Source organism: Astatotilapia calliptera, chromosome 3, assembly GCF_900246225.1.
Source record: "Astatotilapia calliptera chromosome 3, fAstCal1.2, whole genome shotgun sequence".
In the NCBI taxonomy this organism is placed as follows: Eukaryota; Metazoa; Chordata; class Actinopteri; order Cichliformes; family Cichlidae; genus Astatotilapia; species Astatotilapia calliptera.
In genome coordinates, this window is record NC_039304.1 from 48451726 (window position 1) to 48523814 (window position 72089).

General features: G+C 37.8%; 4 protein-coding genes and 2 long non-coding RNA genes across 11 annotated transcripts in view; 4 read left to right on the plus strand and 2 right to left on the minus strand.

Annotated features, from left to right (window-relative positions):
- Window positions 1-4999: 4999 nt before the first annotated feature.
- On the plus strand, window positions 5000-9000 carry LOC113015303 (Fc receptor-like protein 5). The gene is made up of 4 exons (XM_026157270.1): window positions 5000-5133; window positions 5713-5976; window positions 6866-7141; window positions 8747-9000. The coding sequence occupies exons 1-4, from the start codon at window positions 5049-5051 to the stop codon at window positions 8998-9000; spliced, it is 879 nt and encodes a 292-aa protein (XP_026013055.1). The 5' UTR covers window positions 5000-5048.
- A 2350-nt stretch (window positions 9001-11350) lies between these two features.
- LOC113019626 (uncharacterized) lies at window positions 11351-14316 on the minus strand. Its single transcript, XR_003272065.1, has 3 exons — window positions 14175-14316; window positions 13777-13902; window positions 11351-11758 (listed from the first exon to the last, which is right to left on the minus strand). It is a non-coding gene; the product is annotated as an uncharacterized LOC113019626 (long non-coding RNA).
- Window positions 14317-14335: 19 nt separating this feature from the next.
- On the minus strand, window positions 14336-15878 carry LOC113019627 (uncharacterized). The gene is made up of 4 exons (XR_003272066.1): window positions 15769-15878; window positions 15291-15390; window positions 14673-15011; window positions 14336-14456 (listed from the first exon to the last, which is right to left on the minus strand). It is a non-coding gene; the product is annotated as an uncharacterized LOC113019627 (long non-coding RNA).
- A 12361-nt stretch (window positions 15879-28239) lies between these two features.
- Window positions 28240-29638, plus strand: LOC113013489 (caspase-8-like). Its single transcript, XM_026154462.1, has one exon. The coding sequence runs from the start codon at window positions 28282-28284 to the stop codon at window positions 29419-29421; it is 1140 nt and encodes a 379-aa protein (XP_026010247.1). The 5' UTR covers window positions 28240-28281; the 3' UTR covers window positions 29422-29638.
- A 26574-nt stretch (window positions 29639-56212) lies between these two features.
- On the plus strand, window positions 56213-57081 carry LOC113015308 (low affinity immunoglobulin gamma Fc region receptor III-like). The gene is made up of 3 exons (XM_026157284.1): window positions 56213-56240; window positions 56406-56654; window positions 56753-57081. The coding sequence occupies exons 1-3, from the start codon at window positions 56213-56215 to the stop codon at window positions 57079-57081; spliced, it is 606 nt and encodes a 201-aa protein (XP_026013069.1).
- Window positions 57082-66541: 9460 nt separating this feature from the next.
- LOC113019629 (Fc receptor-like protein 3) overlaps window positions 66542-72089 on the plus strand; it is a 10634-nt gene continuing 5086 nt past the window's right edge. For 3 of the 6 annotated variants that reach the window (XM_026163392.1, XM_026163393.1, XM_026163396.1), the window contains exons 1-4: window positions 68880-69302; window positions 70008-70262; window positions 70431-70679; window positions 71787-71963. In XM_026163392.1, coding sequence (XP_026019177.1) covers window positions 69215-69302; window positions 70008-70262; window positions 70431-70679; window positions 71787-71963 — 769 coding nt within the window. In that variant the 5' untranslated portion in view covers window positions 68880-69214. Of the gene's footprint in view, window positions 66564-68691; window positions 68851-68879; window positions 69303-70007; window positions 70263-70430; window positions 70680-71786; window positions 71964-72089 lie in introns of those variants that run through there. The other 3 variants (XM_026163394.1, XM_026163397.1, XM_026163398.1) reach the window with 3 other exon arrangements.

The window sequence follows — 72089 nt, forward strand, 5'->3', positions numbered from 1 at the left end:
TGGTTGTGTTATTGTCATGGTCCCTGCGGAGGCATAGAGTTTTGTGTGCGAGGGATAACCTGTGAGGAGTTAGGGAGCGGAGCGTGTGTGGACATTTTGTATTTCCCTGACCCTGTGGACCCCTGGAACCCTTTCTCCCCCAGCGTATATATATGTATATATGGTGTGGATTAATAAAGCACTGTTTAACTGTATCTCTCAGTGTGCGCCTGAGTCCGTCCTGCCTGCCTTGACAGTTATAGTGAAAATATTGTGTTATAATGCAAACAAATGAAATTCAAAAAAACGATGCAATAATTAATTTTTCATGTAGCCACAAGATAATTCGCTTGATGTAATGTAAATAAATGTGGAATCACTTAACAAATTTGTCAGGATTTCTCATTTGTCATGATTTAATGTTGCAGTCTTTGCTTTGTTTCATGATTTCTACAAAAGAAAATTAAAATTAATTAACTTCTAAATTTCATTTCCAGATACAAATTCTGTTTACATATTAAACCCCTTCTTTCTCTTGTGAAAAGAGATGTAATTAAATGATAATGAGGACCTATTTTAAAAAAAAAAAATCTGTGAAAACACAGAACAATTATTTATGGCATAATGATAATTTTGTCTTCTTTTCACCATTTATGTGAAGCCATTATATTGCTCCTTTTAGAAAAAAAGAAGCTACTTGGACCATGTAGGCTAAGTGTGTCTGTTTGGTCATGTTAATGGTCTTAATCTCCTATACTGAACATAGTTACATCCACAATAAAACTCAAACAGTAGATTTTTTTTGACTAACTGAAGTTAGATTTTCTGTTTCTCAAGTAAACAAGCAAAAAATAATAAATTCATAATAAAATATAAAAATACAAGAAAAAATATTAGAAAAAAATGAATGGCTGTAACTTTAAGAAATACTGGTAGGAGCAGTACTGCCCCTCAGCATCCTAGTGGATGCACCTATGGTATTTCCAGTTCAATTTCACCAGGACTGGAACTCATGGGAGATTTTTAGTACATGCACCTATGATATGAATTTGTCTCTTCGTTCTCAAGATTCTTAGAAAACTTGACCTCTAAACTTGGCCTTGAGGTCAAGGTCATCCGGATTCAAACTAGTTTAAGACTTTTAGTAGCCAAAAAAAGTTAAAAAAAAAAAAAAAAAAAAAAAAAAGGTTTAGAACATGTATGTAATATATGTTTAAGAGCCTTTCTGCTCTGGATAATTAGAAGGGAACAGCAACTGTTAGAAATAAGTTTTTAATAAAGTTTCTTTTCAATATTGATCGCAGTGTATACTCATAATAGTTAATATACTCCTCAATAAAAGGATACAAGCATTATGAAGTGTTAACTAAGAGAGACAGAAAGAGTTGAGTGTTGAAGGTAAATTGCTAAAAGCTCACAGAACACAATTTCAGACAGGACAGGCTGCTTAGCCTTGGGTGTATAATAATAGGATGCTCTAGTCAACAAGAAATAGAGACTTCATTGTGTCCGTCAAAGCTGACTTTAACATGAAAATAAACATCCCTGGTAACAACTGTAAGAGAGTGGTTTTCTCACACAGGACAAGATCCCTAATTGGAGGTTTATGACCGCTGCCATGCAGAAGGACCTTGAGGAGTACAAATCAGGGAATGCTAAGTGTAAACCACGGCATCCCCCTTAAAATTTATGTTCGTTTTTGTGCCTCTGAGAGTGGGATACAATGTATAAAAAGGGCTGTAATTTCTGAATAGTTAATGTGATACTGTTGGTATTCAAAAGTATTACTACAATATTCAATTACAGCTGAAAGTCTGCAATTCAATAACACATCCAATGTTTGATTTAAAATCCACTGTGGTGGTGTACAGAGGCGAAAACTACAAAAATGGCATCATTGTCCAAATGCTTTTATATACTGTAAACACTGGATAGGTTGCAAGGGCTAGAGGAGGTGTGGTTTATCCATGCAAAACATCAGGTGGAAACTTCCTTTGAAGAAGTGTTCAGCTCCATATTTGTTGTTCTGAGATATATCTCTGAACATTTATTTTCTTCAATGTCTGGCATGATAAGGGCAGCAGTTACTGCAGTCACAGCCCTCCGTGGCTCTGTTCAAAGGATATAGGGCTTTGGACTTGACATAACGCCAACGCCTCAACGTGCATTGTGCGAGCATGGCACCATATTGGCAGGCCACGAGTCAAAACAAACACACTGTGTTGGAAGGAAGATTGCTATGAACCATACATAAAAGGATCTCAAAAGAAAAAGGACGGTATAGAGACAAATTGCGTCTGGGTGTAAAGAGACAAAAAAGGCAAAAAAATAGTGTGCATTGGAAATGTGGACCCATATGAAATACGGCCGTGGAGGAGAAATCCTGAAGACCAACCGCTATTGACTTGCCATGATCTATTCTCGTACCTTGTCTGTGGAGTCAGAGCATACACGGCGAACCAATTTCGCAATTATAAATCTCTGGAGGCGCACATCCAATTCACCATGGATAGGATACAAGATTTGGTTATTTTTAAGCCTCTACGTTGTGAATACATCGTCATTCAAACAAAGGTAAGTAAGCTTGAGTACTGAGTACCCTGAACATTCAGATTAATTAATAAATTCATTCATGAGGGGAAATTACAGTGAGAACATGCGGAGGCTCTGTTAGATGGATAACATAGTGAGTTCAGTGCATTGATGTGACATTGTCCTGAAGGATTTAGTTATTCTCTATGGTTAAAGAAATTGAACAAATTAATTCATATTTATTATAAATAATCCTAATTATACATCTTGCTTCCTTGTTTGTGTCCTGTGTCACTAAAAATACATTATTTTTTGGTTTTATACATTGATTAATGACCTGCAGAGTCTCCTCATCATATTAGGGGTCCCTAATTGTCACTTAAAGTCAAACTTTATGCTTTCTTCATCTTGACAGTGAATACATCCTTGCATTACATACTTTAGCTTCATTTTTTGCTGGCAGGTTTAAAAAACAAAAAACAAAACAAAACAAAACAAAAAAACAGGCAGATTTAGAATATAACCAGTGATACTATAGATGATAAACTATAGATGGATACATAAAAAGAAAAAAATTGCATGTATGTGCTTACTTTGTTACATTTATGATAAATGGATTTGAAAGTAGATAAAACACATGTCGGCCTTGCTTCATTAAAGTTCTTGTCTTTAAATTAACTTTGTCTGTGTGTTTCAGGTCCTGCACTCTCAAAGACTCAATGAACCAGCATTGCAGCCATTGGTCATTGTGAGCATCACAGGGAAGGTTGAAGCCGACCACTGCACCTGTCACGGCCGGAGTCGCGGAGACCTGCAGCCATGTCACTGCTCTTCTGTTTAAAGTAGAAGTAACAGTGGTGATCTGTGGCACAAGGACTGTTACAGATGAACCTGCATACTGGGTTTTGCAGGGCAATATGACCAAGATACAGCCAGAGGTTGGCCATAAGATAGACTTCTACTGTTTAGCTACCCAAAAAAAAGGCTCTCGATCAAAACATAAACAGACCATTCATTGTGACAGGTAAAAGAAGCTGTCGTCAAAAAAAGAAATTCCACCTGCTACTGTGGAGGAGTTGGATCAACTGATGGGAAAATATTTCTCTGTGTTCTGAGTAACCCATGTTTTATTTAGGGGGTCTAGATTCATGCCTGAAGTGCATTGCCAAGTAAATAATTTGCATTTACTGAAAATGCACTAAGTAACACTGTTCAAATGTTGAATAAAGAAACAAACAAATGTTTTTCCTTTTTTTTTTTAATTAAAACCACTTTGTAGAACATCACATCAATGTAGAATCAATGTCATGTATAGTTTACAAATGACAAAATGCTCACATAAAATCATGACAGCATTTATATAATATCACCCACTACTAGCATTCTGTAATTTACTGGCTCTTTTGAAAACCTATCACTACATATACAGCACAAGACTTATTTAACAAGAGCATTTTTCCCTGGTTTCACTACCACACTGGGGCACATGATCACCAAAACACAGCAAACCTTCACCATCTTATCCATAAGGGTCACCTCTTCACCCTCACATGGAATGTCTGAGGTTGAAGCAGAGAAGTTAGAAGATTAATGACGCCATTGTGTTTTCTTTTCCCAACCAAGAGAGTTTGCTTTCGATCTTCTAATATAAAATAAAACACATTATAAAACACAACATTTAAAAAGAAAACAATAAAAAAAATTTAAGTAATTGTAAATGTGGCAATTGGAGCCAGGTGGGCACAATTTTCTCAGTTTTGATTACTGTCAATGACAAATAAATAAAAGATCCTTTGTTCTAGTTTCTTTGCTAGTGTGGGTTTTTAACTTTTTATCCCCCCTAAGAGTGTACAGTTGAACCTTAAAAAAAAAAAAAAGGAGCCACGTTCTGGATTTCCAAACACGGGTGAAAAAATTAGAAAAAAAAGAGAGAGAAATTACCAGAACTATAGCACAAAACCGTAGTGCATGATAACAGAATGAAAATGCTTCAACTTATGTTAAAAGGTTACGAGAATAAAAGGAGGAAATAAGAAAAAGCTCAGAAATAAGCAGAGCTGCCGTAACAGGCTGCCACACAAGAGGGCGCCGTAAATAACAAGACTGCTATTGACTCAAACCTACATATGTGCCAAAATAGTCTGTACAGGAAGTATGAAATAAGTTATATCTTTCTGTAGACCTGTGATGCTCGGTCAGTCAGGCTAGACAGCATGGAGATGAAAACATTTTTCACCTGTCTGCGTGAGTACTGAGTGTACCTATATTTATTCACCAATAATTCATCAATTAATTATTATTATTTTTTATTCTTAATATATAGTTGTCATATATTATAGATAAAAAATGTATCAAAGAAGAATTGTTAGAGATTAAATGTTTACAACACGAGCAATAACTTTCTTTGTGCCTGGAATTATTTAAATTTCATAAAACGGGCTTAAAAAGTGTTTCTTTGGGCCATAATATACATGATATTACAATGATATTACTATGTTGACACATATCTTTGGATCCAAGCATCAACAGCATGACTGATGTACTGCTCTCTTTTTCCTCCAGTCCCGAACATGTTCTTGCTTTTGACTGCACACTGTTCTCACAGTTACGCTTCAAAAACTGGTGAGAAGTTAAGTTTTGCAAAAACAGATGCATATTTGAATTTTGCTGAACTGCTTTGCAAGGCTAATTATTTCTTACTGCTCTAAAGCCACAGTCAAAACCCCTATCCTAGCTGAATATCTTTCATTATCACAGGGTTAAAAATTAATTAAAATTTTCAAATAAAAGAAATTTAGTTCATGGACATGTATTTTTTTTTTTAAATTCCAAATCATTTAATCATTAAAGTTTCTCAATAAAAAATGGGATTCACTGTTCAAAGTGTTTTAACACAAAATATATGTGTATGGGTATGTATATATGTAACACGTATTCATTATGAGGTGTTCAATGTTTTGTGTACCCATAAAAAAGTGTCACTAAGTTCTTAAACTTTGGCCTTTCATCTGAAACGGGTAGTCCAAGAATGACTGTTGTTCAAGTGAAACTGCTAATTAGACATTTGATATCAGTAAGTGTATCGAGTGATCAAAAAAACAATGACATAAAAAAATAAAAAAAATGTATAACCATATAAGAATTGTGGATAATTAAATAAAAACCTTAATTTCATATGCTCTTTTTTTTTTCTTTTTTCAGATCCAGATATTCTCACTGTCTTCCCAACCAGACTGCAGTTCTTTGAGTATGAGTCCATCTGTTTTAGCTGTGATGGTTTAAATCACCAGGCTAAATGGAGAGGGGTAAGAAATATTGAAGATTTCATTCCAACATGTACAAATTACACAGTGACGCCAACAGTGAACTGCACCATATATAATGCTTTTGAAACTGACACTGGAAAATACTGGTGTGAAGATGAAGAAGGATGGAAGAGCAATGCTCTCAGCATCACTGTCACAAGTAAGTTTACAGCGTTTAAAGAATTTAATTTAAAAAGACTCACAATATATTCAAGAATGGTGATGGAAGGATAATGAAATCAGAAGTAAATCATCAAATAACCAACTCAATTGTGGCCAGCAGGTGATGATAAAGTGAAGGGCATATTAAAAAATTACAAGTACACATCTCCAATTGTTACATCTTGTAGGATAGCTTTATTGATTATTGAATACAGCTCCCCTTTGCCAAGTTTTACAACTTTATTGATAAATGCAGAGAAATTCAGAAAAGTTCTATCAAAATTTAACCGGAACCATAAATTGCTGGTCTGATCAGTTCATTCCCGTACAATAGTATTACATTCATAAAGTTTTTTAAAGTGTTACAACAGCAGAATTCCAAGACATTTCCTTTAAATATTCAATCTTCCACTTTGAGGCAGTGCTAAAAATGTACTTATTTTGAATAAATTATCCCAATGTTAAGTCAAATTGGATGTTTAGTGAACTTAATTTATTGCATTTCTATATATTATTTGAATGTTATTAGTAAAGTAAGCAGCGTCAATAATCACACTTGGTTATTGACGCTGCCCCAGCAACACATATTTGCTTTCTTGTCTGTGATAAATATTGTAAGTGTGATGCCAGTGCAAGAAGGCTTCTTGTGAGGTTTGTGAAGCAGATTAAATTAGACAGACTCTTAAAATACACAAATATTCTGCTTGTAAATGCTGTGAACCTATGAATAACATCTACAACAATTTATTAAACACTGTTTTTTTTTCATTGTACAATTAATAAGTTTGTATTTTGTTATAGCTCCTGTTTTAGAACTTGTAGATAGTCTTTTTGTCACTCATGATAACTATCTCTGCTTCAATTTCTCTTTTTTTTTCTTTTTTCAGTTGGTTCTGTGATCCTGGAGAGTCCTGCTGTACCTGTAATGGAGGGGAAAACTATCAACCTGTACTGTAGAAAGAAGGGAGCTCTTCAAAACCAAATAGCTGATTTCTATAAAAATGACTTAAAAATTGGGACCAGCTATTTTGGGAAAATGACCATCCACAATGTTTCCAAATCTGATGAAGGGCTCTACAAGTGTACCATTTTGGAAGCTGGAGAATCACCAGAAAGCTGGTTGATTGTGATAAATAAGACTCTGGAAGAACAAAACCAAGAAGGTAATACTTATTATTAATGTTCATCTTCTGTAGTTTATACACTAAACCAGTGGTCCCCAACCCCCAGGCCTCGGACTGGTACCGGTCGGTGAGTCGTTTGGTACCGGGCCGCGAGAGTTAAGGCTCAGGTGTGAAATGTATGGTTTCCAGGGTTTTTATCGGTTTTCAGCGTTATTTTGTTATCGTTTTTATCGTTAACTCGGTTTTTCCTGGGTCTTTTCACGTGTGTTATGAATAAATCTTCTTTTTTTCGGTACAGGTACTAGTTTTATTTTGTTGTATTTATCCACGACACCTTAAAGGCCGGTCCGTGAAAATATTGTCGGGCATAAACCGGTCCGTGGCGCAAAAAAGGTTTGGGACCGCTGCTCTAAACCCTCGTGTTAAGCCTTATCATTTAATGGTTCACATGCAGTAATTTCACTGCAAAACAATTTTGGAAAAAAATAAAAACAAAAACAAACTCTTCATTGTTTTGTTTTGAGTTTGTTTTGTTTTTGCAAGGAACTATTAGATCCCAGGTGAGTCACAAATAGAAACATTTTAAAGTTACAGCAAATGAAACTGCCAATGAAGATTTCTGCAACGTTCTGAATTTAGAGAGAATTTGAATCATTTTTTTACACTTCTTTTTGTCTTTTTTACACTACTTCATACATACATATCTTACCTATTTAACAAAAGAAAGCACAACCTTTACCATCTATAAAAATGCTGACTGCATCAAATTCCTAATCCACATAAAAAATTATGGAAAATGCTGTATTACATAATAGATACACTGATAATCTGTCTTGCCTCTTTAAAGATTTTCAGTGTGTTTCGTTTTGGTTTGTGCTGTGTCTCATAGTACCGTGTCACAGTTGTTAATTAAACAGTCATGTGATATAAATATTTTGTCAGTGTGACCTAAATAGAGGCCAGACTCTCACTCTCATGCATTTATACACAGTGAATAGCAAAAGAGTTCAAAAAAGTCAGAGCAGTTGGAAGGTCCAGTTTCCAAAGGGCTTAAATCGAGACAATGTCAGTTTTCTCACAGAATCCAGAGTCCGTCTCACCACTTGATGTCTCATAAACTCCAAATCTTGCACACAGGGACAGACGGGTGAAAGTTCACAATAATTTCAAAAAACTGCAGCAGTAGTGCTTTAGAAACTGCTTTCAGGGCAACGATCCAGAAAAGCCTGAGCCACTGCTGCTTCATTATGAAGTTGCCAAATGAGAACATCAGGACAGGTGTTTGATCGCTACCAGGTGTCTGACTCTGAAACTCACACACCCGGTGAAAATTCCTTTGCATAGGTCTTCCATAGGCCAGTGCATACACACACACACACACACACACAAACAAATGGGGAAATTGGAGACACGGACTTGAAACAGAAGCAGAAGCCAAAAACACAAAGAGAAGACTGAGGGAACAGGAAGAAAACTCATACAGGAAGAAGTCATTGATGACTAGACTGAAGATCTCAAATAATATAGTACAGAACTAACAGGAACAGAAGAAAATCATACACAAGAAAATAAAAGCAATGTGTTGATAAGACCCAGTAAAAGACTCAGTGACTATGAAATATTTATGAACTCTACTTTAATCAGATATAACGGTGACCCTGGAGAGCCCTGCTCATCCTGTGATGGAGGGGGAAACTGTGGTTCTGAGCTGCCTGAACGAGACGTCTGCAAACCTTCCAGCTGTCTTCTATAAAGATGGCCTCTTCATTGGGACCAGCTCTGTGGGAAACATGACCATCCACCAAGTCTACAAGAGTCATGAAGGACTTTACAAGTGCACAATATCTGGAGTAGGAGAATCATCAGAAAAATGGCTGTCTGTTAGAGGTGACACATAAGCATGATTCAAAATGTCAAAATAAGGATTTTGTGCTTGATCGTTGTGTCTGTTTAACCATAAATAGCTACTTACAGCACTTATATTGAACTCTTCAGTTGTATTTTGTAATACTGTTGCTTTAAAACATCAGAGAAATTTGGATAAATTTTCTACACATTTGTTGTCTGTCATGGCATACAGTTTAAGCTTTATTTTCTTAATAAGTATATGACCCTATACATAAAATTAACCCTAATCCTGGGATTACAGTAAGAGAAGTTTAATGTGTCCCAAGAAGACAAAATGGTAAGAAGTAAAAAGAAAAACATGTAAATGAGTTTTGTGTGACATATGGTGACGTGGTGTCGTTGCAGGGCTTCCCAGAGAGGCATGTTTTTGTTCGGACCAATTCTTTCACCTCCTCCTCCTTTTGCGCGTCATCCTAACTATTGTGATGGTAGCTCTGCTGATACTGCTTGTGGGACTCCTTCACTGTGGGAAACTCGGACCAAAAAAGAACTCATAGATTGATGAATCAATCATAATCAACAAGAAATCACCATCAAGCACATAAACACTTTTTTAAGTTCGGTTACTACAGTTTTACTGTTGTTCTTTTATTTTATTACATTTAATCTATTTTTGTTTAAAATAAATTTGCATTGCATTTTGACAATGCCAGAGACTCAAAAATTATTTTATTTCTGCAACTACCTTAAAAAAGAAACAAAAAAAAAAAAAGACTAACTTGAATATGTGAGTGAATATGACTATGACTGTTGATGTTTGCAAAGCAGAATAGATATAACCATTCTATAGTCACATGTATATTTTTAAAGGTGTGCACTGAGTTCTTGCAGCATGTGTTACCCAAGGTTTTATTTAGTGGCTGCAGCTCATCAAACGCAAACCACAGAAGTAACAGACACACAAATGACCCTCCTAGACCTAACAAAATGTTTATAGAAAAAGAAAACTCAGTCTCAGTTGATTAATATAGCTTGAGAAAACTAAAAGAATACATATACTTTAGATATATATAATTACTAGTGCTGTCAATAGATTAAAAAAAATGAACTAATTAATCACACAATATTCTGTAATTAATCACGATTAATCGCAATTACTTGATCAATAGCCTGGTTGCATTACATTTTATATTTAAGCTTGTACCTGACATTAATGCAATATAATGAAGCAAATGCAGAATAAACACAAAGAATGTTAAATGCTTAAATTCAAAGACAATTTGAATAGTTTTCTTCAGTCTTTTAACACAGGTTCTCTGTGTGAAATACAACTTTTAAAAAAAACTATATACACTAATGTGCAACAATAGACTAATATATAATATATATTAGTGCTGTCAAACAATTCAAATGTTTAATGAGATTCATCACAGGGTTACAGTGGATTCATTTTGATTAATCATGATTAAATATCATTCATTTTTATTCTACATTAGCAAACAGACTTGAGAAAAAAGTAAATATACACACTTAACATGTTTATTGAACATCTTGAACATTCATGTTAACAAAAAACATTTATCCACTCGCTCTCTGTCACTCGAGGAAGCTAATGCTGGTTTGAATGAAATGATCAGTCTGCCTATAGAGCTATCATTCATACATCAGCCAGAATACTGTAGATAGATATTCAAACCTAATGCAGTGGCCTCTGTGCTCTAATGACCATATATATGCGATAAAATGCAGTATTCTTAGAATACTGCATTGAACGTGAAATAACTTGTTAATTACTTCCCAGTGATTTGCTTTGGTATGGCTGAGCTGTTAACATAGATTAAAAACACACTGATAACGTAAAGGATGTTTATTGAGGAAATAATGACAATGATGACCAGATGGACTTTCCACTGTGTTTTACAGATGTAGACACTGTCGCACATCTGTCCTAGCCTATAATACATAATGTCATAATGTTTTGATTAAAAAACATATTTGGATGAATAAAAGAAAGAAATATTATTAAGTTATTTATTCAACATTGTGCACATCACGACTATTAAACAAAACTGTACAACTAAAAAAACCAGAAAGTTAAAAAAGACACCAAAAGACCAATTAACTTCTCAAAACGATTATTCGTTCTCTGAATTTTTACATTAAAAATCTCTTCATGGTTACCACTTAATGTTTATGATATGGTCTGTATCTTACTTGATGTACTGCCTTTTCGTCCTTATGTATAGCAAATACCAAAGCACATTTAACTGCTTAAATATTTTTATGTATGTATTAGCAAGAAAATAAATCAAAACTCAAATAAACTGCTGTTTAAGCATGCAGTCTACTGAGTGGTGGTTTTTACTTTCATAGTAAATTATATGGAAAATAAAAAAGTATTGAGCCACACCTCTTACTTTTTGAATTCATGTGTTTTCAATCCCATTGCCACAGATGTGTAAAGTTTGCCTCAAGAAGTATGTCAAGTAATGGGTCGGACGAAACAGCTCACTGAATTAGACAGAGAAGATTTATGGATGTAGCGAAGGTGGATGTGCAGAAGGTTTGTGTGACAGAGGAGGATAGAGATAGAAATAAATGGACACAGATGATCCACTCTGTCAACCCTAAATGGTGCAGCTGAAAGACGAAAGGTTCTGAAATAAACACACTATATGAAAGCATACTGCCACTGATTACTTCTCTTGTCTTCTCTTTTCCAACATCTTATGAGTCTCCATTTCTTCTTTTGGCTCTGCTTGTCTCAGTCTTGTTCCATCTGAGCTACAGTGTGGTTTGTCTGAATTCCTGTGCACAGAGAAAGGATATTTACTTTAGCCATCAGATGAATTCTGATGGCAAAAGAGCCAAACGGGACAGGCCAAAAAAAAAAAAAAAAAAAAAAAAAAAAGTTTGCAGATGACACCAAGGTGACTGGCCTCATCAGTGACAACGATGAGGCCGCCTACAGGGAGGAGGTAGATCGTCTGGCTGAGTGGTGCGACACAAACAACCTGCTGCTTAACACCGAGAAGACCAAGGAGCTCATTGTGGACTACAGGAGGAATGCTGACCCACATCCACCCATCCACATTAAGGGGACGGCTGTGGAGCGTGTGAGCAGCTTCAAGTTCCTGGGAGTCCACATCTCCGAGGATCTCACCTGGACGACCAACTGCTCCAAGCGGGTCAAGAAGGCTCACCAGCACCTCTTCTTCTTGAGGACTCTGAGGAAGAACCACCTGTCCTCAGACATCCTGGTGAACTTCTATTGCTGCACCATCGAGAGCATCCTGACCAACTGTATAACAGTTTGGTACGGGAACTGCTCTGCCTCGGACCGGAAGGCGTTGCAGAGAGTTGTGAAAACTGCCCAGCGCATCGCCGAAGCACCACTTCCTGCCATAAAGGACATCTACAGGAAGCGGTGTCTGAAAAGGGCTGGGAAAATCATCAAAGACCCCAGTCACCCATCACATGGACTCTTCACCCTCCTGCCCTCTGGGAGGCGCTACAGGAGCCTCCGGACTAAGACCACCAGGTACCGGAACAGCTTCTTCCCCAAAGCTGTCAGACTCCTGAACTCTGCCTCCTGACATCTGACCCACATTAAACACATGGACTGAACATACACACACCCACAATGGACAAAAACAAATAATGGACAACTGTACCCTCATACACACAATAATAACATGGACTGAACCACCACTCACAACCACTAGCACTTTATATAGCCTCTGCAGGAATTATCCACATATTTCACTTATCTTACCTGCACTACTGTATAATTCTGTATAAATAATCATTCTGTACAATACGATAATTTTAATTCTACAACTGTTTATAACTTGCATAGTTCACATTTCTGTATAGTTTTTCATATTTATATCCTGTTCATGGCCTCTACATAGCTTGTACACCACTACAGCCTGCACATACTTATAGTTATAGCATATAATGTGCACGGTACCTTCATACCGTGTACATTATAACATACCCATAATAGGCCCATATTTTGTACCCTCATACCTACAACAGACCCATTTCTGTCTATATTATTGCTAATATATATTGTAATATATCTATATCATGGCTAAAGCACTTCTGGATGGATGCAAACTGCATTTCGTTCCCTTGTACCTGTGACACGACAATAAAGTTGAATTCTATTCTATAAAAAAAAAAAAAAAAAAAGGATATTTACTTTAGATTAGTCTTTACTTTAAACAATGGTTACTTGTATGCTGTGGCATTTGAGCCACTCTTCATTCCCCAGGTTTGCCTTTGAAAAATACCTTTGGTCTGCCTTTGTGATAAATGCTACTACAACAAAGTATATAAAATGAGTCATTTTGCAAGAGCAGCTTGAGGAGCTGACAGGAGCAATGGTTTATGACAAGAGGAAACAAAGGATTGTAAAGAGGAAGGCAGAAACCTCTTTCTTCCTGTATAAGAAAACAGGACATTTGGTGGTGTAATAAATTTGTCAGCCTCATTTTTTTTTTTACTTTACTGCTTGATGTTTTAGAAAAAATCTGCTTGGGTTGATAATACACAATCTGGTCATCCATAACGTTAAGACTCAAAAAAGACATCTTACAGTATAATGCATTCAAATGTGATCCTAAGAACACATGAAAAACATCTTTAATTGGCCAGTTTTGAGTGGACTGTTTTACTATTGTGTACTACTGCAGAATCATGCTGAGATTTTCTTGATACTAAAAAACAGGTCTGAGTGCTCTTATTCATCACTTCACTGTAAATCAATCACTGAGCTGCAAGAGAAAAAATTTTTTTTAATTATTTTGCATACGACTTACTGATCTTTTTCCTTCTCTGTATCCAGCAAACAAAGATCACCAGAAGAATGCAGAAAAGTGAAATAACAAAGAGAGTGAGCAGACTGACACAAACTGCAGGATTTGGCGGGGTCGTGAAAAAATAATCTGAAACAGAAAATAATGAATCACATCCCAATAACACAATCAACAGTTGTATATGTGTATTTGATTTCTTTTTTATATGACCTATATTTTTGCCAATATTTTAAAAAAATGAAGACAATAAAAGGGATTTGCTTCAAATATCACCAAAAGCAGGTCCAAAAATTGTGTTGCCTTTCTAGTCGCATGTTTTGAGTAAACATTGTGTTTGGACATGACCACACTGTATGGATGTGCATGTTCACTATGTGACCTGAGTTTCATCATGTTTTTACCAGAAATGTGGATGTGTGTCTCTCTGCTCTGGTTGGTGTTCCTCTGTTGGACTCTGCAGGTGATGTTGTTGCTGTGTCTCTTCTCCACAGTCACTCTGCTGCTGACAGTATAGAGGTCATCAGGACCTCTGAGGGTCTCTGTAGGTCCCCCAGAGAGGAGGTTTCCCTCACTGTCCAACCACAGCAGCTCAGGCTCTGGATACCAGCCTGCAGACTCACATTGTAATGCAACTCCAGTCTTGGCTTTTTGAACACGCAATATTACAGGTAGGGATACAGCCCCTAAGATGAAGCACACAATATTCCTTTGGCAGAGTGCACCATGATTTCATTAAGAGGAACTCCAAATAAGAGATCGATTTGGCTGCACATTTACAGACTTTTTAATATGAATTGAAACTACTTTTCTGTTATAAAATGCTAATGTCTGGCGATACTTTGTATTTGAGTTTAAGCTTAAACCACTTCTTTGATTGATAAATATCAGATATTTCTTACCAACGATGAGCTCCATTAAAGTTTCACCCATATCTGGAAGGAAGCATCTATATCTTCCTCTATCAGAAAGTCTCACTTTAGACAGATTCAGTGAAATGTCTCCATGCTTTAATTTATGAAGGGATACTGTTGTTCTTCCTTTGTAGGAGGGATTCTTTTTGCTTTCCAGTTCACCACCATCACGCCACACATAAACAAATCTGGGATCCAGCTTATATTTTGTCCACTCCACCGTCTTGTCTGAGGCACTTATGGAGGAGTTCAAATAGCATGGCAGTATGACGTCATCACCCACTAAAGCAACTATTGGGTGAGATGAACCAATTACCTGAATGGTACCTGAGACAGGAGAAAGAAAAATAATAATTATTATTTTTTTGGTTTAGAGACTGTATAGTTAGAACTCTGCTCTGTTAGAGTTGGGTGACAGAAAGTGTGCGATCATGAATAGTTATTTTTGAATATTTAAAATTAAATATGAGAACAGTGGAATGTGATAACAGTGGCCTGGTAGCCACTGCTTTGCAAATGAAACTAATCTTAAAACTGCGACTGACTTTCATATTTGCCTTTACAAACAAAATGCTTCAAGATAACTTTGTGGATTCACTTAGTTACCTTTAGTAAAGGAAGAAGGTAGTTGGGCAAACACCATCAATAACAGCAACAAATGGGTGTTTAAAGCAGAATTCATTCTTCAGAAAACACATTCTGGATTCTGAAAAGCAAATCACTTCCTTTTTTAAATTTTAGAAATAGGCAAATATTGAGAGAGAGAGAGAGAGAGAGAGAGAGAGAGAGAGAGAGAGAGAGAGAGAGAGAGAGATCGATCGATCAAAGCATTTCTGATAAGGATATTTAACCCTTTATGTAATTAGAATTTACACCATGTCACAGTATGGCTGAGGCAGACTGTATGTATAGTAAAAAAACAAAAGGACTGAAGTGCAGACCAAAACAGAATGTGAAACGTAACATGGATTAACAAAAAACGAGCCATTTATTAAGGCTGGCAAAAATAGATACAAACAAACGGCATGTGTGAAACTAAAGAATAACCTTAACTGGGTGAACTAAAATTAAAACATGAAAAAACCTTGAACATGAAGACCTTGCATGGATACCTGGAAACATGACGTGGACTAGCAAACAACCTGACAAGTAATGACTGGAAACACACGGACTAAATACATACAGGAGGATAATGAGGGAAGTGGGAACACATGGGGAAAAGAAACAGCTGACACACATGCACAGAACAACATCACAGGGGAACCGTAAAACTAAACACAACACAGGAACACAGGACCTCTTCAAAATAAAACAGGAAACATAATGAAACGCAGACATGACAACATGAACTTGACAACAAAAGATATGAAACACATAAAGGAAAAGGGGGACTTAACACAGGGGTTGAAAACACAAGTGGGAAGTTAAAAAACAAATGAACTTAGAAAACTTAACTTAAAACTTAAACATAAACCATAAACCTCAAAATAAACTTAAACTCAAAACGCCTGGTCAAAAGACCCAGGATCGTGACACACCATTGGGTTGTTAGAAATAAGAAAATAGTCCAGCCATGTTTATATACAACTATGCAGCTTAAAGCTTGAAAAACTATCTTTAAGTGTTTCATCCGTCTTAATCTATCTGAATATAGCATTTTACAACTATTAAGTAACTTTTACTGCATTCCATATACAGTGTCCTATATACATCCATGTGTGCTTACTTGCAATTGTTTGACAGATCAGACACAAATTTTGAGTTGGGCAAAAGTTGGTAAAATTTGGTTGCTACAAATGATAATGTTTAGTTAGAAATGAACAGTTACTTACCCGCTGCAGTCCTCCCAGAGTCATCCTTTCAACTACATCACTGCTTGCAGTTGGTTTAGTTTAAGATAACCATGCATATTTGCATGTAACCATGACATAGTAAAATAATGTAGAAGCATCACCTTCAAGTTAAAATTTAACCATTAAACGGGATACTAACTTTAGCTTTTGTTATATTCTCTCAGACTTATAAATAAAAAATTTACAAATGCAAAATACACAATATCCAAATTTAGGGATGACAAAAAACATATTATAGATCTAAATGTACATGTCAATAAATGAGCTCAAACAGAATAAGTCTTACAGTAAGACCATATCCATATAGTTCAAATGGAAAATTCTTTGAATTTTTAATTTTATTTATTTGTATAACAAAGTTAAAATATAAAGTTGTGAAAATGCTTTTGAATTGTCCTGTCCAAACCCCAAACTGATATGGGTGACATTAATTTGTAAGTGACTGATGAATAAATGTGTACTTTAGGCATACAGACAGTTCAAAAAAAGCAGCAAAGCAAAGAAGTTATTCACCATTTAAAATCATGTTTAACAACCAGTTTCACACTTGTCATTTTAGTGGGAACCCCAGAAAGACTGTTGTTAAACACTATGCCCTGTAGAGGTCACTGGATCATTTTGTATGTTATTAACAACACAAATCCACTGTGAGCTATAATGTATGAGCTATGACAACCAAGTGACATGATATGATTTGTAATTACACATTGAATTCAGTACAGAGGGATTATGATGCTTTAGTTGAATTATTGAATTTAGTTTGTAGTACTTCAGCCCTTTAAAGGCCTACTGAGGTGATTTTGGGCTGAACAGGTATAAGTACGAGATCCAACCACAGGATAAGGCCTCATGAGTAGAAAGATAACGCCTCTATACTTCGGCAGTCAAACAGGAAGAAGTGGTCTTCAGTTATGCTAAACACTTTATTGGTCTGAAATTCTGTCAGCAAGACAACATGGAGGTTCCACTTTTCTGTGTTCGACTGTGTAAGTATTGAGTTTGTTATACGTTCCAGTTTTCCTTTAGCTGAGGGAAAAGTCAGTGTCATGAAAACCTGAGTTATGTTTACAGAAGGAAGCATCAGTGATATTGAAAACATTTAAATTACTCGGCGGATTCGCCAAACTGTTGTACCAAAGTATATAACTATTTATGCCTACTAAATTTTACAGGCGTGCTAAAGCTGGTTTTAACTCCAATACCTTCAATTTTCCTAAAACTATTAAAATATCCACAAGAAAATAGTCAGCAATGTAGAGTAGTATGATTTTACCTGACTTTACAAACTTGACAAAAAGCATTTGATATAATTTTGTTTTCTTCTTATTCATTTTATTTGGAGTTCAGGGGGTGCAGCTGCTTTTTCATGCATGTTATCTAGAAGCTGTAATTATTTCTGGTGCTGACAGCACTTTGATGAATCATCATGTTGGTATTAAACGTAAAGTTTCACCAGAAGAGTTTCAGTATTCCTTCACATTAATTTTACAAGTATCAGAATCTCCAAATGTGAGCTAAACTCAAATTTTTCTAGAAAAAAAAAAAGGCATTTAGATGATTTTGGTGAAGACTCCTGTCTATTGCAGCATTGAGACTAAATGCAAAGCAGTGTATGATAGCACATAAAGTCTGATATGAAGGGATGCAAATTTGTGTGGTGAGCACATTGTCAGAAATGCTAGTCAAGACCTTTGCAGAGTTTCCACACCACACACTGTCTCTATATTCATATTACTATACTCGTTCAATCTTTTTTAATGTTAGTGTTTCAGCCTGAGAAACTATCTGCACTATAACCACGATACTGCCAGAGCTGTGTGAAAAGAGGCTCTGAAATTGCTTTAGTAACAACTATTCAATGACTACCAGGGTCATGACTTTTTAAATCCTGTAGAGCCTAAAATTTAAATATGTCTTAATATAGATCAAAGTACAAGTATAAAGAAAGACAAGAATAAAGATTCAGTAAGGTAATACTAGTAGTTATCCATTCTACTCCACTTATCCAACTCAGGCTCATAGGGGTGCTGGAGCCTGTCCCAGCTGTCTTAGGACAAAAAACAAAGTACACCCTGGACAAGTCGCCAGTCTGTCGCAGAGCTAACAAAGAGAGACAGACAACCATTCACATTCATGCCTATATGCAATTTAAAATCACCAGTTAACCTAGCCCCACTAATTACATGTGTTTGTACTGTGGAATGAAGCCGGAGTACCTGGAGAGAATCCACACAAACACAGACAACAAGCAAACTCCACACAGAAAGGCCCTGGCCTGATGATGGAACTGAACTCAGGCAACTGTGCTAACCACTGCATCACTGTGCTGCAATACTAATTATCTATTCATTATTTTCATTTATTAATATTAGTTTAACAAATCCATCCATCCATGTGTATCTGGGTCAAGGACATCAGTCTAAGTGAGCAACACCTCCTTTTCCTAAACCATTTCCTCTAGTTCCAAAACCAGCTATGGAACATGATTGCTACAGTATGACTGAAACATCTCATCTATCTACCTCATCTAGATGCACTGATATGATCAGCTTAATAAATATATTTATACTTTAAATTTTATATGAGTGGTTCTGAAAGTGTGGGCGGTGCCTGCAGGTGGGCTGTGGAGGTACTGCAGGTGCTTACTGTTAAAACAGTATAAAAAAAGAATCTATTGTTACTTATTTAACATAAGCCATAGCATAAGATTTTTTTTTCCCTTTTTCTGATTCCTAGCAAAGAACATATTCAAAATGCCCTCCAAAGTGTAACAAAGCCACAACATCATCTTACTGAAGGGATCAAATTGAGTTTTCCTTATCACTTATTTTTAATGCATTTTTTTTTCGTTTTTTTCTTCAGTGATAAATATGTGGCTGCAGCTGGTGACACACGTTTGGGATGTTTGTGATGCTCAAAGAGTTTGTAAGTGAAAATAAATGTAATTATTTTGCATGAATAACATTAGCCGGGATTGTGGGTTTTGGTTTGACAATTTTCACTTGGTGCATATTTAATGGTCCCGTCTCCCTCGTTGTTGTTCAATGCAGCTTTTCCTCATGTTGTTCCAAACACTTCTCAGCACTATGAATACAGCACATTGTCTTTTAACTGTAAGGAGTTTGACGTGTCTCCTGGATGGAGACTAATGAGGAAGGTGCCAACCGAAAGTACAGCATGTGGGACTAGTTGGGGAGTTTTCAGTGGGTACATTTGCATCTTCAAACACGTTTTTATGGGAGACAGTGGGCAGTACTGGTGTGAGAGCAGAGATGGAAAGAAAAGCAACGCTGTCAACATCACCATTACACGTAAGTTTACTGTACCTGTGTTCACTAACATGCATATTTAAAGGATAGAATAGAATAGTCCTTTGTCATTGTATATGTACAACGAAATTCTGAGTGCTCCACACCAACTATGTTGGAATAAAATATTAATAAAATATATTACTGAATAAATTACTGAATTGGATTGCAAAAAGTATATTCTTATTAGTACACCACTAAACAGAAGGCTTGTTGAGAAATCTGCTAAATGTTCGGATTATTATGTGATATCTGTTAAATGCTCGTAAGTGACATAATTAAATGCTGGTAATAGTATTTTTCCTCTGCCCGCAAAAGTGCTCAAAACCTATATATTACATGACAAAAGATTGTGTCTTTCAAACACACGATTTCCCAGGGTGCTGTAGTAATTATACCATATGTTATAATTATACTAGCTGGTCCTGTGATCCTGGAAAGTCCTTTACTTCCTGTGATGGAGGGAAACACTGTGAGTCTGCGCTGTAAAAACAAGACAGCTTCTACCAATGCGTCTACTTCCATTGCCTTCTATAAAAATGGCCTCTTTATCAAAAACATCTCCACCAGCACTTTGATCATCCACAATATTAACAAGTCTCATGAAGGACTCTACAAGTGCAAAATCTCAGGAGTTGGAGAATCACCTGAGAGCTGGCTGGCTGTCAGAAGCAGAGACAACACAGGTGAGAGCACTTTTTTTTGGATGTATTTTTTAGAGGCATTTTAGATGTGAGACTTAAACTGTATATAAAATAAGTACTTACTCCCCTCATTGAATGTCAATATCAAGATAGATAAACAGTTCTTCAAAATGAGATTTTGTCTCTCTAAAACTGCAAAACACGAGAAATGGCATAAATTGTGGTCTTTTATATTACACAACATAGTTTAAAACCTTATCTCAATGTCAGGTTAACATAACTGTCAGAAAATAGTAGAAAAAGTTGGCTTTTTTTCCAGTCACTAAATGCTAACACATGGAAATTCCTATTCCTGTCATCAGCATTTGCAGCCTGACAACATGACAGTCCAAAAATCTACTTTATATCCCTTATTTAACATAAACTCATAGTATGCTAGAGGCATATATTTTCCATGCTTTAAGAGAAAATAACTTTAGAACTTTTAATCTGCCCACTGCTGCCATTCTAATTCTTATTGTTTTAACTGCACACACTTGGGTTAACAAGCCCAGCTCCTTCCCCTAGTGGGGTGGTGGAGCTACTACACACCAGCAGTGACAGCACAACATAGCTTCTGGGTCTGGAAAGAGATGCAGAAGAGCCTTTGAAGAGCCAATAGTCATGTCCTATTGGCTACACAAATGTTAAGGCCATCTTTGGAAAAACAAAACAACAACAACAAAAACAAACAAACACAAAATTGGACATTTTGGAAATATTAAGTACGAGTGTTGTTGTTTTTACAGATTATCACATGGTGACGCTCCTTTGTTATGATCAGCTTCCTGTTCTCCTCTACCTCCTCATAAGAACTGTTGGCACAGTTTTATGGGTCGCTCTGCTGCTGTTAGTATTAAGAAAAGGTCAGCCTTGGAACAACTGAGGAAGAAAATGTCCACAAGTGCAAATTGCAAAGGGAATAACAACTGTTGCATCAATGTATAGAATTTTCAAAAAGTAGAGGGAAGGAAAACATTTTTTGTTGTCACCAAGGTTCTGTAGCAAGACAATTTTTTTTCTAAGAACATATTAATTAGTCTATTGATGCTTGGTGAGAAAGTCTTAATCAGTCAACACCGTAATGTGATTCCCCCCCCGTCTATATGATATATTACAATAAAAGCCTTTGAAAGTTATTTCTACAGATAAGTGAGGGGGGGGGGGGGGGGGGGGGGAGTGTACCTCTAGTTATCAAAGTCATAAACTGGCACTCCCTTCAATGTCCAGTGTGGAATTAAAGACATTATTTTACTGTTACTATTCATAATCATCATAATTAATTTTGTAGTCATTATCATTAATCATTGCATTAATTCTTATTCTCATCAAAAACATTGATTGAAGCTGTTGCCATTATGTTATAATTTGTGTTACTGGTGTTATCATAATCGCGTACTAACCTTTTCATTACAGGTGTAGTTGTAATCATTTTATATACACTTTGCTTTTCTGTGCTTATTTAAAGAGTTGAAGCTCAGTTAAGTGGTTGAAGGTCGTGAACTTTGTTTGGCGCTATGATCAGACAATACATGGTGTAAGGGATGTTGAACTATGGAAAGAACACGCTTACACAACACATATTTTACATTCTTTTATTAAGCCTTGAGTAGGGGCATTTTGGTAAAACATTTATTCAATAGATCACACATACTTTTAGTTAAGATTATTTAGAAGCGCCAACGGGAGGGGTGAGGCTGAGTGCGTTGGAGGTCGACACACACACACACACGCACACGCACACGCGCGCACACACACACACACACAGAGACAATAGTTGGGCTCATGTTTAGGCTATGAGTTCGAATAACAGTTTGCAAATGCCTGTAGCTGCAAAAGTATGCTCCAGGAGATAAGTGAGAGTCGGCATCTGGCCTCGAGACGGAGAGAAGGCTCTTTCCATTCATGTCGAAAGTCGTCAATATCATTGTATGTGCTTTGTATGTGTTTTGACGCAATGAAGGGGCGTCATAAACAATACCCTGATATAAAATGATTGTTTCTGTAAAGCTGGAGGCAGGTGATTGCTGCTGTGTCCAGTGATCATCTCCCCGCACATGTGTGGGTTCATTAAAATCATTCTTTGACCGAAGCTCGTCTGGACCATGATTGTTTTTGTGCTCACCCTCAATATCTGAACCCGCAACACCAGTAAATTCTACTGTCTGGAAAAATATATCTCTAGATAAGTGTCCTATTCACCACCTGTCATGCTACTGTGGAAAAAACAAACATATGATGTAGCTATATATTTTTAGACCAAGCAGCTCAATAATGTACATTAACCACTGCACTGTACATGCCATGGTGTCAGTGATGAAATTTCTCAGAAGTAAACTGAAGATGTCTGTTGGGTTTCTAAACCCCAGTATCTCTCTACATTCATATTTATATTGTTGGTTAAGTCTTTTTTCTTCTTCATTTTTCTTCGTCTGAAAACTATCTGCAGCATAACCACAACGTCTCTAATGCTCTGTGAAAAGAAGCTGTAAGTTTGTTTGAACTGTAAAAACATTATTAAAACATATTTATTAAATGTCCATGTGTGATGTTATTTGCACTACAGCGGAATGAAATGACTCCACTGAAATATTATTTTGTTTAAAAAATAATTTTCAATTTAATAGTAATTTTAAAATTGATGTGTTATTATTTGAGTCTTTTTATGCTCCTCTAAAACTCAACAACAAAAGAATTAACAAAAACACAACCTATTATCAAATACACACTGAGTATGTGATAGTAAAAAAAAAAAAAAAACAAAAAAAAACCGGATAACAGGATTAAGGCCACTTTTTCTCATTTATACCTCCTAAAATGATATGAATGTAGGACTTGATGCAACTGTATGAAAAAGTATTGTTTTAAATACAAGAATCTGTAAATTTTAACAATTGCTTTGGAAAATACCTGAGCTATGCTCCTTCAGCATGCCAACATGGATGTAGACTGAGACAAACAAAAATCAATAAGCTGTCAGACTTTGTTTTCTAAATTAAAAAAAACAAGAAGAAAAGTATATGAACAACTTCTTGTGAAACCTTACCCAAATAAAAAATACACGTATTATCTCACAGGAAAAGGCCCTATTGACACTTTTCTTCTATGCCAGAGGTCACTAACAGGCAGACTGCGGTCTGAATCTGGATGCGTAGGCCACGCGTCCACTCTCATGCAAGCGAATGCATTGTATCCCATATCCCAGATTAATGAAAAAACATTTTCAATACCCGAGAATTTGCGGATATCACATCATGAGAATCTGTTTCTGGGCTCACTTCCCCGTTACCTAGTCATAGGCAGGGTTAACCATGAGGCTTTTACAGGTTGATATGATTTATGCCCTTTCAATTTCCAGCATAACAATCTAGTGTTTTTGGCTTTGTGTCATGAGAGTAAGCAAATGCCAGCCAAAGCGTTTCAACCCAATTTTGCTGAGAATCACTCCATAAGAGAGTTTTACAGCCTGTACACTGCTACCGGGAGAAACCTGAAAGATCTGTCCTTGTGCATTGACAGACAGGAGTTTGAACAAGGGTATACATTGTTTGTGTTCAATATGAATCCTTCAGATGACAGTCAGGCCTTGTCACCGGTGATAAATGGCAACTTAAGACTTGAAATGCGCTTCAGAGTCCCTCTACCTCACACAACCACATTGATCGTTTATGCTTGTTATGATTCCATTCTCAAGATCAATTCCAAAAGACAAGTTTGGGTTGATTATTACTGAGGTTTCACCATTTTTTTTTTTTTTTTTTTAATTGAATTATGAACAATCACCAATTGGAAAGTATTATGAGACTGCTAGTGGGCGATAGTTTTATTTTTTTTGAGTATATGCAGAAGATGAATTATTAACATTACTCAAACGCTCGTTTAAACGGCCCACATATATGATCATAAATACAGATCCAAGGAACAAACCTGGAACTCACTGGCTGGCGATTTCTTTAGATGAAGATGGAGGTGCTACTTTTTTATGATTCGTTTGGATTCCCACCAGATTATCCTTTTCACCCCAAAGGCATTGTAACATTTTTGAAAAAGCATGCTAAACGAGTATTTTTCCATCAAAGACAGCTACAAGCCACACTGTCTACAGTATGCGGGCAGCATTGTATATTTTTTCTAGCCCAGAAATCGCGTGGAAAGACTTATGATGATGTACTTGCTTTATATAGCTCTAATCAAAACAAAAATGATAGCATGGTCTCGTGTTTTGTAAAATGATTTATCAGATGTGTATTAATATGTAAAGCTAGCAATTTTAATCAAACTTCGTGTTCTCTGAAAGCTTTTAATGATTGTCATTTGTGCTAAAAAAAAATTTCAATAAAACAAAAAAAACATTTCTGGGGGAAAAAAAAGTGGTGTATTGTGCTTTTTTGTTAAATAAAAACATGAGACAATTAACTTAAACAACATAACAATAACGTTTTATTTTTTGGTTTTTTGATTACATCAGAAATTTAACCATGGGGGTGATAAGGCAAATGTCTTGCTTTTCTTTTTTTTTTTTCTTAAACTTTCTTCCTTTGTCTTTCAACTTGTTTTTGTTGTCTTACTTCTGATTTCTTTTCTTTAGTGACTTTCTTTGTCTTACTTTTTACTTGTTTTATGTTTCTATTCATAGCGAGAGTCCCACCCTAAAGCCTTATCCAGTATGTGATTTTTGCATTCTAGGTACCCTTCCTGAAGTGTGGGCCCAAGCCTATTGAAAAAACATGATAATTTGTTAGTTTGAACCTGAGGAATAAGATCCAGTCTTATAGGGTCGGAGCAGGGCATATCTAGGGGATTCCCAAAAAAGGGTGATTTTTAAAGGGAAAACAGATTGTTATTTATGGTGATTGTTATGAGGTGAGGCCCTCTCACCGGTTTTGTTTTCCTAACCTTAATTTCTATTGCTTTCCTTTTATTTGTCTTTGGCTTAACTCATTAAATACAATTTTTGCAACAAACCTGTAATAATTTGAATTTACAAACATATAGAACTATCTTTCTGTATTTCTATTGTTCCAATATCTCAATAAGAAATTATATAGTTACCACACCCTGCTGTGGGCTGTTATCACTGCTGTGTTGACTCCGCAGTTTTGGGTGTTGGAATTTCTTTACTGGAAGATGAAACTAGGTATAACATGTCATGTTTGAAACAAAAATAAAATGTTTACAATTGTTACGTCCCCCCCGAAAGGCTCTAGGCATACGAGTGAGGGGACCAGTAACAAATGAGTCCAGAACAGAATGAAAGGAGAACAGACAGGTGTTCTTAGTAAATAAAATAAGATTATCTATAATAAAGACTAACATAAAGAGCCGGCATTGCCGTTTTACCGATAACACTTGGAAAAAGGTTGCAACAACACAGAACACAACAACCAAACAAAAACTCCACACCATGAGGAGGCACTTCCAGGGGCCCACAAGCTCACCCTGTCACTAGCAGCAGCTAGCTTTACTGCTGCCGAGGCCCACAAGCCCACACTACTCACGTGAAGCAGTTACACTGCACACTGCTTCCACACTATAAGATTTCTCCCAACAACTTCGACACCCAATGTGGGAACACCAGAGAAAAACCCCCTGCTCACAGCTCATCCCCAGCTTAGATAGCCTCAGAGGCGATTGCTGACTGGATTCAGGTGGGAAACGAGGCTAACCAAGAGCAGCTGTCTCCTGGGGAGAGAGGAGAGTGAGAGAAACAGAGGGGGTAGGAGTGGCAAGAGAGGAGGAGGCGGAGAAAAACGCCACGCCCACACAAGGGCAGTTTCAGGAGGCCCAGCTAGGGCCATAACAATAATGAAAATCCTTATTAGTTAATACAGCTAAATACTGACTAATTCAAAAAAGAACAATGTGGTGTTATCTAAAATCTCAAGAAAAAGAGAGGTACTGACTCACTTTCCTACCACACATCAGTTTTCCAGCTTCTCTTACCTTAAGTTACCAATAGTAGAAATTATGTTCATCAGTGCTGTTTGTGCTGATGGAATCTAGTTGTATGAGATTCAGTTTTAATTTTCTCATTACGACATGAAACTGCACACCTTCATACATATCACACATAATATTACTGTAGTATGCACAGTATTAGCATTGAGTGGGATAATTTGTAAATAAGGAGCAGTTGTAAAAACATATTTTGTAGTTGTTACAAGAAATGCTTGACCGCTGTTCCGTTTGAAATTCACATCATCTCTGGCATTTTCTTTTAGACACTGAACCTGCCGCTAATAATTTGAGCCCTGAGACAAACAAAGTCACAAACCCACAGACACAAAAAGGTAAGATGAGTTCTGTGAACATGTTAGTCTGCAGTCCTCTGAGGCTGCTACATGTGGTATTTATACCTAAAGAGCAATCTGCCGTTAGACCAAAATTGACCTGTGGTGACAGCTAGATGATAATTCTTAAAATAACACTCAAGGGTACCTAGACCCGGTTTGTAGAGTACGCTTGGGGAGTGTGATCGTGTGTACATCGTCTCTTTATGTCTGTCTCCACGTTGGTTGAGTGTGGAGTAAGTGCATATGAGAGCATGAGGGTGGGGATGGATGTTTGTGTCTGTGTGTGCCTGTATGTCTGTGTCTATATGTCAGGTTGGGTGTCAGGCGCCACCTCTCTGGGGACATCTCAGGCCCTCCAAGGTTTGGAGGCCTATCTCCCCCTACCACCACTTCCCCTGCCAGTGGCGGACTCCCTCAGACATCGGTGCGTTGGTGGTTCTTTGTGTCCGGGGATGGGCGTCCAGGTACACACCGGCTCACTCCTTGGCGGCCGCTTATCGGGGCCTGGAGCCTGGGGCTCGCTCGGGCCACTTCGGAGGTGGGGTGCCCCCGGCCTCTCGGCCTGGGGCTCGGTCACTCAGGCACAGCTGGCTGCCGGCGGAGCTCACGGGCGCGTCACCGCAACTCCTCCTGGCTTCTGCTCCGCGGCTGCTGAGTGAGCCCTCATCTGGGACTCTCCTCAGCTCTTTCTGGGACAGTGGCGCAGCTGCCCCTCTGTTGGTCTTCCTTGGTCTCTTGTGTTCTGGGGGCCTCTGGATGTCTGGAGTTTTGATCTCCTCCATACCTGCTTCATGCCCTGGAGGACGGGGCTGTGGCCCCCCCACACCCTCTAGCAGATCATTACATGAAGGAACCTTTTAACAAAACAAGCGCGTCCATGCTCACAGGTGTACACACGGGTGATCACACCCACAAACTACAACCTTTTTGGCTCCTACCTCAAAGCACACTGTGTTCTGTTGATCTTATGTGCTGCACAATAATGTTTAATATTTAGTATTTACTGTCATATTCCCATATATCATTGTGATGTTGTTTATTCTATTACTCTTGTTCTCTTCTGCTTGTTTTCTTTTTTTCTTTCTCAGCAGGTGATCCAGGTGATCGATATATGCATTTTTTTTCTGCCCGTCCTGTTGGTTTTTGTTTTTTGCCCTTCTCCCCCGTCCCTCTTCTCAGCTGTTTCTCTTTCCCTCTTTCTTTCTCCCCTTCTTTCCCCCAGCCAAGTCTGTCCCGTATTCAGTAAGTGAAAATAAAATAAACAATAAAAGGTGAATCAAATGGACCATTACGGCAAGGCTGGGATGGTCAATTTGGTAAAGTAAATCCGTTGGGCTTCTTTGTTTGCCTTTAGACAACAATTCTGATGGCAAAAGAGCCAAACGGGACAGGCAAAAAAAAAAAAAAAGGAACGAGGCTTCGTTTTCAAGGACAGCAGAAGTTCCAACTGACCATTCAGCATGTCGGCCCAAAATGCAATAAGGAGCAATAAGACAGCCATTCATGAGATTCTGTCCGGAGACCACAGGCTAATTCTCAACAAAGTTTATGAGAATAAGCTGATCTCTCAGCAGGACAATCTTAAAAGCATCAACAGTGCAAATGCGGAGACACACGTCATTGAGCTCGTGGATAAGATCATGAATAAAGGAGAAGATAAATGCAAAGACTTCCTGAACCTCCTGCAAACCGATGGCGCCATTGAAGAAACTTTCCCTCAGCTAGCGAGTTTACAGCTGAGTTGTACCCCCCTTTTATCCGAGCCTGTCCAAGTGTCTTCATGTCAGCACGATGGGAATATGTCACAGGATGTTTATCAAATCATTAGCCGGCCCGTCGGCCTCTGCGTGATCATAAACAATAACAACTTCAAGGATGGTTCACAGAGAAGAGGGACAGATAAAGACGCCCAAAGCTTGGCAGAGGTGTTCAGGTGTCTGGGCTTCAGAGTGCTGATGTGTGAAGACCTGAACAAGGATCAGATGGATCAGGCACTGACGTTTGTTGCTTCCCTGGCAGACATGTCTCAGCTGCAGAAGTTCAACTTTAAAGAGTGGGATGGCAGCAGCTTTGTTGATCCTCAGCAGGTCCTTGAGCACGGTGATGCTTTCATCTGCTCTATTCTGAGTCACGGAAAAAAGGGTGTAGTTTTGGGAACTGACAGGAACCCCCTCCCCATTAAAGAAATTACCCGAAAGTTCAGGGGGTGTGACCAGTCCGTCCTCATCGGTAAGCCCAAAGTGTTCCTGATCCAGGCCTGCCAAGGAAGTAACATACAGCGTGGAGTGCAGATGAATGATATAGAGATTGATGATGATACTTCACCATTGACCATCCCCGAGGAAGCTGATGTTCTGGTTGCCATGGCCACTGTTGAAGATCATGCTTCACTTAGACATATAGTCGATGGAAGCTGGTTCGTTCAGTCTCTTTGTGAGCAGCTGAAGGAGCGCTGTCCCAGGGGCGAAGACATCGTCTCCATCCTCCACTACGTGAACGATGATGTAGCACATCGAGAGACCTCCTCGTTGGCCAAGCAGATGCCTGAAGTGAGATTCACCCTGAGAAAGAAACTTGTGCTGCCACCTCAGTGCACCTGAAGTCATCATGGAAATACAGCACATCTTACTGTGCAACTAGGGATGCATGATTACTTATCAGAGTTACTTATTATGTTTCTTAAAATGTTTCCTTTATATTTTCCATCTTTCTGTCATCATTTTAAATCTTTTATTTTTCTAAATCTGAATCTCGCATTGAGGTGTTGCATTTTATACTGTAGCAGTTTTATATCAATGAATAAATCTCAGACTGGGAACACAAAATAAATAAATAAATAAAATAAAATAACACTCTTCAATAAATTGTTTGTTTCTTTTCCAGATAACGATGAGCCCTTGCCTCACACTCTACTTTCACTGACAACAATACTCTTTAGCCTCTTTAATATTGTGACTATTCATATTTTAATTCTTTACTATATTATATGAAGTTTCACACTAATTTTCAGGAGGCTTTAAGGGTTTTGGTTGATTTGGACAGGCGGGAAAGCATTGTGAGACTACTTCATTCGTACTTTAACAACCTGAGAACACTGGTCTCATGGCAAGAGACGTAGAAACCTGATTTCAAAATGAAAGCCAACTTTAAATGAATTTTAAGGCCTGCTAATTAGATAATAGCAAATTCATTCAGTCTTCCAAATGACATAACCTTGTAATCTAATAGTGCCCTCTCAATATCAAGGCCATCTTATTTGGGGATTTCAAAGTAAAATCCCTCTGAATTTTCTTTTTTGAAGAACTCTTTCAATGACTTCACAATGCTCTTAAAATGTAAATTGCCATTTCCATAGAATAATTGCAGTATACAGTATACAACCACAGAAAGGCAAAATCAGACTGCCTTGATATTGACATGGTATCACTAAGTAATGGCCCTTTCAAATTGCCCACCTATCGTGTGCTTTTCAATGATTTCAGAATGCTCTAAAAAGGAAAATTGCAGTTTCCACAGCATACCTTTACTCTTGATCAACAGTATACAACCTCACATTCATATCATGTCAACATCAAGTCATTTTGATTTTGCCTTTCAAAGTAATGGCCTGTTGAAGTTGCCGACATAAGACCCAGTCTTTTAAATCCATTCCCCCCCCCCCTTTCTGTTACCTTAATATGTTTTGATGTGCAATTTTATCATTTTGACTCACATCTTCAAGGTCCTTTCATTTCTAAAGTTTTTTGTTTTTCATTTTTATTGTGCTAAAGTATTCCCCAGAATTCCAAAAAATAAAAATAATTAACTTTAAAATTAGTACAGATTTGGAGAATAAACCCAACCTGGGAGTCTATCGTCTTAGGTAGTCAGGGAGATAATTGAGTGTTTTCCTCTGAGGTGGGGTTTGGTGTGCTGCTAATATGGGCTCCTGTCTGGATGGGCCCGGGCCCCTTGCCCTTGGTGGATTCTATGGAACAGGGGTGCCTACTGGGGTCAGCGGGGAGCTGGCCCCATGGAGAGTGTACTTTGCCTTGACATCCCTCCCCATCTCCAGCTGCCTCCCTCTTCCCACCACCACACATGCAGGGCCTTGGGGTGCAGGGGAGGCATTCCTCCTATGTCCCCTTCTGACCACCTGTGCCAACCTAGATATCAACATTACTCACTCTCATAATATATACACGTAGAGCCTTGGGGCTGGGCAGACTGAACCGCGTCCAAGGGATGGTCTGTGTATTCAACCTCACCTCTGTTGCCGGTTCCCACCCCTCAATTTTAAATACATGTAGACTGAGGTTTCTCGGGAGGGGCTGTGCTGATACCAATATTTATTATTTACCGTTACTTATACTTATCTAGGTTGTGGCTGTGGTCTCCCTACTGCATTGCTCTCTTTTGCTTGTTTTCTGTTTTTTCTTCCAGCAGGTAATCCAGGGAATTTCATTGTGTTTTCTCACTGTCCGTCATCCCCTCTGTTTTTTCTCCTTTTGTTGAACGCCTCTTGCCTACGTCTTTACCTTCCTATCAAGCATTCATGGCTGTTCCATTGATAATAGCTGAAAATGTAAATATTAAAATAGAGTTATTAAATAAATACTTCCATTGGGCATTTTCTTCGTCTTCAGACAAGAAGTCTGATTGCTACAGTGCCAAACGGGTCAGGGGGGGGGGGGAAAGTACACAAGCCTATACCACCCACTACTGGACATTACATTTACTGTCTTTTTCAGGCTATAAGCCACTACTTTTTTCTCCACACTGAAGACTGTGGCCTATACTATGGGGCGGCTAATGTATGTTTTTTTTCATGCCGCCAAAAACATTGTCTGGTAACTGCAGACCAATAAAACTGATAAGTAGTTCACAGAGGTCCAAGGAAATTGTGCAATAAATCCATTGCACTTTTACAATTTTTGTAAATCAGTAATTTGTACTCGTCCTCCTCAACATGGAAAACACTCGAAGAAAAGCATCATGCAGCTTTTAAGTTAAAGGCAATCAATCTGGTGGTTCAAGAAGGAAATCTAGTTGCTGCACGTTGTCTTGGCATAAAATTAATCGATGGGGAGCCAGTGGAGATGCCAGCGTGAAGAACTGAGTCAATGCAAGAAGACAACAAAAGCTTTCACAGGTAATCATAGCAGATAGCCCAACCATGAAAACTTTCACAAAGGCTGGGTGAACACTCAGAGAGAAGTTGGCTGCGATGTTACAGTGCAGATCAGACTGAAGGCTAAAGCAATTGCTACCGAAGTGAAAATTGAAGATTTTAGAGGTGGGCCATCGTGGTGTTTTGATATGAGACGAAAAGGCCTGTCCGTCGGGGCACGCACAGCTTTGTGTCCCGACTACGAGGAAAAACTTGCTAACTTCTGCACATTGACTCAAACAAAGATAGTGGAGAATTCCATTGAGCCAAATGATATTATAAATATGGATGAGTACCTTTGACGTTTGACCTGCCTCTCACTCTGACTGTTAATAAAAACTTGTCCATCACATTGAAAACAAATGGCCGTGAGAAACGCATTTTACGTGTGTTCTGAGCTGCACAGCATCCAGACTAAAGCTTCCACCAGCTGTGATTTTTAAGTGGCTGACAATATCAAAGGAAAAATACCCAAAATAAATCGTGGTGATAAGTCAATAAGCAAGGCTGGATGATGGAGAGCCTAATGAAGGATTGGCTCAGAGAGTGTTACGCCAAGCATCCTGACGGATTTCACGTGTTTCATTTTATTTTGAAAAATCTCAACTGGACCTTTAGCTTTATTGTGAAAGGTTGGCAGGGCCACATGATTGTTGTTGCCAACGACAACATATAAAAGCAGTTGCTTGCCTGTCTGTAGTGTGGTTGTTTTAAATATATGAGAAAGAGAACTTTATGAAAATAATATAGTCACTACAGTGGCCATCAAACCGATGAAAAACAATATTGCCGTAAACAGTTTATTTTGCATGAAACAAACGAGATAGATAGATCTATCTATCTATCATCATATCGAACAGCCCTAATTGAATTCCACCGTGACAGCTGGTGACACAAATCTGAAGGCTAGACCGTCCCATTTCACAGCCTCGCACTTTTGGCCTTCTCAGTCTTAGGCTACGTTCACACTGCAGGTCTTAATGCTCAATTACGATTTTTTGATCAAATCCAATTTTTTTGTCTGCTTGTTCACACTTAAAATAAAATGTGACAGCAAGCGCGCTCTAGTGTGAACCCTCAAAGCGGCCCACATGCACATGGCGTCTGTCTTGTGTCAGTGACGTAAAAGACTGATTTAATGCGACATGACCATTCAAACAGCAATCACTTTCTAAAACATCAGATATGTATCGGATTCAGTACCACATACGAAAGTGTCCCAAATCGGATTTGAGCCGTTCACACTTTCATACCATGATCGAATATGGGTCGCATAGGGTCAAAAAAAGTCGGATTTGATGCGCTTTCGCCTGCAGTGTGAACGTAACCCTAGAAGCACCCGGACCACGTAGACCAAAGGTCAGGCCCTCCGAAGGATGCGGCCTGGGAACTCAGACATAACTGATATTTAATGACAGTTCTCAACATAAATTATTGCAATATATTCCTAACTAAAATCACTTGCTTAAAATACCTTAGTATTTCAAGCATATTTACAGATATTATAGTATATATGCAAAAAGAAAGAAAAAAAGTCTCTTCACAAATTTCTCTTTTTTAGTCTAACAGCAACTTGTCTGATGATGTCCCACTTAAACCTACTTTTTTTTTTTAAGAAAGGAAAGAATGGACAAATCTAAAAAATAAAAATAAAAAAAATAAATAAAAAAATAAAAAAGAGAGATCACAAAGAGGATGCATGGGACTAGTGGACCAGTCTTATTTCAGATGGACTGTGGACAGTGTTTCCATATTGTTATTTTGCTTTCAAAAAGGCATAGAGTCAAGGCTTTAGACTCAAAAAGAAAGGGCCCTCTCTTCTAGTGTCTGGGTTATGCAGGTTCGAGGATTGTCCAGACACTGTTGATGATGAGGAAGATCTGAAGGCGACAGTCAATTGCTAAGATCTGGAATGTGTGTACAACCACTACGAACTGAAAAGAAGACCAGTAAGAGTTGATAAGAGAGATCAGATTGGCTGTGAGTTGGAACTTCATTACTGCACCCCGATTGCGCAACATCATCATCCAAATTTGCTCAAGTCTTGAGAATCATATCATTGGAAATACGAAAGAAAAGTCAGCTTCATCACAATGACATTATTTGTCTCCAGGTAATGGTAGAAAACAAGAAAAACAACCCAAATGACGTATTGCAAAAAGTGATGTTACACCCAAAAGGTGTTCTTTTATGGTTTTAAAGGAGCATTGAAATTTTTCAGAGCCGATGTCAGGAGGACATAGTTTATTTGGATGCTACAGGCAGTATCATCAAAAAAGGAAGGGTTCGCCTCCTTTCTATGTTCATGAACTTATAGTAAGGAATCCACAGAAAACATGCTCTCCCCTACCAGTGGCTAAATATTTGACAAGCGACCATATCACTGCCTCTGTCACATATTTTCTGGAGGCACTTATGACCGATGTTACAAGGGCCTTTGGGCACAAAGCCATGCAGTCACCTGTAATGCTCATTTGTGATGGATCAATGGCCCTAATAGCTGTTTAGCATTCCCCCCCCCCCCAAAAAAAAAAAAAAAAAAAAAAAAAAAAAATCTGTCAGACACAATAAATCATTATTACAACACCGCTTCTGGGAAAGGAAACAAGACTTTGAGGCTCCAATTCTTCATAGATGTCTTAGTCATGTCATGAAGAATGCCAAGGAGATTTGTAAAAAGTAGTAAGTATAATCCTGTTATTAGTGTTTGCGTGGGGTTTTTTTTGGCTCTTGATATGTGACATGGCATCTCATTTTTCAATTTGGGGAAACTTTTCACATTATTATTACAGTTTTGGAAAAGCTTAAAGATAATTTCTTCTTAAACTGAACTACCATCTCACAATACACACTGTTGGACTCTTCACTACTGCGACTTCCTTAAAAGACCTCACTGACATGGTTCAAAGTGCTGTAGCTGTTTTTGCAAGTCCGTATATTGGTGAGAATGCTGAAAAACATTTTCACAACCTGCAGTTATGGAGGCGGACATCCATTGTTGATGTTCATGGTAGTCTGTTTTATTTGTTAACAAGAGAATCATGTTTGCTAGCCTGCTCATTTGGGGGTAGTAGTCTGGGGTGGCTTGGGCTGCATCAACCTCAGGTTTATGCTATGGTTTAACACTCATCTTTCAAGCTAGTTTAACTTAAAAAAAAAACAAAAAAAAAAAAAAACACAACCCACAGGCACAGACGCTCACATATTCTCTCTCTGTCAGAGCTGTTATGGAAGTCAGGAAAGGACCCAAAATGCAGACTCAATGTAGCGGTAAAACTTGAACTCAAAATGGCAGTTTTATTGCTGGACACAAGAAAGAACTGGACTGGACTACAAACATAAACTAGGCAGCTAGAACACACAGACTTGTATGAGGGAGAGTGCAGCACTGACAAAGAGAAACATGGGGCTTAAATAAACTGAGGGATAATGAGGGAATGAGACACAGAAGGAGAGCACAGCTGGGAGTAATTAGGCCAGATGAGACAAGAAAAGCAAAACTACATACCCTGACACGGACCTTCAAAGTAAAACAGAAAACACACCAACTGAACTCTAGACATGTAAACTTAACAGAGACCGGGGAGACAAAATATAGAGACATGAAACGTGGGACCGAAAGGCACAGAGTAGACACGAGATGGAACATTTGACAAAACCTAAGAACTAAAACCTTAACAGCCATAGCTGAACCCTAGGATAATAATGATTACAAAAACAATAATCAAAACAGCACAAAGTACGCAGAACATAAACCATAATATAAAATAATACCAAAACACAAGAGCTCAAAATGCTAGATCACAAATACCCAGAACCATGACACTCTCTCTCTCACAGACACACACACAGCAAAACTTGGTTTGTTTTTGTGTACCAACGTCTGTTTTGTCCTTTTGGTGCTGGATATAATTTGAGTGTTTTGTTACAGATGCAGATACATTGCAGATTGTTCATGAGAGTGTGGGGAGTGAGTTGGAGGGTGGGGTGGGCTGCTTTTAACTATGTAAAGCACTTTGTGCTACATTTTTTGTATGAAAAGTGCTTTATAAATAAAGACTGATTGATTGATTGATACATATACTTCGTTTTTTCCCAACACCCCCATTATTGTCTTTTTTTTCCCCATGGGTCCCTTTTTTTTGCCTTTTCCTCTACTTTCTTCTGATATCTTTCTAAAATTTGCTGATGGCTTGGCTGATTGTGACCTACATCTGTTTTCACACCTTGGCTCGTGTGATTAGGTAGAGGATCATTAGGGGGTCCATTGTGCCTCCTGGGGGGTTACTCCCACAGAGCTTAAATCTGGGACTCTCCACCATTTGATCCTAGAACTGAAGAAGCTTCTCGGATGAGAGGTGAAACGTCTACAAGCATAAATAAAGAATAATTACACATTTAAAAAAAAAAAAAAGACAAGCCCTATCACTAATTTGTGTACCTGGGTATGTAGTGTAGTGTTTTATTGTGAAATAAAATAAAAGTCAGCCACACTCATTAAAACACATTAAAATACATTAAAATTAGATTCTCAAAATCAGTCTTCGGATTAGACTTTTGGTTTCTATTTATGATAAAACTGCATTATACACCACAGACACCCGTAGGCCACGGCAGCACATTAACACACACACACCCAAAAAAAGTTATAGCAACTGTATGTTTATTTTCTGTGGGTAGTATTTTGTTGTTGTTCTTCTCAGATGTTTTGGGTCACCTAAGGGGATCACGACTCCGGGAATGTTCCTGCGCTGGAGGCAGCCACACCTGCTGCTAGTTATCTGCAGCAGATTACACTCACCAAGGGTTAAGAGTGTGGCTGAGCTCCAGTTAGCGCCAGATCCTTGAGTCAAAACTAATCAGTACAGCTGTGGATTATCATTGGTGTTGTGAAAGTAACTTCACTGACTTGGGATTGCCTTTGACATTTGTGTTCTGGTGTTTCACCAGGAATCCGGAGCGGAGTGTGTTTTTCACGGAGCTGAGCCACGGTGGGGAACAGGTTTTTTTTTTTTTACAAGCAGCCACTTATCTGTTCACCTTTTATGGACATTTGCACTGTGGGATTCTGCAATGTGTCTAGAAGTGAATAACTCAACTGTATGGGGTGACTAAGTTCATCGTGTTGCTGTCACAGTAGTGTGTATGAAGCCTGAAATGTATTATTTTGCTAGTACTATTATTAGTGATTTTTTATTTTTTTTTATTTTTTTTATTTTTTGGAGGGCGTTTTATAAGGCACAATTGCACTTTATGCTGTGGTCTAAGCTATAGAAAGTTGTATACAGTCTGACATATGCACGAATTGGCCCTCGAACAAGTATCTGCCTGATTTATTTTGATCCTGTAGTTTAGTTTTTGACACAAGTAGCAACTGTGTTAAATGACAAAGCCACCAGCTACTATTCCAAAATTCTGTTCTGAGGATCAACATTTAATGATGAACTGGTTGAGTTGGACAGTATTTGAATTTCTGAAAAATGTGCATTAGTCTTTGAATATAACTGTTGTTTTTGCTTTGTTTGTATTTTTTGTGGGGTTTTTTAATAGATACAATATGACACATGTCAAAGGTGGTATAATGAACAGTGCCTTGACACAACTAACGATGACTTTAAGAAATCAAGGGATGAAGCGTGGAATTCTCCTGTGCTGTTAAACCAGAGACGGATGTTTGCATCATAATCTCTGAAGATGTACTCTGTTGTCTCCAGCAACGTAATAATTTGAACAGCATGGTATGGTATAACGTTTTAACACTACTGCAAATTTCCGTGACATTTTCATTTACCCTATGTGCACCTTTAATGTTATCGTCACTGCACCTTTGGGACTTTAAAAGTAATGTACTCTCCTGCTGTTGAGCTGTTACTTTTTTTGGTTTTCCAAGTTAAGTGGAGTTACCGGTGTTAAAATTAAAATTATTATATTTCATAACAGGAGAAATACAATGAAAAATTTTTGAAAACATTGTGTCTTGATTCTTTTAAGACAATACTATTTCGGTAAATTTTAATAACCAAAATCAGACTGACTTGAAATTGACATGATATCAGTGTTGCCATGGTCCCCGTGCCTTGCTGGCTGACTCTGTGTTAGGTAGGGATGGGTACCGGTGTCCGGTGCCATGATGGCACCGGTTCTGACGTAAACGGTAGTAACCAGACCGAAAAGCAGCGAACATTTTGGTGCTTTATTTCGGTGCTTTTTTTCCTGAGCTGTGATACACTTTAGATTCTAGCCAATCATCTTACGTTTCCGAGGATAGTAGGCGGGTCCAGGTATGTACGTTCTTTTAGAGCATAGCTACAGATTAAAAATGCCCAAGGCGAAGCGGTCAAAGTCTATCTGTACTTCACAGCAAAAGATGCAAACTCAGCAGCCTGCAACAAGTGCTTTAAGCTGATACTGTAATACTGTCAAAGGAGGTAACACCTCAAATCCGATCTGAAACACCTGGCTACGCATAGCGTTTTTTTTTTTAAAAGCCGAGAAATGCGCCGTATTTGATAGCCTGCTGCGAGACCTCACACCGAGCACATCTACTGCGGGTGTGGTGCCTGTTATCGGATTCGGAGTTTGCAACATCCCCCGAGAACCCGAAGAGGAGAGTCCTGGCCCCTAGCCCTGCCAGTGTAGCAGAAATGATGACGGATGATGACGGCAGCAGCAGCCGTTCTTCTCTGCGTGAGTAGCTTAATGTTGTTCGTGTGTAACTTACGTTGAGTAGGCTAGCCACGTTATTAAATTAATGCATGTAAGGTGAACTAGCAAACACCATCATAGCTACATGCGGCTGTCTTCTTGTTTGATGGCAGATGCTCCCTTCACCCTGGCCAAAAAGGCTAAAATGACCAAAGAAAAAGTGGAAAACAGTTAAACATGAGAAGTTTTTGGACAAAGTTTGTGTTTTTTCCATTGTTTAAGCACTGCTTCCAGCCAAGAGTGATACCATATATGCCCCATAGCTGCAGAAAAGGCTAACATTGTTATCTTTTTACAAAAAAAAACCAGCTGAACATGAGAGGTTTTTGGACCAATTTTGTGGTCTCCATTCTTTAAGCACCGGCACCATTTCAAAAGTACCGGTTTGGCACCGGTATCGGATAAACGATACCCATCCCTAGTGTTAGGCGATATGTTTTGTTTTTGCTGTATTCAATTCAATTTTATTTCTATAGTGCCAAATCACAATAACAGTCGCCTCAAGGCGTCTTATATTGTACAGTAGATCCTACAATAATAGATACAGAAAAAAACCCAACAAGCATATGACCCCCTATTAGCAAGCACTTTTAACAGGAAGAAACCTCCGGCAGAACCAGGCTCAGGGAGAGGTGGCCGATGCTGCGACCGGTTGGGGTGAAAGAAGGAAAACAGGATAAAGACATGCTGGGGAAGAGAGACAGAGGTTAATAACAGATATGATTCAATGCAGAGAGGTCTATTAACACATAGTGAGTGAGAAAGGTGACTGGAAAGGAAAAACTCAATGCATCATGGGAATCCCCCGGCAGCCTACGTCTATTGCAGCATAACTAAGGGAGGATTCAGGGTCACCTGGTCCAGTCCTAATTATATGCTTTAGAAAAAAGGAAAGTTTTAAGCCTAATCTTAAAAGTAGAGATAGTGTCTGTCTCCCGAATCCAAACTGGCCCATATGGAAAAGATGTATATAGGGCTGGGCGATATGGCCTAAAATCCATATCGCCATATAATTTGAAGCACATGCGGTAACGATATATATCGCGATATTCTTTTCTTCTGAATAACGTATTTTCCACATTATAAGGCACACTTAAAATCCTTTTTCTCAAAAATCGAGAGTGTGCCTTATGTATGAATTCTGGTTGTGCTTACTGACCTCAAACCGATTTTGGCGTGCAGAAATCAGTTAAAAAATGTTTTGATGGATTGTCAGAGCATTACGGCTGCCGTAGTGAGGAGCTTCACAGAGTAATCTGGGTCCAAAACTCCATCTGTTTCAGGTCCCAAAGTCAAACGAACACAGAGTTGAAAACGGTCTAAAGAGAGACAGAGGTTAATAACAGAGGTCTAAATGTAATAAATTTTGTTTTCATGGATGCCTAGAAGTTAAACTTCATAGTTACACCTGGTAAAGCAGCAATGCTGATCGTTTTATTAAAGATGAAAGAATTTAGACAGTTTTTAACTCTCAGTGATGCTGCAGTGTTCGTTTGACCTGAAGAATACGGAGTTTAGGACCCAGATTACTCCCAGATTTAAGAACATCTTAGTCCGACAAATACGACAATAACGACGGCCCCTTGCATGTTCTGCAAAAAATGTGCTTTGTCGTGTATCTGACGGACAAACACCAAACCAGTTCCACATCACTGAAGTTGCACCATTTTTACAAACCAATTCTGGTTCATTTGTTTCACTCAACAATCGGCCATGTGCGTATGAAAACAAAGGAACTGTGCATGCGCGTTTTACTCATTCTATCGCGATATTTCATTTTCCTGTCATTGCCTAACATTATACCGGTATTACCGTGAACGGTATAATATGGCCCAGCCCTAAAGGCCCAGACAGGATATTTCTAATTTTAGAGATGTTGCACAAATGGAAGAAAGCAGTCTTACATATTTGTTTAATATGTCTTGGTCAAAAATGACTCCAAGGTTCCTCACAGCGTTACTGGAGGCCAAGGTAATGCCATCCAGAGTAAGAATCTGGTTAGATACCATATTTCTAAGATTTTCAGGGCCGAGTACAATAACCTCAGTTTTATCTGAATCAAGAAGCAGAAAGTTAGCGGCCATCCAGGTCTTTATGTCTTTAAGACATTCCTGCAATTTAACTAATTGGTGTGCGTTATCTGGCTTCATGGATAGATAGAGCTGGGTGTCATCTGCATAGCAGTGAAAATTTATGCTATGTCTTCTAATGATGCTGCCTAGGGGAAGCATGTATAATGTAAACAGAATTGGTCCTAGCACTGAACCCTGTGGAACTCCATAATTGACCTTAGTGTGTGAAGAGGACTCTCCATTTACATGTACAAATTGGAGTCTATTAGATAGATATGATACAAACCACTGCATAGAGTTGGGTGTCATCTGCATATAGTGTTGGGGAGTAACGGAATACATGTACCGGCGTTACGTATTTAAAATACAAAATATGAGTAACTGTATTCTGTTACAGTTTAAAAAGGTGGATTGAAATAAAGGGAATACACGGTGGCCTTTTTCTGTTTCATATGTTAAGCCTATGCTCTTTGTTTTTTGGTAATTCCCCACTGGTGGAAACCCAAATAAAACACACATTAAAAGGCTCTAATTCCTGTGTCTCAATCTTGTGCCCTATGTCACCTCTACTTACATACTAAGTAAGCTATTAAGACTCGACTGTACACTGTGTTCGTGTTTTCCTCCGAAACAATAAGTTCAGTTGGAGCAGACTTTCAACGCCTCTCTCTGTCTCTCGCTAGCAAACTTGACCCAGACAACAAAGTAAAGCTAGTTTTGGCTACGAGCCCGACACGAACCCGACGTATTAGCCAGAGGTCCCTTTACTACGGTTCACAGCCAGTTTTATATACCCCCGGAATATTTTTCTATACGAGATCGCTGCAAAAAGTGCAGCCTTACCCTACCCTACCGACTGTTACTCATTTTATATTAAGATTAAAAAATAAAGTTGGTATTGGTATGGCGAGTAACCTTCAGTAATAGTAATAAATCACACAGCAATAGTAAATTCATGTAGTTGTAAAAAGCATGATAATATATTAAGTAATCCAAAGTATTCCGTTACGTTACAAAATACATTTTGGGGCATGTATTCTGTAATCTGTATTGAAATGCATTTTAAAAGTAACCTTCCCAACACTGTCGCTCTCTCTCCTCCCTGCCAGGGGTGGTGCTCATTACGGGCTCCCACCCCTAGCCCACGCACCTGCGCTCACCATAACACCTGCGGCTGATTCCAACAGATTGAAGCACTATTTAAGATGGTGGACCTGTGCTATTCTTCGCTGGATCGCTGTGCCATCAGCGTCAGTCCCTCTGAAATCTGCAAGTCAGAATCTGTGAGTTTTGTGAGACCATTTACTAACTGGACGTGTGTGTATGTGTACACTTTTCTATCTTCCTGGAAACTATGGCCTGAGATTGCAGTCACGGAAACACATTCATACTTACCTGGGGCCTCAATTTGGAGAAGAATGTGGGACTCGAGGCCATGGGGGTTGACGGCTCGTGCATTCCGTGTTCCTACCCTATGATGGGGACAGGCTTTCGTTTCTCAACCGAACCCATAACCCCTTACCCTAAATGTAAAAAAACATTTGACCAGTACACGTCTCACAGAAGCCACAACAGTGTGCAATAGAGCCACATTTTCTGGATCTGTGTGCGTGTGTGTGTGCGTGCGTGCGTGCGCACCAAGGGCCTGAGGAAGAACCTTGAAGGGTCAGAACGTTGCGCATATGGCACACCATTTTTTAACTTTTTATTAAATAAAAGGTTTTTTTAATTTCATTTTTTTGTTTTTGTATTTTTTAATATTATATACTTTTTTTTGCCAGATAAAGACTCCTATTAGAGTTATTTAAAAAAAATTAATTGTGATTTATTTATATAGCAAAGGTGAACCCAAACACAACAAGTACAACACTAAAGACAACAACACCAACACACCCGAGGACCCTATGGCCTCAGAAGGCTTGACCGTGGTCCTTTATGGGAAAAGACGAAGGGCTTCCCGTAACCGAAACAACCAGCAAGTTGGGTTTCCTACCGGAGGGATGACCCTAACCCTTTTCTGCTTCATGTAGATGGCAGGCTCAGTCCCCTTCCCCTAACACTAAATGTAAGAAAACATCCAAATAAAATTCATACTTACACAATTAAAAAGCAATTTATACTTGCCTACAAAGTGTAAAAACCATTTAAAAAAAACATTCATACTTACCTGGAAAACCTAAAGGCCTTGCTGTTTAAAACAATTTTAAAAACACGTTTTTTAAAAAGTTATTTCTTACACTTACCAAACAGACCCTATATAAGGGGAGGAGTGCTCAGCTCAGTCATTTATGCCCTGAAACTCACAGGAGCAACATCTCTGGATTTCTGACAACAGCATCTCGGATAACACGCACAACTTTTTTCTCTGCTGGATTGAAAGACTGTATTTACAGTACAGGTAATATTTTGCATATCCTTAACTGTTGCAAATTGCAATTTCCTGTTCTTTACTTACCTAATTTTAATGTTTTTTTACTCACCTAATTACACTGTTTTTGCGTTTCCTGGTTTGACAGGTTTTTTTAATTACCTTATTTCACTTTCTGTTCTTTCCAGAACACAACAGCCATGGAGGTCGTTGGTGTGGAAAACATGAAGGGATTGGCGGACACTTTCGCGAGATCGCAAAGTATTGAAGATTTACTCCTGGACTCTGACATTATCATTCCGCTGCAGGTGACGACCGTTGAGGACCCCAGGAAACTACTGACAGCTGAGTTTGACTACGACGGAGAGGTGGTGGAACTAAAAGCCTTGGAAGGCCTGAGAATACCTTTTTCTAGGTTGAACATGGCACCCTTCAAGATGCACCAGCTGAAAAGCTCTTGGCATATGATCAAGAAACACTTTGACTGTAGTAACTTGTCTGTGGAGGCTTAAAGGTCTTGCACAAGGTAAGAGGCTTTGATTTTGCCAACCTGGACAGGGGATTCAAGTTAGAGGTAATAGTAATTCCCAAGTCCCTTGTGGTGGTAGACAGCCTTTCAAATGCCTGGCTACTTAACAAGGCACACGGTGGACCTTGTTAATGGCGGCTTGACAGAATTTGTTGAGATACTAAAAACCCTTCCACTGGAGGACCTTAGCAGACCCACGCTGCATAAGACTGTGATACAAAACAAGGGGAACATGAATATATTGCCGCAGGATCACGCATTCGTGCTCACCAAACTGGATGAAGCAAAGAGGAGCTCATTTATTTTCCTTTTGATTTTTTTTTTGTTTTTGTTTTTTGTTACACAACTGATATCATTTAAGGAGACAATATCAAATAATTAACGTGTATAATACTTATTACTTTTAAATGAATAAATGGTCAACTTATGAAATAATAAAACTGGGATAAATAAGCGTTTTTTTTGGGGGGGGGGGGGGTTGCTTAATACACAAGCACAGCAGTGAACTAGCTGTAGCAGAAGCAATGAGTTTTCCTTTGAAATCAAAGGAGCGAAAACTACTTTTTGACTTCATTAGAAACAAGGGGAACCGTGCACGTAATATTGACGTTCTGAAAGCTGGCTGTGGGACACTAATTTTAAGTCAGCAAACTCAGAAACCGGTGGAGGCAAATGATTACATTGCATAAACTGCCTGTTGGAGTCGAATTGTTAAGTGTTGTCATTGTGTTACTTACAGTTTGACCCACGACTTACAAATTTATGATCAAAGACATTCCTTTGTTTCTGACTCCCTCCCCAGCCAGTCTGTTGGTGGGGGAGGCTGTAGTGTTTTATTATAGGGACATCTATGTGAGGGTTCTGTTTTGTTGCTTAGTAAACTTCCTGCCTTTATGACCCTTTGTTGAGCAGGAGGTCACACAAACGCACCCCCAAACACAAACACATACACACACTCTCGCACATGCATACACGCACTTACACGTGCACACACATACACACATAGTGCCTTGTCTTTTGTAACCATCAGTGTTGGGTAAGTTACTTTGAAAAAGTAATTAATTACAGTTACTAGTTAGTTCTTCAAAAAAGTAACTGGGTTACAATATTCTAAAAGTAATTAATTACTTGAAAAGTAACTATTGCATTACTTGAAAAAAAAAAGTTTAACCCTCTGGGTTCCAGGGTATAATTGGCCATTTTTAACTACTTGATTTTCCCTCCACATTTTACCTTTAAAAACGATTTACTTTGCCTTGTTTGGTATCATCCTTTTCAGCACAACCTCACGTGTCTGAATTTACAATTATGTTTTCGTTTTGACATACTGTATTAACACAATTGATCTAAAATCAGACAAAAAACATAAAATCAGAGTCGAAAAAGTTATAAATTTTTACTGTAACAACCACAAACATGTTTAAATGCAAATATAAATTGTCAATTTTAAAATCCTATGCACACGTTTTCCAAACAACAAAGTTATTTGCAGCCATTTACCTTTTACCTTGATTTTTTTAAATAACCATTTCAAACTATTTACAGAACAATCAGCTGTTCTGCAGTCAATAAGATGCCACACAAATTATTTGTGCCACTCCAAAAAAATAATTTCTGTCCACTATAAAGGAGAACATCACAGCCTGATACCTGCAGGTCTGACAGCAGCAGGTGTATCACTCCTGTTTCTACCTGGAGACAGCAGTCGCCTCATTGTTCTGACACAACACAAAACTATCCACAACACTACACAAGACAACACAGTAACTACACACTCCAAACACGCTAAATGTCACAAATCTCTCACATCTCAAAACTTGCTCTCTCTCTTTTTCTGCTCTCTCTCTCTCGCCGTCACTCCTAAAACTTCCCTTTTTTTTTTTTTTTTTTTTTTTTTTTTGCCCATAAGCAGAGAGTGCTTGCTGCGCTGTCCTTAAACAGTAAACATGACGAAACCATTGAGGAAAAAGCGCCGCGTATCTATTGTTTATCATGACTCTGGTTTTACATGGCCTATCAACACAATTTATAAACTGGTATATATCACCTTGTTGCTTTGTCTTTAAGTGGCCATGTGACTGGATTACCACGACTACTTTATTCTTCCTCAGTCAAACAGCAGCACTCATGCGATTGTTTTGTCCCCTTAGCTCCAGGTGTTGTGCTAGACAGTAATCATGATTACCATCCGCGGGAGTGCGCACAGCTGCTTAAAGCTGTAGCACCCAGATTACTTACAGCTACTTCCGTGCAACTAATATAAGATGCGGTAACCTGAACACAGCTTCAATCGTCTGTTTGATGAAAAATAGTAACGGACCGCATTTTCTTGTTTGTAACTGTAACAGCGTTGTAACGACAGGAATAGTAATTAGGTAGATTATTCGTTACTGAAAAAAGTAACGCCGTTATTCCCATCACTGGTAACCATAGGGGGATTTTACAATGGGAGGTGCTTGTGTGTACTGTAATTGTTTTCAATAAAAGGCTGCAAGCGGAGGCCTAAGTCGGAGTCATTTTGCAGTTGGATTCAGAGTGTTCCTCTGAGACTCCGACCGGGGCTTCCCTTGCTCAAGTAAAATCGAACGATCGCTGACTGTCTTGCTTCCTTGTCGTTAACGGGAATACGTTTCTAAACCAGCGGGGCCTGTGGAAGCGTAGACCCAACATTGCCAGGCATTATCGAGACATAGTTCAAGATGCAAGCTTTCACAGAATTGCAGCACAGCAAAACCAGGCAAAAGTTGGATCCAGTCACTTTGCACAGTCTGTCCTAGATTGTGTCAGTAGAACGGTTTGGGAACTGGTGAATGCTATGTATTAGGATGAAGTCAGAAACATCATCAGAGGAGAAAAGTATCTTGAGACTCGCAGGACACTTGTATTCAAAACATGGACATGACAAGACCAAACATAAGTACATCGGATAAAAAATGCGAGAAATAGCATGATTACTTCTGCAGGGAGACAGAAATCCTCAATTTTTTTTTTCAATGTACCTTCCAACTTCAACTTTGTGGTTGAAGCAGTCAAGGATGTGGCTGGCTTTGATGAAGACAAAAACAGAAAAGAATACCAAACCAGACTTGCCAGTGATCTCAATAAGAAGAACTGGTCCATGCTGACCAATTTGACTCTTCGTGAAGTGATACTGTTTAACCGCAGGAGAGAAAGTGAGGTATCAAAAATGCCACTAACTGCATTCACCCTGCGAGACACTTCAGGAGTTCGGATTTGGCAGTAGGACTTTTAGAGTGTGAACAAAAACTTTGTCTGCATTTCCAGCGCATCGAAATAAGCCATCGATGTCTTCAATGGAAGCCTTGGTTTCACATCGGTGGGCCTGTGGTGTGTCTGATGAAAATCCCTTTTTCTTCTCTGGACCTGAAGCAGACACTCACTTCAGGGGATCGAAAACCATCAGACAGATTGCAAAGGAATGTGGAGCGAAGCAACCAGAAATGCTGTCCTCAACTAAGTTGAGAAGGCATGTGTCCACACACTGTCCACAGTCCTAAAACTGAGAGACAATGAGATGGACATCCTCGCAGATTTTCTAGGCCATGATATCAGAGTTCATAGGGAGTACTATAGACTGCCTGAAGGAACACTTGAGTTGGCTAAAGTCACCAAAGTGCTCATTGCTCTAGAACAAGGCAGACTATCAGACTTCCAAATTAATTTAAAGAAAAAATGCAGGAAGATGTGGACAGTGATCTTTCAGAGACTAATGCATCAAAGGACTTTCTTTCAGTTCCTCAACACTGAGTAGGTGTCAGGTTTAAATGTTTTTAGCATCCAGCCATTTACTGTGTATAAAAATAGATGACATGATAGTTTTTAAACTTGTAGCTAAAATGTGGAATCTTATGGTGGCAGGCTGTTAACAAAGGAGATCAACTAAAACCTCAAAGTGCATCCCAAATAAATTGTTGCGAAAGAGTTTCTCTCTTTTTACTTAGTTCTTATCACGTGAATGTATGTTCAGTTGTTAAATTTTCTTATCAGTTTGGTTTGAAGTGTACTTCAATGTTATAAAAAGGCTGTGAGCTGTCATTATTGACAGCTGATTTCAGTTTGTTTCTGGCAGGTGGATGGACAAGAACTATATCCCTTGCTGCATTGCCCCATCACTATTGTGCAGACTCTTGGTCCAAACGACAAGCAAAAGATGTCTGCGCTTGTTGTTATGGCTTAATGTTTGAATAGTGCAAAGATGTGGAGACATACCAGTCATCTTTACATACAGTTAATACGTCTAACAAAAAATACATTGCATAGTGTGAAGGCTGAATGGGCACTGAGTTCAACCATATACCATTACTGACTTTTTCTTTTTTGTCAAATGATCCCAAAGATCGAAAAGTCAGCCAACTTCCAATGAGTTTGATGAAACACCCACAGGTATCCAGCAGACTAACTAGATGGTACCTGTTTTTATTCTTTTGTGGTTGACCCTAAAACAGGTACTCCTCACACCTACCGCACATCTGAGATACCTGTCTTAATTTAACCTCTAAGCTAACTTAGAGGCATTGCAGTGGACAAAATGTGTGCCAAATTTCTTAATTAAGGCTAACTATCTCGTTGATTAGCTGGTTATTATGCTCTTGTCCAAAAAGACTGTTACTGGTCAAAGAATTTACTTTTGTTACTTAACAGAAAAACACTTCTTCATCTGTCAGCTCTTTTTTTGAGAGTTCCTGTATGTGAATACTTTTACCTGAAGCAACCAAAGTCATACTCCTTGGGTGGGTGAATACAGACAGAAGTCTTTATCTCATATTATATTGTGGGCAGGGATAGCTCAGTAGGTAGAGTGGTTGCCCCATGATCGGAAGGTCGGGGGTTCGATTCCCCTGAACAGCTACCCTGAGGTATCCCTACACACTGCTCCCCGGGCGCCCAATGGCTCGCCCACTGCTTCACTGAGTGAATGGGTTAAATGCAGAGAGGAATTTCCCCACGGGGATCAATAAAGTACACTTTCTTTCTTTCTTAATTCTGGACAAGAGGATTCCAGGAATCAGGGCTCTGTGCCAGAAAACATGTTTGGATAAAATTCTGAGTTTAACTTGGTGATGAGGTATAATCCGGGTTTTCCATTTCAGAGTGAGGATGGAGTCAGATACTGGGGTACAGACCCTGTAAACCTAACCTGCAGGATTTCTTTGACTCCTCTCCTGCTTCTGTTGTATCTGAACTGGCTGACTTGCATTAAGTTTTTCTTTTCTCATCCATAAAGTTGCTATCAAAGGTCATAGTTGAGTGGTTTAGTTTGCAGAAGTTTACATTTGCAAACCCAACAATTACCCTAAAACTGCAGTTTCTACCCTTTTAGTTTGTGTTAATTTATCTTAAATTAATTATTAGAACTGTATTAAGTTACTTTCTTTTCTATTTTAGGAACATCAAAGAAGATGACTTGGACATCAGCTGAGGTCAATGCTGTGGAAAAGACACCAATGTCCTTCATTGAGTCTGGTAAAATACCAGGAAAGTCAGAGTGCGTTGCCTGTATTGAGGCTTCACCGAAAGCACTTTAAAAAAGAAGCTGGACAGCGATAAAATTCTATGTAACAAATCGAATCACTGCAATGCAGCGTAAACCAAATGAGTGTGTGTGAACGAACTGCTGATGAAGTTTCTGTTGGACTAATTCCCTTTTCCCTGGACCCTCGGACCCTTTTCCCCTGCCACATTCTGTATATATTATCACCTGGTGTTTTCCACTGTAAATAAATGCACTGTCTTCTTTGCAAAGGATTTCTGGTCTGCGCTTGAGTCAGTTTTAAACCCCTTGACAAGTGTGAGGTTTTCTACAGTCAAAATAGACTGTAATTATCCTGTGGAGATGGCAAGTTTCCTTTATAGAGCATTCTAAAGTCACAACGATATGGGCAATTGGAAAGGGCTTTTATTTTAAAAAGCAAAATCCGACTGACTGGCAGCACGGTAGTTAGCACTGTTGCTGAACAGCAAGAAGGTCCTGAGTTCAATTCCAACATCAGGCCGGGGTCTTTCTGTGTGGAGTTTGCATGTTCTCCCCGTGTTTGCGTGGGTTCCCTCCGGGTACTCCGGCTTCCTCCCACCGTCCAAAGACATGCAGTTTGTGGGGATAGGTTAATTGGAAAATCCAAATTGTCACTAGGTGTGAATGTGAGTGTGACTGGTTGTCTGTCCCTGTGTGTTAGCCCTGCGACAGATTGGTAACCTGTCCAGGGTGTACCCCGCCTCTCGCCCTACGACAGCTGGGATAGGCTCCAGCGCCCCCCGCGACCCTGAAAAGGATAAGCGGAAGCGAATGGATGGATGGATGAATCCGACTGACTTGAAATTGACATGGTATCACTGTGAGGTTGTATAATGTACAACTAGTCTGCGGAAACATGAGATTTCCTTTCAAGAGCATTCTGAATACATTGAAAGTGTAGAAAATGAAAATTCACAAGGCTTTTCCTTTGAAATGTAAAAGAAGATGGCCTTGATGTTGACAGGGTGCTACTAGGGTGGAAGGGTACGTCATGTGGATCTAATATTAGTTTTTTAACAGGACTAAGTTATATTTGTTATTATGTACTTAACATATGTCTATTAATTCACTCAAAGTGGGCTTTTATTTTGAAATCAGGGTAAATGTTGAAGCTAAATTCACCCAAGGTTGGGCTTTGTGACAAAGTGGCTAGGACTGAATTAATTTACCATTTGTTACTTGCATATATTGTTCTTTTGTGTTCTGTTATCTTATAGTCAGTCATAGTGCTTTAATGTAAACACAGCACATGTAACCTTGCATACTATCCTGGGTCTGTGGTAGTTTGTGGATTGGTTACATTCATTACATCTGTGCAAGTGTTCTTAAAGCTAAAGGTCACTTCATCATTAGTTGATTTGAATCTTTCATTTGTTTATGCAGTTTGGTTATACTCACCATTGTGTGTTCCTTTGTGCAGGTCCTATTTGTGAAACAGGTATTTGGGAAGGGCTGCCCCAGTACTTCCTGTTTTTATAGGATATGATGTCATTGATCATGTCAATTGGGTGTAACCAAATCAAGGAAGTTTATTTTGTGTAAAATTGTTTATTTTCTTTAAAATAACCTCATGAGTCAGATTTTGTGAAGAGATTGACTTTTCAAACCATTCAGCTGGGTGAATGAGTTTGTTAAGTGGAAGATTGATTTAACTTCTTTTTCTTTGTCTATACTGTGTTATTTAGTCTACCCTGTTTTCTCAATGGAAGAGGTTAATGAGGTTCAGATGTGAGTGGAATTTTATATAAAGCAGGTGAGATATGAAACTGCCAGGTTCTGATGTTTTGTGAAATAATTGTTGAAAGGCGACGGCAGAAAACAAAGGACAATTAAAAGAAACTTGAACAGTCTGCAGATGCTTTTTTCCTATCACTTTCCATGCTGCTTATGTTATGCTACCTCACAGGCTTTATTTTGAAATCAGTTTTCAACATCTCTTCCCGTAGTACATGGAATACACAGGGAACACAAAACAAAGTTGAGGCTGGCTTGACACAAGTGTGAAGAACCCACTGGATTTTTGGTAGCCTGTCTTTGGGGCTTCTGGCATAGGTAGCATTGCTGTTCCCTTCACAAGTTTTTTTTTTTTTTTTTTTTTTTTAATTAAATTATTTATATATATATTTTTTAAATACAAAACTAGGCAAGTTTAAAAATGTAATTATAGCTGACTGATACGAGAAATTGTCAAATACAATTTCTCTTTTGTTCCAGACAGACTATTTACTAACTCCAAATTTCAACATGGTCAAATGTCACCTGAAACTGACATAAATTGTTGGTTTTACTTGTCCAGGTTATGTTTGTTTTCCTTGGTATCAACTTTATGCAGCTAGTTAAAAGATGTGCCAGGCTAGGTTAATGCTGCAAAAACTACAGAGCAATTTTCCTGCTCACTTTAATTGCCAAAATTTTGATTTTGTAGCCAAATACATATTTTAAAAAATGGAATGGGGTTTTAGTGTAGAGATTGAAACAAAACAATGTTACTGTCATGATGCGCTGTGTGGCAGGCAGGATTGGACTCTAAAGCAGGACTCTCAGAGACGGGAGGTTAACCTTAAAGCACAGCTTTTATTGCTGGATAAAAAGAAAAAATCCGAACACAAAACAAAATCATAGAACTACAAACTCAAATCCAAACACTACGACAATAAAACGCTACGCAACAGAGGGCAAGGAAAACACAAGAAAATACACACTGGAGTAATCAGGGAATGGGAGACAAGAGGGAAACACAGCTGGGAGAAATCATCTTGTCCCTCCTTACAGATCACTAAAAGGAATGTCAGCTAAATCAAGGAGATTGTCCAACCCATTCACTTGCTAGGATTGGGCCACATTTATTAAATATTCTTCTAATGTTTTTGTTTTAGTGTGTGTTTTTGGAATAAGGTGACTTGAGTTAAATGTGTGTAAATTTCCAAAAAATTCTTTATAAAATTTTTTCTTGATTGTCTGAGCATGGTTGTGTTATAGTGTTATAGTGAAAATATTATGTTGTAATGGAAACACATCAAATTTTCAAAATATGGATGCAATAACTAAATGTCATGTAGCCACACGATAATTCTTGTTTATGGTTATGTAAGTAAATGTGAAATCACTTCACAAATTTGGTAAGCATCAGAATTTCTTGTTTGACAAAATTTGAATTTTTGCAGTCCCTGATTTGTTTGATAACGTGCACTTATAGTATGAATTTGCAAATCCCAAGTTAACTCATTTTCAGAAAGATTTTCAGAAAACTTCACCTCTAACCTCAAGGTCAAGGTCACCAGGATTTATTTGTCCAAGACTTAGTAGATGCAGCTATGGTATCATTTAGAAAATCCTTTGGGACATATTTCTCAATTCATTGCATTCACAAAATTTTCAGAAAACCTCATCTCTGACTCACCAAGATTCGAACTTGTTCAATATGATTAGTAGATGCATCTATGATATTAAACTTCATATTATAGATGTACTACTGAAACAGTTTTTGCCATTGCTGCTGATTGACAATGTGTGTTTTACCAACAAATCAAGAGATCAAGATTATTGTTGCTGGTGACTTCAACCACACCAACTTAAAGACAGTCCTCCCCAGATTCTACCAACATGTCTCCTGCCACACCAGAGGAGACAAGACTTTAGACCATGTTTGTTCCAACTGGCACTGCTCTGCCTCGGACCGGAAGGCGTTGCAGAGGATCGTGAAAACTGCCCAGCGCATTGCCAGAGCACCACTTCCTGCCATAAAGGACATCTACAGGAAGCGCTGTCTGAAAAGGGCTGGGAAAATCATCAGAGACCCCAGTCACCCATCACATGGACCCTTCACCCTCCTGCCCTCTGGGAGGCGCCACAGGAGCCTCCGGACTAAGACCACCAGGTACCGGAACAGCTTCTTCCCCACAGCTGTCAGACTCTTGAACTCTGCCTCCTGACATCTGACCCACGTTAACACATGGACTGGACATACACACACCCACAATGGACAACTGTACCCTCAAACACACAATAATAACATGGACTGAACCACCACTCACAACCACTAGCACTTTATATAGCCTCTTAACTGCACTACTGTATAGTTCTGTGTAAATAATCATTCTGTACAATACGATAATTTTTAACCCTTAACTTGCATAGTTCCCATTTCTGTATAGCTGTATATCTCATATTTCTGTATAGTTATTTATTCTTTATTTCGTATTCTGTATAGTTTTTTTCATATTTATATCCTGTACATAGCTTGTACTCACTACAGCCTGTACATACTTATAGTTATAGCATATTCATAACATACCGTGTACATATTACATACCACAATAGACCCATTTCTGTAATATACTTACATATCTATATTATTGCTAATATATATTGTAATATATCTATATCATGGCTTAAGCACTTCTGGATGGATGCAAACTGCATTTCGTTGCTCTGTACCTGTGACATGTGCAATGACAATAAAATTGAATTCTATTCTATTCTAAAAGTTAGAGCAGCAGAAAAATGAGAGAAACACTATGAAAAAATCATGTAAGAATGATGAAGAAAGTGGAAAAAAAATGCAAAAGATTAGATGCAAAATACAAGAAAAAAAGAGCAGTGATTACAGACATCACTCAAAGCTGCAGAGAAATGTAACAGAGAAGTCAGACAAGAAATAAAGTAAGAAATAATACATAGTTTATGACTTTTACTTGTTGAAAGTCACATCCATCAGAGTAGAGGAGCCCCTCACTTATAACTATTCCTGCCACTACCACAGTGGTGGCTCATATTGAAATCTTTATAAATTAAAACCTGGAGCTGTTTTACTTTATAAGTTTCTCTTAATATTACATAAAAAGTATAAGAAAAGAGTCGCACATGAAATGCATCATGGTTATATAATAAAAATGCATATTACATCATCTAAAATTACTACTTAAATTTAATACATTTGCACTGAAATACATTAAATGAGTAAAAGAAAGAATTCCTGCAAAATTACCTTTTACAACCTATTTATCACTTGATGGAGGCCTGAGTGTGCTACTGATCAAAAGCTTTTTATTAAAGTTCTGCTGTGTTGACAGTTAACTGGTTGTAGAATATTAATAACCAAGTCTGAAGGTACATGTAGACATTTAGAGACATGTATTGAGTTTTTACAGCATGTCTTCAAAGTTTTATTTAGTAGCTGCAGCATATCAAAAGCAAACCACACATGAAGACAACAAACAGAAGAAACACCCTAATAGACACAGAAATAAATGGTCATACGGTTTAAAAATGAAAGTTGTATCTTAGTTCATGAATATTAGCGTAAACACACAAACAACCAAAAAAACAGCAAAGGAAGTGGAAGACCTCAAATACTTTGAGCCTTATTGTTGTCTCATTGTCACAGCCAAGACAACATCAAGACAGCATGATGGTCACAGCTTTCTGGAGCACAATCTGTGAGTAGTGTATTATTCTGTAGTCCTCATAAATTTTCTTTCACATAAGTAAGGCATGACAGGTTGCAAACTATGTTGCTGTTTTTCATTCACTGGCTAGTTTTAAGATTTTGAAATTATTCTACTTCCACCATTCTTCTTTCGGCATAATGCAAAGTTAATGTCTTTTTTATTTATTTATTGGACATTTCTGCAAGTTATTATATGATCAATGAGATGATGTCAAACATTTAAACGCAAGACTTGCAATGCAATATGTGCAATGTGTGTCCCAATAAGTTATCAATAAGTAATCAGCTGGTGTAATTTTTAACCTGTAAGTTACTATTGGTTCATCCTATCAAATTTATTTGGGCCTTCTTCTTGTTTGTCTTTGATTTGCATACAATTATATGGTCTATAATGAGGACACAGAGAATGATTGCTGTAAATTTTAACTTATATATTTGTTTAGACACTTGTTTGGGAAAAATCATCACTTTTTTGAAAAATGAGGCAAAAACTATTGAAGAAAGGAGCCTGAAATGTTCCCTGTGATTTTTTTTTATCATTGTAATTTACCAGGATTTGGATTTTAGAGCTAGCAAGTAAAAAATGTGGAAAGAAGGCCAGCACTCCTGCAGACGCCCAAATTTGACTAACTAAAATGTCACAAATGTCAAATGTTAGTGGCAATTTCTGATGGTTTATAGTTGAGTTTCACAAAAAGGCAAACAAAAATATTTCAAATGCTTTTTTTAAGATAAACGCAAAATGACAAAAATGCTATTTTTTTATTAACCATAAAAACAAAAACATAAATACAGATTTTAAATGTTTTATCATTTTCAGATGATACTCTAATTATAACTGAGAAAATTGATTTGTTAGACATTTTTTAAAATCTTACTCTACCTGCTGTTTTAAGACCTACTCCCCTCGAGCAGTCATATAATTCAAGTAAAATTTATAATATTGTAAGAGGCATTAAAATCAACAATATATGTTTTTACTTTTTATTAGCCTATGCTCAAATATGGGACACCATAGTAGTAGCATCTAAATGCAAGACTTTTCTTTTAGTTTTACTTTAGGTTCTTAACATTTGTTCATGTAAGATCTACAACACTGAATTGTGAAGTGTAAAATAATAGATATCCAAAAGTCTCATAGTAAAAACTATCAGCTAAAATAATATTTCAAGAAAATAAAATAAGATATGCTAAACCGTTATTGTTTATATATTTTTTTACATTTGTTTTTTTGTGAATTCATGACCCAAAAGTACTAGACAACAACCCTCTTGTTCATTTATAAGAGCAAGAACCGTGTTAGCCTCAGATTAGGATTGAATAAAAAGGGAGCTCCTTCCACACAGCACAATACTAATAAGAAAATTACAAAATTGTTTCAGAACTTGAAGTAAAAACATACTGAGTATAGCCAGACTATGACAGCATCACCAGGTAACCATGGTTTAATGTGCAGTGCATGTACAGTATATGTATGGTGCTCTGTCACTCTCCAAAGTAGATTATAAAAATTAGTGTATATTTATATATATCGTTATACAATCAACATTATACAAAACTGTCCCTGCTGTTTTTTTTAAGGGTCGATGCTGCTGGTTGCATATGTTGTATCTGGTAAGTAGTAGTCAACTTAACGTTAATCTTAACAAACAAAAAAAATCACACACGCACACACATTTCTTTCACACTCTTTTGATGGGCTTTGCTTAACCTTGTTCTTTTTTCCCCTAATTTCTGCATTAAACTGAATTTTACATTTATGACATGCTTTCTTCTCAGATTCAGCATTTCAAATCCTTCCATCGAGGCTGCAGCTCTTTGAATATGAGTCAGTCTATTTCACTTGTAATGGGTTTAATATTTCAGCGGAATGGAAAGTAAGGAACATTGAGCAAATTGTTTCGAAATGTTCCACTAACACTACGATGAAGACCTGCACGATCGACTATGCTTTTGTATCAGACAGTGGAGAATACTGGTGTGAGAGTGGAGCGGAGCGAAGCGACACCATCAATATCACTGTGTCAAGTATGTTTTCTCAAAGTTAAAATCTGAAATGTGAAAATTATACAATCCAGCTTTTATAAAGTCAGAAGAAGAAAAAAAACGTTCTACACATTTTTCAGCTGGTTCTGTGATACTGGAGAGTCCCGTCCATCCTGTGTTGGAGGGAGAAGTTGTGAATCTGTACTGTAGAAACAAGACGACTTCCTCCAATTTTACGGCTTATTTTTACAAAGACAACTTACTCATTGGCATCAGCTTTGAAGGAGAGGTGACAGTCCAAAATGTTTCCAAGTCTCACAAAGGATTTTACAAATGCAAAATACATGGAGTTGGAGAATCACCAGAGAGCTGGCTAGCGATCAAAAGTAAGCACAGCACAAAGGATATGTCGTCATTTTGTTTTATTGTATATTTTGTTTATGGTGTATGCATACCATTCGTAATGTAACACTGCTGGAAATATTCTTGGTTCCAAATTGGATACCAACCTATGCACATCAGGATTTGTGTGCTAATCACGATGCATGATACATTTTTGATGTACTGTAGGGGTAAAAAAAAAAAAGTGATTTTGAAAGGCTGAAAATTCTGTGATTAACTTTAATATGTGCAAACATATTTTCGGTCACATACAGGTAGTGCTTTGACTCTAGGAGCTTCTAATGTTGCCACTGAAGGTAAACCCTCAACTCTTGTTGATCTCGATTCTTATTAATATACGAATTATTGTCTTATATGTCAAAATATACAGTTAGGTTGATACATTTGACAAAGCTTCTGTAATCTTTCATCTGTTAAATGAAACCATCAAGATGTGATTATCATGCAGATTTTCAGTGGGGCAGAAGGTATTTTTGATAACATGTGGATGTCAATGATCTATTTCAGCTGTTCCTGTTATGCTAGAGAGTCCTACACATCCTGTGATGGAGGGAGAGACTGTAACTTTGTGCTGCAGAAAAAGAATGTCCGCCAGTCTCCCAGCTGTCTTCTATAAAGATGGCATCTTCATTGGGACCAGTTCTACAGGGTACATGACCATCAACAGAGTTTACAAGTCTCACGAAGGGCTCTACAAGTGCAGGATATCTGGAGTTGGAGAATCCCCTGAAAACTGGCTGTCAGTCAGAGGTGAGACATAAACATATTTCAAAATAAAAGCCTCAAGTTTGTTACATATAAAAGTGTATAAGAATAGATTAATTAGTTGTTCTAGGATTTAAAATGTATCTTAATAAATATGTGTCAAATTTTAACAAGATCAAACAAGAAATTTGCAGCACTTATACAGCAGTTTAAAAAAATGTTCAATGTTGTTTATTTTTATGTCACTTTAACAAAAGTAATCAAACTTTAGGATGCAAGGATTAAATTTAGGGTATTTTTGACTCTATCAAGGAGAATTTAAGGATTAAGGGGCACATTTTGGCAACCAGGAATGTTTTCAGTAACTATGTTGCCTCAACTTTGAGGAGCTGCCACAGGTTTACACTGTTTGATTTATTTACCGTATTTTCCGCACTCTAAGGTGCATTTAAAATCCTTAAATCTTCACAAAAATTGCCAATAATCCGGTGTGCCTTATGTATGAATTCTGGTTGTGCTCACTGACCTCGAACGGATTTTATGTGGACACGGCACTCAAAAATCTCTCAAAAAATAGATTGTCGGAGCATTACGGCTACCATAGTCAGGACCCTTGCAGAGTAATCTGGGTGCAATACTCTGTCTCATTCAGGTCCCAAAGTCAAACAAACACTGTCGCAATGCTGAAAGTTAAAGACGGTCTAAATTCTTTCATCCTTAATAAAATGATAAGAGTTGCTGCTTTACTTGGTGTAATAATTAAGTTTAACATCCAGGCATCCATGAAAACAGAATGTATTAAATTTAACAGAGTTAGAAGTTAGCTCGCTAGTATCCACCCAAACATGATATACCATGTTCTGACTGAGAGATTTTTGAAAAAATTAAAACGTACAGCTCTGCTATCACTTCCAACATAAATGAAGACAGAAAACTAAACAGCAGTGACGTTTGTAGGGTTACTGAAGTTGGGCTAGCTGGTATTTAATAATGTGCTACGCAGTGTTTGGAAGGTTACTTATAAAATGTATTCCACTACAGATTACAGAACACATGCCCCAAAATCCATTTTGTAACGTTTTCCGTTATATTACTCAAAGAGAGTAACGTAACGGAATACTTTGGATTACTTAATATATTATCATGCTTTTTACAACTACATGAATGTACTATTGCTGTGTGATTTATTACTATTACTGAAGGCTATTCGCCATACTGATACCAACTAGAATTTTAAATCTTAATATAAAATGAGTAACAGTAGGTTGGACCTAACGCTGCAATTTTTGCAGCGGTCTCGTATAGAAAACTATTCCGCGCTTATATGAAACAGGTCCGCGGCTCTGAACCGTAGTAAAAGGACCTCTGGCTAATGCGTTGGGTTCCGTGTTGGGTTCGTAACCAAAAACTAGCTTTACTTTGTTGTCTGGGTCAACTTTGCTGCTCCAACGGAACTTATTGTTTTGGAGGAAAACACGAACACAGTATACAGTCGAGTCTTAATAGCTTACTTACAACTGGGCTACACTCCCCATGAGACTATATTCTTTAGGGCTATGCCTGCAAAACTCTGTCTATTGCCTTCATATTAAATAATTTTTTGAACAATAATAAATATTTCGTCACATCATTATGCAGGCCACAAGGAGAGATTGAGACACGGGCATTACAGCCGTGTAATCCCTTTATTTCAACAAAGTAACTGTATTCTGAATACCACCTTTTTAAACGGTAACTGTAACGGAATACAGTTACTCATATTTTGTATTTTAAATACATGACGCCGGTACATGTATTCCGTTACTCCCCAACACTGGTGCTACGTGATCGCTAGAGGCACATCGAGTGGTTATGGTCAAACGCAATCGCATGGCAGGATGCTGTAAATAGATCAAACTTCAGACAGGAGAGCAACTGAGATAATCCATCCACAATACGAGGTTAGTCATTAATATACTGCAACAACATCGGAATAGGGCAGCTGCGAGAGAATTCATGAATCAATTGTATGGAAGTGGAGGAAGCAAGAAGAATGAGTTGAATAAAGTTTGACTTATTAGACTGTTTCCCGCGTAATGCGCTTTACAATCTGGTGTGCCTTATGTATGAACACAGACAGTGCACCTTATAATTCAGTGCGCCTTATGGTCCGAAAAATACGGTACTAAATTATATGGTTACAGAATATTTTCTGTTATATACAGGTGAAGCTGTGTCACAGGAGCATCTTTCTCATCCTATGACTGAAGGTGAGAATTTAAGTCTGGTTGACCTTATAGCTTAATTACATGAAGATGATCACATAATACATATGCCATTATATCTAAAATATTCTCTTTTGGGAAGTCTGTCATTCAATATCCCTGATACAGTTAAATGTCTTATAAGTGCTTAAATACATTCATTATCCAAGAAATTCGAGTTAAGTATGACTCAGGTTCTGATACAAGTAATTTAAAACAATTACAGTAACAACTCTATCGTGGCCACAAAAACTAATTCTAACATCAAGGGTAATGCAGTTTTTCCTAGGTTAACTAAACAGTTACAGATATAACTTTGTTTATTACACTATGTGGAGCTATAGTAGCTGTTAAATTTGCAAGTTTGTGTAGTTTTCATGTAGTATTGTGGCAAGAGCCTTGGAATGTATCTTTTGATTACAGTAGTATTATTAATATTTTTAGACCATTTGGAAGCCAACCCAGCATATTGTTCGATTGTACAGTTACAAAACTGAATAACCTGCACTGCAGGTATAATAACTGAACAAGTAGCCATAGTATTAGATATTTGTGATGATGAATTATCTTTTGCCACTTTCTTGTCTAATACATGTTAGGTTAATATGGCCACAGTGATGTCTGGGAATGTTTTTCCTGTGCGTGTGTTTTTTTAAGTAGTTTGTCACATGAATTTGAATCTCCCCCTTGTTTCTTACCATATGTATGAACTATTTTTGTAACCCCCCACATGGCATATCATTATCTAATATTTTATGTATAATTCACATTAAATGCAATTTTGTATAATCTGAATTCAGGACTGAACTTTTATTGTACATTTATTAAATGTTTCAGTTGGTTCTGTGATCCTGGAGAGTCCACCTTTCCCTGTCATGGAGGGTAAAACTGTCACCCTGCGTTGTAAAAAGAAAGGAGCTCTTCTAAACCACATAGCTGATTTCTATAAAGATGACCTGAAAATTGGAACTGGCTATTCTGGGAAGATGGTCCTTCACAATGTTTCCAAGTCTGATGAAGGACTCTACAAGTGTATAATCTCTGGAGCTGGAGAATCACCAGAGACCTCCCTGGTGGTGATAAACAGCAGTTTGGAAAATCAAAATGGAGAAGGTATTTGCTTTCAAGTTCATGTATCCTTTAAATTATACATGAAACTCTGTTAGATCTAACCATTTAGCAGTGGAACATTGTGGGTTTTTTTTTTAGGTTATTTAATTAATTTGTGGCATAGCCACAACACAAATAGAAATACCCTAAAGTTAAATACAAAAAAATAAATAAAAAATGCAACTCTGCCCATGTATTTTTGACCACTCATGAGGGTTTTGAGGCCTGCAGTATGAGCAGATATGCCCAGACTTCCCTCTCTCCCTACCTCCCAAGGCAGCCGAGATGTATAATCTCTTTAATGTGTCCTGGGTCCAGCCCAAGGCTTCCTTCCACTTGGACATAAAAGAAACTGTTGAGTATAAATGGCATTGCAAAATCATTTTTTCAGTGTTTATAATAATTACCCTCAAGTTTGATGGATCACCAACAAATTGATAAAGAGATTAAGTAAACATTTACACTTTAAAAATGTGGTAAAATGTTTTCTAGTTGTTTCAGTAATCCTGGAGGGCCCTGCTCATGTGCTGGAGGGTGAAGCTGTAACTCTGCATTGTAGAAACAAGACACTGTCTGCCAGCCTTCCAGCTCTCTTCTATAAGGATGGCATTTTCATTGGGACAAGCTCAACAGGAAACATGACCATCCACCAAGTCTACAAGTCCCATGAGGGACTTTACAAGTGCAGAATATCTGGAGGTGGAGAATCACCAGGAAGCTGGCTGGCTGTCAGAGGTGAGAAATAAACATGGAGTCGAAATAAAAGCTTGTTAACTGAAAAGCATCACTTTAAAATTTAAAATGTCAAAATGTACAATGTTTTTGAAAAGCATTTTACTGATTTGAGTATAAATTTAAAATTAAAGCTTAAAAAGAGGGATGGGCTGCAAAACAGACTGGTAATATTGCCGAGGGCGACGCCAATAAGCTGAATTCAGTTGTGCTCGATATTAATTTTATGTCTTTATATGCTTATTGGTACAGTCCTCCACAGCATTACCAGGTGCTCATGTGGTCTCTTAAGAAAAGTAATTTACCCACCATTCCTTTAAAACTCTGCAACACCATAGAGTAATTCTTTTTCAAATCAAACCTTCTGCTTTGACGCCTCCAATTTACATTATAGTATTTTATGGTAGAAAATCAGAACATTTATAATTATTGCTGTGAAATTTTAACTTCATATATGAAATACTTTAAGATATTTATAAATATATATTTTAATGGTTCAACTACCCACTTTCAGGCCCTTTTTTGACATTGAATTCTACAGCAATGTTTGAACATGAGTATCTTCAAGAAAAACCTGACTTTTTTTAGCATAAAAAAAAATTAGAATTTGTAATTTGGGACAAATATTTTTAAAAATGTGTACTAATGGGCAAATTAAAATGTAAAAAAAATAAAAAATTTCCAAACAGTCCTGTCAAGTCCCATATTTGAGCACAGACTAATTGCAAATGATGATTTGTATAAAGATGAATTACACAACACTGTAAAAATACTTTTTAACATGAAATTCTTAGTCACAAAAATTAAGAAAATGCCATTTTCATTCAACTTCAATGCTGGGATGAGCAAATATTACAAGCTGTACCAAGAAAAACATATATTAAGCACAATATAAGATCTACAGTGGCTTGCAAAAGTAGTCGGCCATCTTGAACTTTCCACATTTTGTCACATCACAGCCACAAATATGAATAAATTTTATTGGAATTCCACATGAAAGACCAATACAAAAGTGGTGTACACGTGAGAAGTGGAACGAAAATCATACATGATTCCAAACATTTTTTTACAAATAAATAACTGCAAAGTGGGGTGTGTGTAATTATTCATCCCCCTAAGTCAATACTTTGTAGAACCACCTTTTGCTGCAATTGCAGCTGCCAGTCTTTTAGGGTCTGTCTCTACCAGCTTTGCACACCTAGAGACTGAAATCCTTGCCCATTCTTCTCTGCAAAACAGCTCCATCTCAGTCAGATTCGATGGACAGCGTTTGTGAACAGTAGTGTTTGCATGTTTGCTGTGTCCCCCACATGGGCTGCGGCAAACTGCAAATGGGACTTCTTATGGTTTTCTGTTAACAATGGCTTTCTTCTTGCCACTCTTCCATAAAGGCCAACTTTGCGCAGTGCACGACTAATAGTTGTCCTATGGACAGATTCCCACACCTGAGCTGTAGATCTCTGCAGCTCGTCCAGAGTCACCATGGGCCTCTTGGCTGCATTTTTCTGATCAGCGCTCTCCTTGTTCGGCCTGTGAGTTTAGGTGGACGGCCTTGTCTTGGTAGGTTTACAGTTGTGCCATACTCCTTCCATTTCTGAATGATCGCTTGAACAGTGCTCCGTGGGATATTCAAGGCTTGGGAAATCTTTTTGTAGCCTAAGCCTGCTTTAAATTTCTCAATAACTTTATCCCTGACCTGTCTGGTGTGTTCTTTGGACTTCATGGTGTTGTTGTTCCCAATATTCTCTTAGACAACTTCTAAGGCCGTCACAGAGCAGCTGTATTTGTACTGACATTAGATTACACACAGGTGCACTCTATTTAGTCATTAGCACTCATCAGGCAATGTCTATGGGCAACTGGCTGTACTCAGACCAAAGGGGGCTGAATAATTACGCACACCCCACTTTGCAGTTATTTATTTGTAAAAAAATGTTTGGAAAAAAAATTATATTCTATTACAAGTATATTCTAAAAACTAAAGTATTTAAAAAAAAAAAAAACAAAAAACAAGCCACTGTAATATCATATATAGTTTTTAGAATATTTTCTGTATGGCCATCTCAAATTTCCATAAATATTGTGTCAATATGTGTCACAATATTTGTGTCAATATGCAATGTGAAGATATGCTCATTGCCTACTAGAATATTTACACGTTTACATTGCTGTGGCAGAATTTTGGCCCACTCAGACCTGAGCCAGTAAAATGTACTGTTGTGTACTTGAGAAACTTGAAATTCTAGAAAGGTTTGATCCAACCCATCCCAACTATCGTGCAAATGTGGGGGTTTTTTTGCTTACAAGTGCACCTCTATATTTAAAACTAAGAAAAAACAAGATAATGACATGTATAGATTTGGCAGCACAATGTTTTAGATGTTTTTTTTGTATCAATAGATATTATACTTTTCATGAATGTTTTGACAACCATAATTCTTTAGTTAAAACCAGGTGTCCTGAAAGCCTAAACACCCGATAGTTAAACAACAAAAATAATTTCTAATGAATGAATATTAGGCCTTAACATACTGTATAAATGTTTCAGTTAATTCTGTTAATTTCAGTTAATTCTGTGATACTGGAGAGTCCAACTTTCCCTGTCATGGAGGGTAAAACTGTCACCCTGTGCTGTAAAAAGAAAGGAGCTCTTCTAAACCACATAGCTGATTTCTATAAAGATGATCTGAAAATTGGAACTGGCTATTCTGGGAAGATGGTCCTTCACAATGTATCCAGGTCTGATGAAGGACTCTACAAGTGTATAATCTCTGGGGCTGGAGAATCACCAGAGAGTTTGTTGATTGTGAAAGAACAAAAAAGAGAAGGTAATAAGTCTTGAATTTAATATGTTCTGTATATTGTATTGTGAAGTGTAATTATAGGCTTCATCATTTAATAATTGAACAAAATTGTGTACTGTAATTTGTTTTTGGTTTATCTTTTGTCATTTTAATTATTTGATTCTGCCTGTAGTAAAAGATTAGCGCATCTTAAAACTGAATGAACTGAAAATTGCATTCAGTTTAGATGGGTTGCCAGTGACCTTATGAATGTTGGAAGGTTAAATTATATAAATATTGACAAGCCCTATCTTGTCTAGTTGTTGCTTTAATCCTGGAGACTTCTGCTCATCCTGTGATGGAGGGCGAATCTGTGACTCTGTTCTGCAAAACCAAAATGGCTTTTGCTAGCCTTGCTACTTCCTTCTATAAGGATGACATCTTCATTGGTACCAACTCTATGGGAAACATGACCATTAGCACAGTCTACAAGTCTCACGAAGGATTCTACAAGTGCAGAATATCACGAGTTGGAGAATCATCAGAAAGTTGGCTGTCTGTCCAAGGTGAGGTGTAAATGTTTCAAAATAAAACCCTTACATTTCATACTTATATCTGTTCACTTTGTAGTAAACTTATATAATAAACTTTATTGATCACATTTAAACTTGACAAACCTATATCATTTTAGTCATACTGGGAGCATTGTCAGTTTTGTCAACTGTGTCACTGTTCTGTCCAGCCATCCAAGCATTGCTCAAAATAACACGTAGGCTGGTTGTATTTTAAATTAAAGGATTAGCAAAACCTACATTCGGAGATAAATGCTCATGAATTCTGAAAAGCACGCTTTATCATTCAATATTATTATGTACCATTATTTAACCAACATAACTAGATTCTTTTAAAAAGTGCATTTTGCATGGCAAGGTTTTATTTATATATTTTTTAAGTAATCTTACAATGGGATAGAAATATTTTTTTAAATTTAGGGTATCATGATGTTAGAAGAGACACCATGGTGTGAAAGACGATGCAAAAAGAAAAATTGCAAATGTTTCTTCTTAATATGCAAATTTCTGGTCTCTTTGCAGGGCTTCACAGAGATACTAATCTCTTTTCTGACAACTTTCGTGATCTCCTCCTCCTCTTAAGGGTTGTTTTCACTATTGTGATGGTGGCTCTGCTGCTGCTTTTGGTGGGACTTCTTCACTGTGGGAAACTCAGCTCTAGACCAGAAATTACACTCATAGATAAAAAATCAGCCATATAAATGTTTTTAAAGCCCTTGCAGCCGTATGCTGTATACATCCTGAAAAAAGACCAGTTGTTATGATTAAAAGCCTTAAACCCACATTACCAATACATTCATGCCCATGATCATGTATATAAGCTTTTAACTGTAACTATATAGATAGATAGATAGTCAAACCCATACTTGAATCCTCAGCAAGTCATCTGTATCCAGTAGTGATGGTAAATTTGTTTTTTTACTGAATCAGGTTTTAATGAGTCACTCACCAAAGTGAATCGGACTTTTTGAGTCACTGAGTCAGTTGACCAGAGAATCCAAAAAATGTACATTTTCACTCAAACTTAATTTGTTTCTCTTTTCATGTATATCCTACTGCTAAGATGAGTGATTCTAAAAGAAAACAACTATTTTATAGAACAAAAAAGAGCAAAAAAAATTCTATAGGGAACATTTATTTTGTTTATTTTTATTTTATTAATATTTTCCTTAAATGTGTCAAATATATATTTTCTCATCTAAATGTCCACTGAGCTGTGAGCCAGGGGGCGGTAATGCGTCTTAACATTGGTGCCAACCAAGAAGAAGAAGAAGCTGTGAGCCAGGAGGGAGGGGGTGAGTGAGTGAGTGATTCCTTCACACTATGATTCAGCACGGGAAAGGAAGGAGTTAGTGAGTCCTGAGTGATTCGCGTACCCTACAAATCAGCACAGGAAGGGAGGGGGTGAGTAGCTCAAATGTGTTGTTAGCATGTTAGCAGAGCGATGCTACTGTGAACCGAGGAGCTATTGTCTTGATGTGAGATTCTACTCAGGGTTTTTTCTTCCATTTCAGAGCAGAAATGTTTTTGTTAAGATACTGGATGTTGTGTTTTTCTCCACAATTTTAATTATAAGCTAGATATATTTCTAATAATGAAACTAACCGCAAGAGGGATGAGTCAGTGAGTCAGTTGGAGTTGAGTTACTGGCTCATGAATGATTCATGAGTCAGTAAAGTGATTCTCGAGTATTGAACGATTCGTTCATGATTCTTCGCATCATTAGTATCCACTAAGCGTCACTAGGCTAGGCCACCATGCTAACCAACCCTACGTTATATATAAGTGAGTGTGGCTCCGGCAGATCCCAGGAACATCATATCTATCTATCTATCTATCTATCTATCTATATATATATATATATATATATATATATATATATATATATATATATATATATATATATATATATCTATATATATATATAGATATATAGATATATATATTAGGGGTGCAACAATACATGTATCGGTATTGAGCTGTTCAATACAGTGCTTTCGGTTCGGTACGCATATGTATCGAACAATACAAAATTTTTTAATTTATTTTATCAACTTTTATTCTGACGATGCTGTCTGTGTTGAGAGCTCAGTGGATCTGCGTTCGACTACTCCGCCTAGCCTGCACTGTCGAGCGCAGATCCACTGAGCGCAGCGCAAGCTAGCAAGACAGAAGTTAAGCTCGTTGCAACATGGCAACTGCCTCAACGCTACCTGAAATTGAACCTCCCCCACCCTCATTCAGATCTGGCGTTTGGAACTATTTTGGTTTTCATGTGACGTATGACCCTGAAGGTAAGCGCGTCATGGAAAAAAGTAAAACAGTATATCAGATGTGCCACGCGATGCTCAATTACATTGGTGGGAACTAGTGCGTTAGCACAGTTTGCTCGTTAACGTGTTGACGCTGTCCAGCCCCACGCACGGGGCGATCTGCGGTAGCTCGTTAACGGAGATTTGCCGCGTTATGGAGTGCATGCGCGAGGTCAAAGAATGGCTCCTAGCAAACTCTCTTATCCTAAATGATAAGAAAACTAAAATCGTGGTATTTGGCAGCAACATTCCTCGTGGCTAACTTCGTGATGCCTTTGGTTCCCTTACCAGCTCCCTTTCTGACACTGTTAGCAATCTGGGCGTGTTGCTTGACAGCTCGTTCAAACTCGATAAACAAGTGTCTGCTGTAGTTAGATCTAGTTTCTACCAACTCCGTCTCATCTCTAAGGCTAGGCAGTATGTTCTGCATAAGGACCTGGAAAAGCTCATCCACGCCTTTGTGACCTCAAGGCTGGATTACTGCAACTCACTTTATTTTGGTCTTCATTCTGCCCTCCTTCATAGACTGCAGACAGTCCAAAATGCTGCGGCACCCATTCTGACCAGAACTGGGAAGTTTGCCTGTATCACTCCTGTTCTAGCTGACCTGCATTGGCTACCCATAAAATACCGCATCCAATTTAAAATACTGCTGCTTACGTTTAAAATTACCAACAACACAGCACCGAGCCACCTTAAGGAACTCCTTAAATCGTATGTTCCTGCCAGAGCATTAAGATCATCTACTCAGTTACTCTTGGTGCAGCTTAGATCTCAGCTGAAGTCTAGAGGTGACCGGGTGTTTGCCCTGGCTAACCAGAGTTGTGGAATAATCTTCCTATTGTGATCCGGTGTCCGATTCCATTCAATCTTTTAAATCACGGTTAAAAACCTATTTATTTAATCTCGCCTTTCCTGCTTGTTAATGCTCGCACCTGACTCTTAGACTTACTCTATTTTTCCTTATACATATTTTTTATGGCTTGTGCTTTTATTATGTTTTTATTTTAATATGCATTTTATATTATCCCTGTGTATTAGTGGTATTGACCTGTGAGCATATTTGATACTTTGCTAAGGCCTTATAATACTCATGTTACTGCTCTGTCTCTAATGTTAAGCACTTTGGTATACCGCTGGTTTTTAAATGTGCTCTATAAATAAAGATTGTTGTTGTTGTATGTCTTGTGTGAAGTAACAGTGGCTCTTCCTTCTGACAGTTAAAGAGATAGGTTGACAAAAAACAAAATCCCCCACACGTAGCTGTGGCTTCTATGCTGCACAGAAAAAGGGAAGTACTACCCTGTCACGTTTTACTTGTATTCAGTTAAATAGTGAGGCCCATGTGAGGTACAATATGGAGCTCTGCATCAAACTGAGTGAGTACTGATCCTCATTTGCATCTGAATCAACATTCAAATAAAATCCATGGATGTGTGTGTCTATTAAGCGGTTTTGTTAATGCTTTTTTCAGAAGTCACATTTATTTATAAAGCACAGTGCATGTGAATTTAAACTGAGTGATTAATACGATTTTTATATGATGCAAGTGTTAATTCTGTTGCCTTAAAGAAACCAGATCATTTGGTAACTTTAAATTGCTTCTGCTGATCGCTGTCAGCTGGACACTGAACTAAAAGTATATAAAAGCCAGACTAGTATTATTACTATTATTATTAGCAGCAGTAGTATTAGTATTTTTTGCTGTTGAGATTCCATGTCTTACATATAAAGACATCTGTAATGTGTAATTTTTTTGTCTCTACAGTGGTGAAAATGCTGTTGCTGCTTATAGCTCAAGACCAGAAATACTGTATGTATGCTAAAGAATGTAAGACAAACTTTTGTTAACAGCGACAAATGTCTGTAAGACAGACTTTTGTTAACTGAATACACTTACTGGTCACTTTATTAGGTACACTTTGCTTGTGCCTGGTTGAATGTAATGACAAACCTGTTGTTGAATCAGTGATGCCTCGGTGTGAGTGCCATCATGACACTGCACATTAAACCCGATTTTCATTCCAACCTTTACTCCCTTCAAGCTGGGAAAATGTAACGGTCAGAAAAACAATACCAACATAAATTGCTATTATACGATTTGTATTGTTACTTTAAGGGTGTTATCATGAAATCAAGGGGTGCTTGAAAAAAATGTCTATCTATGATAAATCTGTGACTCACAACAACCCATTTGGCACCATGCCACATTCAAAGTCTCTCAGATCATTTTTGTTTTCTATTCTAATTGTTGATTTGACTGATTAGCCATTTTGCTAAAGAGCAGTTGAACATATGTCCCTAATAAAGTGACCGGTTAGTGTATATAACAATTACAAATACTAGACATGGCTTATCTTTCTATTTCCTAAGAAAATGATTTGGAAAAAAAAGTATATTGTACTTTTATTGTACTGTACTTGAAAGTGGGTGGTCCCTATTAAATTCACTTTTTTTTAAGAGTAGATATCAATCTCTTCATCTAGTCATTTTTTTATTTCATTTTATCCATTTACTTATTTTTGTGTGTGTGCAGCAGAAGGAGCTTATCTTCATGTTCATCCAAATAGACTGCAGTTCTTTGAATATGACTCCATCTCATTAAACTGCTCGGGGTTTCATGGCCCAGCAGAATGGAGAGTGATCAAAAAGCTTGGCTTAAATTCTACTCAGTGGGAAACATCAAAAAAATTCTTGTACATTAAACCTGCCTTTAAGTCACACAGTGGAGAATACTGGTGTGAAAATGAAGATGGAGAGAAAAGCATGACTGTCACCATCACCATCAAGGGTATGTTTACTAACCACTAACTTCACATTTTTCCAAAATTTCAATATGCTACTAAGACTCAAAAATCAAGATGGACTTGAGTTAAATGTGTTTTTACAGCCATCTTAACTTTAGTCAGGGGGGATGTCAATGTATTCATTTTTATTATAAATCTTCTTGTTTTTTGAGGAGGAGATGTGATTCTGGAGATTCCCGCTTTTCCTTTAATGGAGGGAGATAATGTCACTTTGGGCTGTAGAAAAAAAGGAATGCCTTCAAATCTTCCAGCTGATTTTTACAAGGATGGTCACTACTTGGAAACTGGATATGCAGGAAAAATAACCATTTCCCATGTTTCCAAGTCTAATGAAGGACTGTACGAGTGCAGCTTTTCTGAATCTCAAGGGAAATCACCAGAGAGCTGGATGGCTGTGACAGGTGAGCTATGACATTTTTTTTAGCACAATGGATGCATAATATTTTCAAATAAACTATACAGTTCTGCATTTGAGCAAATGCAATGCACAAATATACACGCAATAGTCTCTTTGCTATATTCTAAACTTTGTGTAGTGGTGCTAGAAGAAAATTAAAGTTTTAAAACAGGTCTCTGCAGTCTCTGCTTGCATGTAAGAATATAAAATATCGGGCATACTAAGGAAATGCTTGAACTGAATTTTATTCAAGAATAAAGCCACACTTTGGGGTTTGTAAAGCTCTAGTTTTGTAAGGCACAGTGTTGCTTTGTGCAATATCAGCATCAGCCTTCAAACATAATTATAATTTTCACTCTTTCATGTCCTACTATATAATGTTCAGATTTAGCATAGATTATGATTGAGTAAGTAGAGATAATATTTCATCATTATTTTTTTTTTTTTAACATAAGTCAGATAACTAATGTAACTAGGACAATGTTAACTTGAAGAAAGGTGTATTTAGCACATAGAGGGTGGAAAAGGTGAGTAAAGAAGAAATACTCAATGCATCATGGGAATCCCCCAGTAGCGTAGACCTATTGTAGTGTAAATAAAGGTGGATTCAGGAGCAACTGATCCAGCCCAAATCTTAAGTCTAATCTTAAAAGTAGAGAGGCTGTCTCCCCAACCTAAACTGGAAGTTGGTTCCACAAAATAGGGGACTGAAAACTGAAGGCTCTCCCTCCCCGTTCTACTTTTTAAATACTCTAGGAACAACAAGTAAGCCTTTAGTCTGAGAGCGAAACGCTCTAATGAGGATTTTTTAAGGACATCTTGATGATAATGAATTACAGTACTCCAGCATAGAAGTAATAAATGCATGAACAAGTTTTTCAGTATCATAATCCTATCTCCAGAATTATTAGAATGAATCGTCTGCTGACCATGACTGTGCAAAAGGTCATTGCAGGTTTCTTTTGAGTTATTGATTTAGTTGATCTAGTGAGAAACTAACACTGTCTTCACTCACGTCAAGGGAATATAGATTAGATTGTTATCCATTTCATCATCTTGAAATACTTAACAAAAATTAACAAAATACTATATTGTATATTTATTGTGTTAGCAGCACATGTTGCTCCCACACCTCAGCAGATAATACCTCAAGATGATCAAGAGACTGAACAGAAGAGCTCTCCATCCAGGTCCACTGGACTCTCCATCATATTGCCTGCTATGTTGATCATTTTGGCTATGGATGTGATAATAGTGGCTGGACTACATTACTGCCAGAAACACACAGGTTTCTTTCTTTCTATATTTGTGCATTTACTTATTTATTGTGCCAATAATTTAAGGTGAACAGAAAATTAAATAATACAATTTAATTCATATGATGTTCATTGAGGTAGATATCAGAAGAAGTCTT

Coding starts and splice junctions, on each gene's coding strand:
- LOC113015303 (XM_026157270.1), top strand. CDS start 5,049: ATGTACTGCTCTCTTTTTCCTCCAGTCCCGAACATGTTCTTGCTTTTG. Junction 5,134..5,712: donor CAGTTACGCTTCAAAAACTG/GTGAGAAGTTAA, acceptor TTCTTTTTTCAG/ATCCAGATATTCTCACTGTC. Junction 7,142..8,746: donor GGAAGAACAAAACCAAGAAG/GTAATACTTATT, acceptor TACTTTAATCAG/ATATAACGGTGACCCTGGAG.
- LOC113015308 (XM_026157284.1), top strand. CDS start 56,213: ATGCTGCTGGTTGCATATGTTGTATCTG. Junction 56,241..56,405: donor GGTTGCATATGTTGTATCTG/GTAAGTAGTAGT, acceptor CTTTCTTCTCAG/ATTCAGCATTTCAAATCCTT. Junction 56,655..56,752: donor CATCAATATCACTGTGTCAA/GTATGTTTTCTC, acceptor CACATTTTTCAG/CTGGTTCTGTGATACTGGAG.
- LOC113013489 (XM_026154462.1), top strand. CDS start 28,282: ATGTCGGCCCAAAATGCAATAAGGAGCAATAAGACAGCCATTCATGAG.